The 70,928-nt window shown below is 39.6% G+C and overlaps 4 protein-coding genes and 1 long non-coding RNA gene across 12 annotated transcripts in view; 2 read left to right on the forward strand and 3 right to left on the reverse strand.

Annotated features, from left to right (window-relative positions):
- Positions 1-3,701: 3,701 nt before the first annotated feature.
- Positions 3,702-21,500, reverse strand: tent4a (terminal nucleotidyltransferase 4A). 2 transcript variants are annotated; one of them, XM_007563722.2, is made up of 13 exons: positions 18,641-21,500; positions 16,483-16,606; positions 13,641-13,687; positions 13,423-13,543; positions 11,646-11,753; positions 9,570-9,698; positions 8,835-9,048; positions 7,833-7,959; positions 7,647-7,750; positions 7,375-7,559; positions 6,054-6,212; positions 5,695-5,868; positions 3,702-3,982 (listed from the first exon to the last, which is right to left on the reverse strand). In XM_007563722.2, exons 1-13 carry the CDS (start codon positions 19,462-19,464, stop codon positions 3,827-3,829), a joined length of 2,472 nt encoding a protein of 823 aa, XP_007563784.1. In that variant the 5' UTR covers positions 19,465-21,500; the 3' UTR covers positions 3,702-3,826. The 2 variants fall into 2 exon arrangements, with proteins under 2 accessions (XP_007563784.1, XP_007563785.1); XM_007563723.2 differs by having other exon boundaries at positions 5,815-5,868; positions 18,641-21,499.
- A 2,481-nt stretch (positions 21,501-23,981) lies between these two features.
- Positions 23,982-30,171, reverse strand: srd5a1 (steroid-5-alpha-reductase, alpha polypeptide 1 (3-oxo-5 alpha-steroid delta 4-dehydrogenase alpha 1)). 6 transcript variants are annotated; one of them, XM_016677229.1, is made up of 6 exons: positions 29,723-30,171; positions 29,374-29,540; positions 28,182-28,283; positions 26,193-26,343; positions 26,010-26,101; positions 23,982-24,079 (listed from the first exon to the last, which is right to left on the reverse strand). In XM_016677229.1, exons 1-5 carry the CDS (start codon positions 30,031-30,033, stop codon positions 26,035-26,037), a joined length of 798 nt encoding a protein of 265 aa, XP_016532715.1. In that variant the 5' UTR covers positions 30,034-30,171; the 3' UTR covers positions 23,982-24,079; positions 26,010-26,034. The 6 variants fall into 6 exon arrangements, with proteins under 6 accessions (XP_016532715.1, XP_016532714.1, XP_007563789.1 ...); XM_016677228.1 differs by having other exon boundaries at positions 23,987-24,088; XM_007563727.2 differs by lacking the exon at positions 23,982-24,079 and adding an exon at positions 24,224-24,868.
- LOC107837553 (uncharacterized) lies at positions 24,627-25,876 on the forward strand. Its single transcript, XR_001663570.1, has 2 exons — positions 24,627-24,718; positions 25,568-25,876. It is a non-coding gene; the product is annotated as an uncharacterized LOC107837553 (long non-coding RNA).
- An 809-nt stretch (positions 30,172-30,980) lies between the features above and the next one.
- Positions 30,981-41,149, forward strand: nsun2 (NOP2/Sun RNA methyltransferase 2). The gene is made up of 19 exons (XM_007563729.2): positions 30,981-31,243; positions 31,742-31,899; positions 31,992-32,096; positions 32,625-32,730; positions 32,834-32,905; positions 33,016-33,100; positions 33,199-33,391; positions 34,671-34,745; positions 34,871-35,001; positions 35,101-35,174; positions 35,277-35,407; positions 36,307-36,403; positions 36,553-36,737; positions 37,584-37,676; positions 37,758-37,893; positions 38,878-38,958; positions 39,933-40,071; positions 40,316-40,355; positions 40,459-41,149. Exons 1-19 carry the CDS (start codon positions 31,178-31,180, stop codon positions 40,742-40,744), a joined length of 2,253 nt encoding a protein of 750 aa, XP_007563791.1. The 5' UTR covers positions 30,981-31,177; the 3' UTR covers positions 40,745-41,149.
- Positions 41,150-63,801: 22,652 nt separating this feature from the next.
- The window catches only part of ube2ql1 (ubiquitin conjugating enzyme E2 QL1), a 14,170-nt gene continuing 7,043 nt past the window's right edge, over positions 63,802-70,928 (reverse strand). For both annotated transcript variants that reach the window (XM_007563731.2, XM_007563730.2), the window contains exon 3: positions 63,802-66,373. In XM_007563731.2, the coding sequence (XP_007563793.1) occupies positions 66,242-66,373 (132 nt within the window). In that variant the 3' untranslated portion in view covers positions 63,802-66,241. The remainder of the gene's footprint in view (positions 66,374-70,928) is intronic.

A 70,928-nucleotide genomic window follows, 5' to 3' on the forward strand; every position in this document is an offset into this window, starting at 1 on the left:
ACAGACAGCTGACGTCCTGTGAAGAGCTCGGTGTGACTGAATGTGAAGCTCGTGGACAAAGTCTGGCACAGTGGGATTGACGCCTCTGTATTTGGTTTCTGGGTTTAAACCCTGCTGAAAGCAGCAGAGAGTGGAGCAGCCTCCATTTCCAAAGGTTCTCAGCAGTGCATGTACACCACCTAGTGGACGGTAGAAGAAACACAAGTTACCTGGTGGAGCCTTATCTTCATAGTCACAGTGATAACGAATAAAAACCACTGGACTTTTAGAAAGACTTAATTTCTGTAACATACTGCAATTAACAGGCTCTCTATCTTGATTTGTGGTATTATTGCTGTTTAATAACTTAATTTTCTTTTTTTTTATTAGGGCAGAGATATGTTGGACAGCTTTACATTTTCTTCGCCTGGTAAAAACCAGCCCTTGTTCTACGCTTAGCTTCTTACAGAGGTGCTGGACTCGACTGTTGTGTATTAAGTATTAAATTTCATCACTAACATTTTCGCATTACACGTCCCATTTGACGTGTAATGCGAAAATTCAACGCTATGAAGCTTACCGGAAACCGCCTGCGCTGTAACAACCATCCTCCATTACGAACAGAGAAGTACTGAGCCGATGAAACAGCGCAGAAAATCGACGTCATCATTTCACGACTTCTTCCGTTCTTTGATTTGCCTGGTTGAAATTCTACCGAAGACTTATAAAATAGCGCAAATTGAAGTTATGAAAAATAAACTCCCCGACTGTCCGAAGTAGGGCGGGCATTTGTCATTTATCGTGATAAGAAATTTAACACAACACGATTTTGATTTATCATTCACACACGTTAACATCTAGCCGATGATGCCTTCGCATATACTTCACCGCGCCCTTACGCTACTTCACCTCGCGCACATGTGAATGTAGCGAGTTTTACCTTTCACGTGTCTTCGTCTGGGGGGGAGGGGGGGGTAAACATATGGTCGCTCATATGGATAGAGCGACCTTGTTTTCTACGCTCCTTCACCCTTATGTACCTTCCTTTGGGGGGGTTGGGGGGGGGCGATTTATGTTTTCGCATCCACCTGAATAATATGTAGTTGCGCCCCTGATCCCAGGAAGTTGTTATGGTTACCCTAAACATTTGACCTAAGTACTGTGGTACAAAATAAAGAACAAAAAAAGTAGCTTCAGTAAACATAAATGACCTCAAACAGGAAAAAGTTTAGCTGGATCTAATGTCAAAACAGTAGAAAGGTTTTTAATAAAGTACTTACATCAAGACAGTAGTATTGTAAACCCTTTACATACAAAACACAAACAAGAAACTGGCAGTTTTAAAATGTTTATTTAAAAAATAAAATAGAAAAAAATATATTTACATAAAAATGTCAACAAAAAAAAAAGAGAAAAGCTTGGCAATGGTTCCCTCTGGTCACTGATAGACGAGTGTCCAATCGGAGGGTGACATGAACTGACAAGGCTAGTGATGGGCTGCAGGTCACCAGTTTAAAATCCCTCATTGTGTCACAATGGAGGGACGGGGAATATTACATTGCGTCAACACGTAAATCTCAGCGACCCAGGCGACGCTCTGTGCCTCTTCATTCCTGCTCGCCTTTTTCCTTAAAACTCCAATCTGAACAAGTGAGGACGATGAGGAAAAATCTGAATAAGACTCGTTAAACGTCCTACAGACCACCGGGGGCGTGAGGAGGAGGGAAGCGCAGAAGAGCAAGTCTCCTCGGACCGCTGAGATGCACAGAATCTGAATCCATACAGACTTCCAGAGATAACTCACAACTCTAACCCAGCGAAGGCGCCTTCCTTCACCGATTTCATTCCAGGTTCAGAGTGGACGACTAGTCAATCACATCCACTTCATCTCTACCTATTTTATCTGTAGCCAGAAACATCTGAACCACCTTCGATTTCCACCCTGAATGCATGACAAAAAAAACGCATTATTGTGATTTTTAATTTTTTTTTTTCCTTTAAACTTTTGGTTAAATGTAACAAAAACAGGACGCCAGATGCAGTTTTGACCGAAAGATTAGAGTTGCTGAGCTTTCTTTGAAACAAGAACATATAAATAAATAGTTTCAACAGTGCTGAAGGAAAAAAATCTCAGTAAAAACTCAAGATTGTTTTTCGGACCACTTTGGCGACCCCTTTTGTTGAAAGTGCCGCTGCCAGAGAGCAAGCCGCTCTCTGGGCGCACTACCGGAGGTTTTTTTTTTTTTTTTTTTTTTTTTTTTTTTTTTTTTTTTTCTGATTAAAAACCTGCATTGGCAAGTCAAAAATTCTCAATTTCTCACACACATTTTTTTTTTTTAACTACGTCACACACTACACCAACCCAAGACTTAGTCGCTGGCATAAACACCACTCTCCCCAGTCCGTATTTATGACATATGTAGAAAACTATAGACTTCAGAACACGTAAGGGCCTTCATTTAAAAAAAAAAAAAAAAAAAATAGGTGGGGGTGGGGCGGAGTTCACATGAGTTGGCTCGAGCCTGAGCGTCAGTCCAAAGCGGTGTAGTCATGGGAACGTACAACGGTTGACACGATAATCAAGAGGAATCCTTTTGCATAGTAATAACACCAGTTCTGCTCAGTCTTCCACAGACCTGTTTGAGCGTATGCATGTGTGTGTGTATGTGTGTGTGTGTGTTCGCAGAAAACGGACACACACTCCGAGTAAACACAAAGAAAGGCATTGCAAACAATTAGCGGAAGTACCTGGCAATTAAATATACACCAGATTCCTGAATGGAATCAAAATATAATTCCCTTTCTTAAGAGTTCTTGGTTCAGGAAGAACTAACTTCCATCAGGTCTCGCCTTCCCATCTCCTCTTTCTTTTTGTTTTCTCCCCCCATTTGTTCCAAAAAGGAGAAAACCTCATTGCTGAGCGTCTTAATATTGTCGGTCTGCACTGATTTATATCTATTACTGAGACTCTTGATCTTTAAATTCAAGTAAGCTGAGCTGAAGCATTTCCTAATCCCGCCTGCCCTCCCTCTTTCCCCGGTGTAAAAGATTTAGTGGAAGGAGGATATGCACAATCTTATCACATCGACAAAACTTTGAGGTTGAAACTCAATGGGAAGTAGGATGAAAAACGGCCAATATTGCAATCAAAGCTTTCTTTGACCTCCACATTGATGCCAAATAAAGATTAACACACTTGAAGAAAAAAGAAAAAGAAAAAGGAGGAGGGGTCGGGGTTTAAAGTTTAAAGTCAGGTCCATCCCAACTTTGTCACCTACAGAGATGCACGCTCTAAGCCTCCACAGATGTTGCCCGGGGAGACGCTTTGTAAACAAAATTTTACAACTACAAAAATAAAAATATAAAAATGCCTTTACATATACACACACACAATTAAATAACAGCTTTAATTTTGAAAAGAAAAAAACATTATTGCACCAAACAAACAAAAAAAAAAAAAAACGGCTTAAGTGTGCTGGAAAAAAACATAAGAAAAAAGAAAAAAGTGTAACACCAAACCACAAGCGGCTTTGCCGAAAGGGTTGGAGAGCGAGGTCAAGTGAAGCTGGTAGTGCCGTCACCGCCGGAAACGACAAAAAAAAATAAATAAAAAGTGACAACACTGACAGGAACATAATACTGAAACGAAAAAGAAGAGGAAGAGCGGAGGAGGATACGGATCTAAAGGGCTGCTGCTCCGCGGGAAAAAAAGGGAAAACAGCTGGTCTCTGATCCCTCTTTCTGTCCGTCCGTCCCGTTTAGGGGTGTCAAGTTGGGGAGACCAAAAAAGAAAAAAAGAAAAAAAAAAAAGAGGGAGAAAAGGTTAGAGGGGAAGAAGCAGTGGTTTCTATCTGCTGAGGCTGACGGGCAGGCTGTCCCTCTTCCTGCGCCGCGTCCATGAGTTGCGGTGGTACTGCGCATGTGTGTGTCCGCGGTTAGCCAGTGCGGCTCCGTTCACCGGCGGCGGGTTGTGGAAGCCCTTCACGTTGAACTTCGTTCCACTCTGGGGACGAATTAAAGGAAAAACACAGAGGGGGACACAAGGAGTTACCTTAAAATCACAAAGCTGATAATCAGATTCAGCTTGTGTTTGTATTCACAAACAAGGAATTTGTCTTTCTTATCAAGAGCATTGCATGTGCAGCTGTTTTTTAAATACATGAAGAAGAGACAAAAAAGGAAGAAAAAGAAAGGCAGGTTGTGCAAATACGATTATTTTGCTTAGGAGAGTAGCTGACTAAAACTGTACGACAAACAGCCATGTTTCTGTAGCAGGAGCCCAAGTTTGTGTCCAGCATGTGTGGGTTCTGCAGAGATGTAATCTTTTTTTGGATTTTGAATTTCATTAACTAAGGAAGCAATCATCAAAATGAACAAAAATAAACACTTTAAATACATTATTAGTTACGTTTACAATACAAATGTGCAAAAAAACTTTAGCAGTGTTCCGCAAAAGTAAAAAAAAAAATAAAATAAATAATGATGTTGCAGTTGCGGTGTTTTCCATTATAATGAGAGTTTTTTTTTCCCTAAAATTGGCATGTTTCTATTAAGCAAATTTATTTCTGTAATTCCAATTTCTACATTTAAATTAGAAACATAATACAATATATTTTTTTTAAGTTTTGGTAAGTTTTTTCCACCTGCTAGATTGAAATTGGTGCAGGGTTTTTTGCAAAACAGTAACAAACACTTTTTTTTTTGCCTCATATCAGTTTGTATGCAGCAAAATAAGAACATAGCTCAGGTTGTGTTTAGATTTGTCACCGCGAAGATTTTTAATAACTTATCCTGTGACTTTAATCTATTTTCTTATCCAATAGAAACACTGCAGATTGTTTTTCAAATTTAGCAGACTATTGATATAAATGTGCACATTTGTAATGGAAACGCAACTACCTATTACACAAGCAAACTCATGTTGCACAGAACATACTAAAAACATGTACAACCGAAAGAAATGTGAAACATCGCACCCAAAAGGTTATTAAAATATACACCTTTTCTTCAAATTAAGGCAAACTTGTCAAATCCTTTTTTACACTTATCATAATTAGTTATTTTCTCATTACTTGCTCAACAACAAATTAAACATGCAATATTTCAATGAAACAGAGAAAAATAAAATAAAATTTAGTGTTAAAAAGAAAAAAAGTTAACCTTATGATTTTGCCCTATGGTGCAAAACGTTTGGACACCGCTGGTGTCTAGAGCAAACAAGTAGCATCCAGAAAAAAAGAGAGAGCAAAACTTTAATTCTGGTCAGAATTGTGTGAGCAGGGCGTAGCAGGAATGTATCGGCTCATATTGACTCTGTGCTAACCTTGAACGCGACAGCCAATGGGGAAAATGTGCAAGCAGACCTGCCAAGTAAAGCTCAGCATCTGTTGCAAAGATGGGTGCATGAATTTGCAGAATTGCTCTGCGGTCTTCTTAAGAAGCACAAGTCTGGATATTTTATGGGGAAAATCATAAAGACTCAAACATCCAGTTTTACAGCTGAATATCTCACCTGCAGTGCCAGCGTTACTTGCTGCTGAAAAGAAACAGGTTTGTGTGAACCGAATGCGAGAAAAAGAAACGAAATAAAAAGCAAAAATGGCTGGAACTTGTAAAAGACGGACAAATAAAGGATGAGTAAAGCGTAAGGATGAGTGAGAGACAAGGTTTCCCTTGATGTGGTGCATGAGAGCGTTTGCAGCATCCGGCGCCTACCTTGTGTGTGTGGCTGGAGTGGGGGCTGAGCGGAGGCTGGGGGCTGGAGGGGGCGGGGGTATGAGCATGGACTGGGGGGGGCATGTGGTAGAAGGAGGGGAGCCCGGTGTCCATACACACCTGTCTGTCAGGCATGGAGTGCATTGCTAGACCGCTGGGCAGCGAGACGTGAGCCTGGAGAGCAAACAGGACGACACTGGGTTTTCTATAGAAAATATATTTAAATAAGCTATTTAAAAAATATATACGTTTATAATTTGAAAGATTTTTCGTCTTGATTTTTTCCAACCAGTAGTAATAGTGTTTTTGAGATTCAAGTGTGCCATATTTAGCTGAAGGAAAGAAGGCTTGCGGCCTACCTGTGAACCCGGAGGAAGCAGCAGATGGCGTCCTCCCATGCCGTGCTTTCCGGTGCCCAGGTGGATGCTTGGCTGCAGGGCGAGGCCAAGCGCCGGGAACGACGCGTACGCCGACAGGGTCGGAGGAGGGAGGGTGTATGGCAACGCTGAGTCAGAGTCCTGGCAAAAAAACAAACAAACAAACATTAAAAAAAAAAAGCTGTCAGGGAGAATAAATCTTTTTTGGAATGTAAATGTTCTATTGTCGAGTTTGTCTAAAGTTGATTGATTGTTATCAATTGAAAGATAAGAGGCCATTTTCCCAGAAACCTGAGTTTTCTCTCCTATCAAGACAACCAACCGTCTTTCCATAAAGGGCAAAATTTTTCATATTATGCTAAATTATTTTTTTAAATTAGAATTTTCTTACATCATTTTGTTTCTGTTGTATTAAATACCAACTGAATAAACAGAAAAATGTGGTTTTCTCACACTATTAAACTTAAACATATTTACAAAACATAAGAAAACAGGAACCTCTTAGGTTGCAGAATAGAAAAATAAAAGATGAAAAAAATAAAATGTTTGACCTACTTAATATCCATGAACAGAAAGAATTCACTCCACATTTAGAAACTGAAAACTGTATAAAAGTTGTACGCACACAGATTTGTTTTAAATTTTATTCTCCCATCTGTGCTGAAAAATATTTCTTGAATGTTTTTCTGGAAGGAGCTTGTTTGGTAATGAACCAGTTTACAGTCGTTGCTCTTGAAGGAACGGTAAAACTTCACTCCATGTAGAGCATTAACCAACGTCGGCCCTCAAAAATCAACCTTGCTTATTGGCTTCATGTTTATTTCATGAATCTTGTTACATTTTTTTCTCTGTTACGCTCTCTGCTTTTCTGACATCTTGTCCTCACCTTCAAAGCACAACATTAATTCCTAAATGAGAGGTCGGCGCTCGGCTGTATGAAGCACCATTAAGGTGAAACTTGAGGAACTTGTTCGAGTGTTTATATTTCCAAACAGAACCGCATAAAGTTCATTTTGCCTCCCACACCGAACTCTGTTCAGACAGTTTCTTTAATCCGGTCTTAATTCCTCTGCCATTTTGATTTCTGTTGCTTTATTTGCTTAAGGATGAACAGCGGTGCCCTCTTCTGGATGGAGGCCAAACAACAACACTGGCAGACGGTCTCAGAGGACGTTACAAGCTAATCGACTGGAACCAACTTTAATCAAATAATCCATTAATCAACACTGAACTGAATGAGGCTTTGCAGCATTCATTTAAAAAAAAAAAAAAAAAAAGCAGCATCATGAAAGGTGTGTCTTACGTTGTCGGAGCCAGACAGCGAGGAGACGGATGAGGCCGATGAGTGCTGCTTGGGGCTGGAGATGGACATGGGAGAGTCTGCGCTGTGAGGTGAAGCAGAGTCCCTCTGCTGATCCTCAGGACCTACAACACCACCACCCAGCACACAGGACTCCTGCTCCGAAACGGGCTCCTTGGGAGAAGACGCTACAAGAAAACATAAGCGATGATTCGCACAAACAGAAGAAGTCTGTGACATCATCTTCAAGATGCTCTCCGGAAGCCTGATGCTACCTCTGTTGTCTGTCTGTGGTGAGTCCTTGCCTCCCCACTTCTTAATAATCCACTCCCTGTATTCAATGACTTCTTGGGTTAATCTTATTATCCTCCCCAGTGTGCTGTGGAGTAAGACGGACAATTTGAAATGAGCGTCTCGCTCTGATCCGTGGAATAACAAACACTTCTCGGCTGAATCCTCACCTCTCGCAGTCTTTGTTGGGGTAGGACTTGGCGAGCGGCGTCACGGCGTGACTGAGGACCGTGTAGGCGTAGTCAAACACCTGCTTGAAGTGCATGGCGCCATAAGAACCCCTCCCCACGTCGTTACCTACGTGGGAAGAAAACAAAACTGAATGTTACATCGTTTCATAGTTTTGCTTGAGAGAAATTGGGATATTATTTATTGATGTGCCGTTAAAGTAAAGAAAACATTTGGGCAAGATACATTTTCCCCTCTGATTTTGTTATCCGAATTTTACTGTCCAAGGATTCAGTGTTACTATGAATTGGACCTCTCAAATAGGTTTGCAGTGCACAACATAATTATAAAATCAATCACAGCACTACGACTGATAAAACGCTCAGATTTTCTTCATTCTGATCTCATCCACTTCCGCAAAGGTCTGAAAATTAGCAGCTGAGAGACTGAGTTTCTGCAGGTTTCACCAACTCCAATTTAAGACTTTAACACCATTATGAATGGAATTTAAGACCTACACTGCAAAAGAAATGCACAAGCTTCGTCCAGCCAACTTGCGATAAATTTGCACTTACTGACAAAAAAAAAGCTGGCTAGCTAGCAAGGGTATGTTGGCAGAACGCAATTAGCCTGTCTGCATGTGACAAGCTTTAGTCTGACAGAAAAGTCCAACCAAGATAAAATTTAAGATCCGTGATTAAGAATTCGGCTCTGCAAACCTATGATTAGAGAAAGCAACACTTCAGACATTTCTTCAGCTTATTTGCTTTTGCAGTAAAAAGAAAATTTAAAACCAGAGCAATGAAAATAAAAAACAAAAAAAAAACAAAAAAAACAAAGCAGTTTGGCACGGTGACAACCCAGAACCCAGAAATATCAATAAATCATATGCGTTTCCATCAAAACCAGGCTACAGAAAGAATAAAACTCTTTTTTTTTTAAACTAAGTATCAGAAAACAGCAACGTGTGGCATAAAGAGTTTGAGTTGGATCGAGTTGCTCACCTGGAAGCAGTGGGTCCTCTATGCAGAGCATGGATGGGGTGTATCCGTTTGTCATGGTCTTCATCACTTCCTCTTTGGTAACGTACGCACCTCCGTTTGAGATGCGGATCCCTGTTTTCAAGTAGTTGAAATGGCGGCCGTACAACTCGAAGAACTCGATCAGCAACACGCCCAGGTTCTGGTTGGGGTCTCTGGCGTCGATGCGTGGATGGAGCTGAGGCAGAAAATATTTTTATACGTCACGTCTTAACATTTCTACATAACTTCTACTAATCATAGAGAGTAGAAACTCCAAAAGAAGAAGGGTAAAAAGCCTTTACATAACCATAAATTTAAGATTTGTTCAGAGGGAAAATAATTTTGAACTTCGGTTGTTAATATCAGTCCAGTTTTACATGTTGTACTGAAACTGACATGTTAAAAAAAACAAAACAAAAAAAAAAAAGACTCACTATGGTGATCTCAATATATCATGAGTGCCTAATTTCTAATAAGGTTTCCTTTGGAGAGGAGGAAGACACAGAGCAACACAGACTGACCACATGGACATAATGACAAACACTGGATTTCATAGACATTAAGGGTCTCTGAAATACTACACTATGATGGAAAGAAACTATTTTTCTCCCTACATTTTTCAACATATGACACTTTATAAAATAGGAATTTATTTAAAGGCTTTTAACATAGGGGTACCACTAACGGGGGCTGCCCTGAAAGCTTATACAACAGTACCTGTAGGAAACTGATGACCATAAGGATGAGGCTGTAAGAGCTAATGCCCCCAGTGAAGACTTCGTTCAGATCCCTCTGCAGCAGAAACTGCTTCAGCACAAAGATCAAGTAAGGCAGCACAGGATACTTCTGTAAGAGACGACAAAACACAAACAATGAGAAACCTGTCGGTTAACTGAGAGGAAGGAAGAACAAGTCGGGAATTAAAAGCACAGAGTCACACTCTGCTTGTACAGGCTAAAATCACATACTATTGGAACAGAAATAATTAAATTGTTATTTTATTACAGAAGTAGGAAATGTTGCCGTTGTGTTTTAAGTGAGAGGATAAAATATTATGCAGTTCATTTCTACCCGACAGATTCAAACTAGTAGTGCACTGATAAATTGGCCCCAATTTTTTTAATTTTGGAAGTTCTGCAATCAACTTTGTTGATATATGTAGCAGGTTTTGAGATAAAAGAAACAATCAGCATCGGTCAATATCAGAATCAGCAGGTCAGGCTTTTTAAAGATCGGTAATCAGCCAAAAAACTGCGATTGGTGCACCCTAATTTGAACCAAGAATTTAGGTTTAACCTATTTTAGCAGCATAAAATAAAGATATCGATGAAAGGTGAAATCTTCACATCTACTCCAGTTAGAAAAGCTTCACATAGCTAGAATAATTTGAAAATTAAATATATCTACAACTGCATCAATAGGACTTTTCAAGTCCCAACTTCTCAGGTTGTGCCTACAAATTTGAGATCCATTTTAAAATTCAACAAGCTAAAAGATCACACTTGATTTTTTCCCCTAAGATTAGGCACAGATAGCAATCTTTGCTACCGGTTTGCCATCTGTGCCTAATCTTAGGGGAAAAAATCAAGTGTGATCTTTTAGCTTGTTGAATTTTAAAATGGATCTCAAGTAGCAAAGGTTTTAAAAAGAAGTTTATGTCTTTTCAATACTTTTAACGAGACAAAAAGCTGGAGAGACCAGAGTTGATCCAAAAGTTACCTTTTTTTTGGCAAGAAATAACTTAATCTTACTTGGACTTATTTTAGGAAGGTGACAACAGTAAACATTGTTGACTAATAATATGCATAAATGTAGCCCAATGCAGACAGAGGATTTGTGTAGCATCAGTTTCATGTTAATCAGAAAAGCAACTTTTTCTATTTTCCTTTGGAAGCTAAACGACTCATATGAAAGATATAATTAAAGCTTTCTCTAAGGTACTGAAGCTAACAAGAACCCTTTGCTCCAGCTTCTATTACACTAATATTTGACGTTTAATAACGGTTATCCACAAAAAAAGAAAAAAAAAGAAAAATGATGCCTCTGAAACAGATGGGCTGAGGAAGGGGAATCACAAGTATGACCCCATGATGGGACAAGAGCTCGCTTTGCTTTGTTAGCATGCGGAGACACCTGGTGCTGCACCTCCTTCCCTGAACACCTCGCATGAGAAGATGAGCCATCATCGTCACTCGGCGCTCGCCGAGCTTGACGCTGAGTGATGCTGAAGGCCCAGGCCTCTCAGGCTGCGACACGCATTCCCGCACGACGAGAGAGTAAACAAGGTGCAAACCAGCGGCGGGCGAAAGAACGGATCCGACAGCTTGCTGGAACATAAGCTGCAGACATTCCTTTCCCCTCATTAGCCAATAGCCGTGACTGACACGGCTACAGATCCACCTTCAGCAGGAATTCCTTCAGAGCCAAGAGGTAAGAAAACTCCAGGCAGATGAAGAGATTTCGACAACACAATCCTAATTAGCGTTTTTTGTTGTTTTTTTTATCTTCTTGCGTTTAAACAGAGATGAGCCAGCTCGACTGGAGTGAACGACTCGGACTGCTCAGTGAGTCAAAGAAGGAATTTCCAAAGTTCTACTTAAACGCTGAAACAAGAACTATAATTATGTGACTCGAATGGCTTTTTGTGTCTATTTTAATACATCTACATGACCTTTTCCAGCTCTGTCCCTCCAGCTGTGTGTATTCTGGGTTGGCCATTGATCTGATTTAGCCGGAGACACTCGCAGTGAACTTGCGTCTCGCATTTATGTGCGAATCCGAGTCGTCGACAACCTTTAAGTAGTCTTTAATGAAGCTTGCCGCCTTCACCCCGCTTTTCATGTTAAAACTGATGTCCACCTTGACCTCGGTCTCTTGGTCAGTCAGCTTGATGATCGGCACCTGCAAGAGAGATTTAAGAAAAAAAACAGAAGGTGTTAAACGACATTTTGTGTCCCACACCGAGGCGCTTCAGAGCGGAGAAAAACTAAACCATGAACTGTTTTACTGTGGCAATTAAGAGGGAAATGCAGCATTCTGGCAGTTTGCCGGGGTTCTGTGCAAATACCACAGGATATTAATATGTGCCCGCTTGCAGAAATGCTGCTATATTGTTAGTGTGAGCCCTCCCACCCAAGCTGTTGAACAAATTACGATTAGCCGTGGAAAGATGGATCTGGCTTTAACACAATGGAGGGAAATAATGGCAGAGGGGAACAGTCTCTGACCTCAGGGTTCCTACATGTTGGCCGAGTCAAAACATTGTAACTGAAGACCGAAAGAGGTCAGTGCCTTATTCCTAAACTGTTCCGAGAGTTTCCTTAACTTGTTTAGCCAGAATAAGTAGCCGCAAGTAGAATTAGCATAAGACAAAGTTGTTTGTTATTATTTCAGTCAAGAATTGACAAAGCAGGATGTTACAGCTCACCTGCGCTAGTTTGCTAATGCGCTAATCGAGTTAATTTTTCATTTAGCGCGTTAGCTAGCTTTCAAAACGTTTCGCACACTTAGCTTCCCTTAAGTTACTTTTTATGGACAAATTTACTAAACTGTTACTGTTTAGTAAAAGTTAAATAAAGTTTTAGTTATCAGATTTTTGCTAATGCGCTAATTGAGTTAATTAATTATTCATGACTGAATATAAAAATCTAATCAGTCATTAGATTTTTATATTCATGGTCTTATTTTGAAGCAGGTGAAGAATGTTTATGTAGCAGTTCTGCTTCCCCTCCTTACGTTCTCTCCCCACTAATGACTTTATTTCAAACAAATAAAATATGAACAAAATATAAACATAAATACCATATCCAAGACCATTCTAGAATATGCAAATGATGTCAAAATTAAAATTGTGCCCAAGGGTTGCAGTCCTAAGCGCAGAAATAATTTGAATTTAAGTTAGCGCTTTAGCATAGCACTAAAATGTCAGCAGAGCGCTTTAGGGTTAGTCCAGCTAACTTTTTAGCTAGCAGAGCCCACCACTGGTTATTTATTCAATCAGGACAGCTTTCCGCCCCCCTCGCTCCCTCAAGAATAAATAGTTACCATAATTAAAATTGCTTTTTATTTTTATTCAGTCTTTGTCTGACATTATAACTTGCTCGTTGATTAGAAATATCGGGGTGACAGAAAAGTACCCCAGAACAAATCTGTGAGGGAGTGAATGGTAAAGTATGTGCAGTAATACAGATTTAACAGTCATTTAACATCCTGAGGCAGAAATCGTAGCCGTTAGAGAATATGTGAAAAGTCTTTGACAAGGTTCACAGGTTCTGACCCCTGGAAGTCCTGATCCCTATGAGCATTCCCTGGAAATGAGTCCAATTATTGCTCTATCATTATCAGAAACGTAGGAAAAAATAGGAACGAGTTCTTCTAAACTGAAAAAAAAATGGACAACCAATCACAGACGGGGAGAGTCTTTAGTCTCCAATAGTCATTTTTGTTCGTTTAACGACATACTTTATCGCTATAGCAGCAATTAGATGTTCATGAAGATCTTTAAAAGGAAATGTAATAATGTAAACGAGCTGGAGTAAAACTTAAAAGATCTAAGCCACACTTTACTTACTGTAGCCTTGTCCAGCACTTTAATGGAGAAAGGTTCGGCCACATTGTGTTTCCGTAGAGCTTGCTCTAGCTCTTGAAGCGGAGGGCGCTCCCACTTCCCCAACACCACCAGGTCAATGTCACTGTGGGTTAAAGGAGAAATAAATAAATAACGGCAAGCATTAAAAAAAAGCAATACAGCAGGATTTAAAGTGACAGTCTGTCTCTGCAGGACTTTACCTTGTTGGAAGGTAGAGCCCCGTGCTGAAGCTGCCAAATATTTGAACCTGGTGAAAATGATTCAAGAGACGTTACTGAAGTACTGCTGAAGATAACCACATCTTTTTAGGTGACATATTTTTAAGGCATGATGTCAGTTGAATGTCTGCAAAGTGCCATTGACAAAGGCATTTCTGGGTTCCACTCAGGAGACGTAAAGCCTTGCCAAGGTGAGTATACAGCAGCCAAATGAAGCACACGAAAGGTTTGGAAACAAAAGGCTGGGGCTTTATGGAGGGGAGTTGAAGTGAAAGCTCTTGAAAGGAAGCAGAATGAAGTTCTTTCCCTTTCCTTCTGTTAAACGCGACAAGGCAGCAGCACGGGGACGGGCCTGAAATAACAGGCTGGGATGTAAAAAAAAAGGGAAGCTGGAACAAATGCGGGGACTTGAGTCCATTTATCTAACAATGTGGTTCACAGTGGAAGTGGGAAAGGCTGGCAGCTAATGAATCACCGCCGCTCGTACTTTATGCCGTTAAGTAACAAGCGGGGAAATGACATCAGTCTTCCTGCACTGCGTGACCCCTCTGCTTCTACATATAAGTAATTAGCACTTTAAAGAGGAAATGTTATAAGGTTGTATTATAACAGTATAACAGGGTACCTGCAGGATTCAGCAAGTCAAATATACGACTTTTTAAGACGTTTTCAAACGCCATACTGAACAAAAATGAACATCAGAGATGGCTGATTCAATCCCTATGGACCGATGAGGAAATAGTTTGCCCTTCGCCAGAAAAGCGACCAATAATATTCAGGCATGTGAAATTTTTCCCTCTATGCATGTGAGCTTACGACGAGACAAAAAAATGTTAAATGTTGAAGACTTTTGCCGTTATCGCCTCCTGTGTGTTGGGTTTCACCACAAGTGGTGGTGACTTTTGTGCGTCGCTGTCATTCGTCGAGTCATTACCCATGATAGACGCAAAGAGCGAGCAAGTTGCTAGCTAGCTGCCGGTAACTAGCAGGCATATATTAGCTGCTTGTTACCGGAAGCCTCAAGACGCAATTAAGATGTCTGAGTAGTCTCAAACTTCTGCCTGACAGAAAAGTCCAACGAGAAACAAACAAAAAAAACTACATAAATGTAAATATGGGATTAAAAAAAGTCCTGTCAAAACAAAAGACCTGTGATTAACGATTTTAAGGCTGACGTGCATTATTTTAATGAATTTAAAACATTACTTTTTTAAGATAACTTTTTAAATGCATGAATTTAAGAGTTTTGTTAAGGATACGCAGACATTCTGAATAAAATGTTCAGATACATATGAACATATTCTGAAGAAGGTCATCAAAATGTAATGTGATTACACAATTATTTTACGAAATTAGGTTATTTCCTTAAACCATTTAAGAATTTATTTATTAATATAAACACTTAAATCTGAAGTAAAAGAACAGATTTTTGACAACTGGAGCAAAAACAAATTTGATTCCACACTGTTTAGTTGCATTTGAGGCAGATAAGACATGATTTGTTGTGTAATACCACCAGTCACCACTAGGGACTCTTGCATATTTAAATTAAGTACTGTTCTCAGAAAATGACTTTATGAACAGGAATTGTTGAGGCGTTTTTAGATGTATTGATTTCATATGACAATTCTGTGGTTATTGAGTTTTAGGTCTACTCAGCTCCAGATTCTTGTCCAGTTCTGGTCATTTGGGTTTAATAAAAACAGACAGAAAGGACTTTACATTCAAACCCTTTGTCGGTAAATTCAAAGCTGACAAAGTGGTTGTTTATTGACATATCGTCGATAATTTGATCTGATCGGTAGCATATGCTGCAGAGACGTACCGAGATCCTGTCTGGTTACCTGTCCAGGTCGTTGACTGGTTAGAAACTCAAATAAAATCAGATATTTTTCTGATCAGTGAAAGCAGCAAAGCTAAGCATCAACGGGTTCTCTTCAGTGGAAAAGATTTCAACTCAGTAAAAAGAGTCAAAGTCAGCGCAGATGGTGTGGATCATGCTAGTCAGAAGAATCACACAGATGTAAAAAGCTATTTCAAAGGAAACGGTATTATTTTTAGACATGTTGAGACGGGTCTGTGAGCGAGAAGGACTTTTAGCAGATACCAGGAAGACTGAGCAAACTTTCTCCGTTTGATCTTCCTGAGCTTCCAACCAGCTGGGGAACATGCTGGATAAGAAAATATTGGCAGCCTTCAGGACATTTCAGAGCTAAGGGTAAAGGTCAATGTTCCATAAGGATCACACATCATCATTCTAAGGTTAGTTGACGATTATTTCAATCGATTAATCAGGATTCATTTGATTAATTGTGCCAGTCCTGCATTCCTTACACAACTCAATTTAAATGCTTCTTTACACAATGTACAATTTCAAAACAATATTTTGTTTATATATTTAAAAAAAAAAAAAACAGAACAGAAAAATAGTTTAAAATTGAAAATCCATAATTATTTTTGAGTTTTTATTGATGTTTTAAAATTCAAATTAAATTTGAAACTTGAAAGTATTAATAAAATGTATACGTTATCACCCTATGAGTTTTATATATATATAAAAAAAACAATCCAAATAATGCAATCATTATAAAAAAAATTAATGGGCTACCCCCTAAACATTGCGGCCCTGGGCTACTGCCCTATAAGCCCATTTTAAACTCTGGTTCCTTTCCAAATCGCTGAAGGAAAATATAGAAACACCACCCTTACAATTCCATGTTGCAGAAAACAAAGAATTGAGAGAGTTAACGACACTTTTCAAAACGGACCCGACTCGGACAGATCCGAGCTTCAGAGGAGGCGCTGGTGAACTCATGGATCTTACATCCGCAGTAGGCCACAGCTCCTTGATGATCATCTCTATTCGCTTCACCACCTCCTTCCTCATAGCTGCCTCTTCAGGTCGCGGGGACATGAAGTTGTAAAAGTCCATCACCTCTTCGTGGAGTCTGAGGAAGAACAAAACCCAGGATCATCATTCGCCCAGAAATCGTAGAAACCATACGCTGCTGGAATTGTTTTCCCTCATACAATAATGTCACAGCGTCATAGCACTCAGTGTTAGATTATACCTATAACTAAAAGGGAGTACGTGAAACAGGTCTCTGCATATTTTAGGTCCAAATGTTGCTGCATTACTGTACGTCTCGCTCAAGCTGCTTACAGTTGGGAGCACCGCTCTCTTTAACGACATCCAGCTTTCTGCCGGGCGAGCGTGTCACAGCATACAGGATGAGACTGCAGAAAGGAGCAGCATTTGGTCACGCAGGTTTCTCACGCTGGTATGGCAGCAGGGACAGCAAAAAACTCGACAGCTTCCAGGGATAAAACCTCCGCCTTGTTTTCTGTCCTCGTACTACCAAACCCTTCTCAGAGCAGCTACTCATTAAAAAAGAAAAACAGAGATGCTCTATGTCGGAGGCTGTAATTAATTTCATCTGTAACAAAGACTTCAGTAGTTTTTGTTAATCCCAGCCCTACATAATGTGTTATTTGTAAAGCAATTTTTATTAGCAACTTTTAAACTTTTTAGGAAAATTCATGCGTCAAGATGTGGAGCACCTCAACTATCAAACCATACGTCTCCAAATCATAAATGTACATCAAACAGAAAGCCAATTTTTCCTCATTTAAATTATGTACATCTTTTCATTTTCACTTGAACGTCATAAAAATAATAAGCAGCAACAACACATTTCCACAACTGTGCTCAAAATAGACAGAATAAAGTTTCTATCAGTCTGTCTGTCTAAAATATAATATGCAGTCTGCTTTCATTTAGCCTCAGTAGAACAGGTTTAAATCTTTCTAAACAAGTTTTCTTCAACCCTACGAGGAAAAATAGTTATACATTATATATACAGTGTACTGCATAGCAAGTCAGCAAACAATTGGAACACTGCTTCTGCTTCCTTTTAGCGATATAACAGCAGAAATCAAGCTAATCAGTTGCAGTTTTTGACTGAAAGCCTTTTATATCAAAATATTACTATTACTTATAATTTGACTGCATCCTTTACTTGCTATACATTTTATTTGCTATACAACCCTAATAAAAGATATTCCTGCTTGCATGTATCAGTTAAAAATGTCTGGTTATATTTTGTAGTGAAAACTATAACCCACTGGGTAGGACACAGGAGAACAATTGTAGCTATACAACAGCAGAGCGCAAGCTAACTTGTCAATGGGAAGGAAAAAAATAATAATTAAAAAATACTCTACAGTGATGGTTATCTTGTCATTTATTTTTTGAATTCCTTAAAATAAAATTATAGTTATGCACAGACTTTAAAACTTATCACGAAACTTAAAAATCAACCAATATAAGTTATTACTTCTGGCATGTTTGAGAATTTTTTTCATGTCTTACTGAAGTATCCATAGAGAATCTAAAAATATATATTCATAATTGTACATTTAAATACAACACTTAATCCTTTCAAACATCCCAGTAAACAAATCAGGACACTTCCGGTTCCTGTCCATGGCTGCGTACCAATTGTTTCCTAGATCACTCACTCTATCGCGCCTTGCTCTGCATTTCGAAATTTGGGACACACTTAGGGCGGTATCTATGGTTTATATGCGACAACACAAGTCTTAAAAATGCTGTAATTGACATTTACTGATAATATCACAAACTTTCCTGCTCAACTTTAGCAGCAATAAATTCTTAAATAACAACAAAACTACAAAGTGAGCTACGTAGGACACTACGTAGGGACCAAGTGGACAATTCAACGGCAGTAGACTAGCCAGCCAGCCAACGGGAAGAAAGCATAAAAATAAATAAATAAATAAAAGAAAGAAAGGATTAAACGGACATCCCTAAAAGTACTCCACTGTTTTTTGAGCTTTCATATTTTGAATACAACTATTCACTAAAACCTAAGTTTAAAAAAAATCCTGAATGTCGGACACTTGAAAGCAACGACAGAAAGACAGACGTTACTCTATTTTGAATCCTTAAAGCAACTCACCCAAGCACTCCTGAGCTGTATTTCTTCTTTTTCCACGGCGTCCAATTGTTCACATGATTCCCATTAGTGCAGTTCGAAAGCAGGTAATTCATCCCATAGGTACTCGCCTTGTTGTCACTTTTCCTCCGTCCCGGGTGGAGATTGTGTGTGTGATTAACGGGCACGGCAGAGTGGTGGACCTGATGCTGCTTCGCGCAGATCTGCTGCAAATTAAAAGCCGGATGCTCCTCCGGGCTGCGCTGATGTTGCTGATGGTACAGGTTCGCGTTGTTTTCCGCGCCGTCGTTCAACCCGAGGAGCAGACCGGCGCCGCCGACGTTCTTGTTGAAGTCGCCCCCCACGTTTCCACCCAAAGTCCTCTCGGGAAACGAGCTGCTGGAAACGGGACTCTCTGTCCCCGACTCCTGCGAGGACAACGAGGAGACGGAGCCCGTCTTCGGGATCGGGATTTTGGCCCCGCTCGGCTCGTTCGCCATCGGGAGGGAGCTTTGTGCGGTCCCGTTGGTCGCCGGTGTCCCTTGTGCGGAGGTGGCCGCGCCGCCGCCGCTGCGTGCGGGGCAGTTCATGATGCTGTGATGGCTGCTGCCGTTACTCAGGCTGCCTGTAACGTTCCCGTTGCTCGGGCTGCAGGCGCTCTTGCACGATGCCGCCGCGGCCGCCACATTATTCAAAGCCATCAAAGCCGCATAACTCACACACCGGCTGTGGTTCCGAGTGTGAGCGGAGAGCGTCCGTACTCCCTGAGAGGTCTCCCAGATTTGCATCCATAAGGCGTTCGCAGGTCCTTTCTGCTCCGGCTGAATCCAAGCTACCCTCGGATCCATTCAACTCCTCTGCCTGGTAAACCCCCCACCCCCCACTCCCCCGACAAGTAACCTGTCGTTAGCGAGCCCGTTTTGAATCTGTGCCGCTGTACCGGTTCCGACGAGACTCGCTGATCTATTCGGTGTCACAGAACAAGGCGGAATAAAAACATGAAATCAATTTCGGACCATTAATAAACTGGCCCTCGTAGCTGCAAGAATGCCGTGATTCCTACGGGAATTCAATATGGCGTATTCTCTTCAAATCAGGCGCATGCGCTCTGCTCAGTTTTTTTCCCTTTTTTAAATGACTGTGCCCCCATCCACCCACTCTTCCTCTTTTTTTTTTTTTTTAAACTCCTCACAGTCGAACGAATGAAGAATATGACAACAGAAACATACGACATTTTATTTGATAAATGTAGGGTTTACAGCGAGCGAGCAGTTGATTTTTTTTAGCAGTTTTCTGGAAGTTCAACGAGTTCGATGAAACCGGGATTTAAATTTTCCGGCTATCACCAGTAGGGGGCGCATGGAAGGGAAGCTACAGGGATCCCCCTCTGTATGCCATAACAGGGTTTAAATCTTTCATCAGGACTGACAAATATTGGCACCCTAACCACAAATTGCTGTCCTAGAACATGTAATCACACGTTTAAGTTGTAGAGACGGAATTCTGATCATACAAATTGCTATTTAGCAGCTGCTAAATTGATATGTGGGATAAAAAAGCCTCCAGGCTGCTGCAGGAAAACAGAAGAAAATCTCCCCAGAACGTACCTTCCAAAAGTATTCAGACCTCTTTAAAATATTCAGACTTCCAACCTTTATGTATCTCCTTCTTATTTTATTTAACAAGGAAATTACATATACATTTAAAAATCTGTATAAATACAAATTTGCATTTTGCTCCTTCCATGTTCATCAACTTTGACCTTCTTTATGGTTCCCACTGAAAAACAACAGCATAATGCCACCATTACCATGTTTTATTGTGGAGTAAAACATGGTAATGGTGTGTTAAATCAAGGCATGAGAAGTGTGACGCTGGTTCCATTTATCTCGGAAGTTGTAGCTGGGAATGACGTCACACCCGAGTTAACCATCATTCCAGCTAGCATACAGGGAGAAGTCGGGATTCCAATATGGCGACGCCCAGGTAGTCACTGTTTGTACCATCTCTTACAAAGATTGCTTTAAGCTGTATTTTCCATTAGCAAACACTTTTAATTTGTTTAGCTTATTGTTGCTGGAGCTACAGGTAACATTCATTCTAAATATGCTTGTAGTCTTGTAAAATAAACATGTTTCCAGCACAGCTTACTACTGCTGAACCTGGAAGCGGCCATATTTGATCTCAAAATTGTCGATTGAGATTTCTTTGACTTTTTGAGTGGGAATTCCGATTTCGGGAGCATTCCAGCTGATTTCCAAGTCCTCACTACAAACAGAACGCACTGTTAGCATACTGGGAGGAGTGAGAGTAGTTGATATTCCAATATGGCGACACCCAAGTCACCATTGTTTGTAGAACATCTTAGAAACTTCATCTTAAGACATACTTCCTCATGCAAACACCAGTTTTAATTGGTTCTTTTACAGTTGCCGGAGCTACAGGTAACATTGATTATAGACGCAGTACAAGTGTGTGTTATAAAATAAATATGTTTCCACCACAGCTTGCTATTGTTGATGCTAGGAGCGGCCATGTTGGATCTCAAAATTGACTCTCTGGCCAAGTGGGAAGTCCGACTTTGAGGAGCATTCTGAATGATTTCTTTCCAACTGGAGAGCTGGGATTTGTTGCCTTTGACTACAAATGGAACACCCCATTAACATTCTTTGAGTTGTTGGGATTCCAATATGGCGACGCCCAAGCAGCCATTGTTTGAGGCTACAAATTCTTACGATTTGTACCCACAATTTTTGAGTTTCAACTACATTTCGAACTTACCAGGAAGTAGTGTGTCACACTTATTAGTATTTGCATGTAAGTCAAGTGGTTCAATTTCTAAATGCTTCTTCTTCAAAAAAAAAAGTCTAAGCACTTTAAATGTCTTGGCAGGTTTGCTGTTGTTTCATAATCTTTCATTCTAATGAGAGTAAATTGCTTCACCATGAATTCTTTTGTGAGGCACTGTGTGTTTTTGCTGTGTTAGTGTAACAGGAATTTCTCCCTCTATGTTTATTGTTACATCCATTTTTTTTTAAAGATGGTGTGGATCATTCTAGGTGCTGCTCTCTCCAAACCTTTAAAGCTCTAAAGTGCCACAGAGTTGCTGGGTAAGGCGAAGCAAAAACATTGTGTACGCGTGCAAAAAAGGAGTGAGAGAGAGGAGAGGGTCCATTCGCATAATTTCCAGCCTCAGTCTGTGTTACTCATGTGCGGCATGTGACCCCGTCAAGGAAACCCCCCTAAGGGAAGCCATGTGTCAGCTAAGATATAATGTAGCTGTAGCATACTCAGTGATGTACACAGCTCCTCACTCACACTGTAAGCCAGCGGAAATCAAGTCAAAACACAAGCTTCAAAGTGACAGAGTAGCCTGAGAAGGTTATTGCTTTCAAATGGCTGCTCTATCTTACACTCATCTTTTATAGAAGGGAGCATAGTAAGAGATCCTTTACAAACACAAAGAGAAGAAATTTTCCAGATGTTTATACATGTAATTTTTTTAAATTCTAGACTGCTTTTTATCCATCATAAAATGGATAGATTGAAGATAAAAACAAAACAAGACAAATAAGCTGAGAAATTCAAGTCTGCTCAATAGTGCCCTCTACAGGCACGAATAATTGCTCACGTATTGGTAGAAGAACATTTTGTTCCCTTTTTTTTTTACATATGCAAATGCTTACTTCAACCTAGACAGGAAGCATATTTTACACCAATGTTAATATTAACAGGTATCTGTAGACATAATGAAGACTTTTCATCTAAAGAGCTTTATTTTTGTCATAAAAAGAAAGGATTTTGTTATTGACATTAACATTGAGAATGTCAATTTTTATCTTTTAAATGCAGGTTTCAAATCAAACTAGATTATTGATTAGTATTTTAATGAAATGCTGCACTGAAAGCTTTATGAAAGTTAAAATCTGCCCCGACTGGACAATTTAATGTCACAAAGTGGAATATAAGACTATCAATTGTAGATCGCTATTATGTAAAAATGAAAAGTCATGACTCAAACAATTAGTCATAAAAATTAAAAAATATATCAGACATTAGGTACTTTTTTTTTAACTTTTAGTAATAGGTACTGATGACAGAACCACAGGATTTATTTCAATGATTAAGAAATACATTTATAAAATTATCAAAGGATTTTTATTTATTCTATGTAATCATCTGTGCAAATTTAATTAAATTTACTGTAAATTTGTGGGACGTTTGAATCCCAGATGTTCCAGATGTAAAAAATAACGTAGTACTTTGCAGCTAACTTAGTTGTTTGTGGTAAGTTATTAAAAATAAGTTGTAGGAAGTAGCTGTGTTTGTGGTAAATAAATCTAATTCCAGCCTTTCAGGAAAATATCGCTTAGTGAACATAAAGATTCATCATAAAAAAAAAAATTAAAAAAAAATTTCTTAACTTAAATAACCAACGTCACATTACGTCAGTGCAATTTAAGTATTATCCATTTACTGTATCTGTTTCTTTCCATCATTTTGATGCTTTTTTGTAGCCTTATAATTTGCTCCGAGTGAATAATGGTTGAAAAGACGGAGTCTGATTTCTGAACTTAACTGGCCATAAAAGAAAACTATTTTAGTATGACTAAACAACATAAATCACAGACAGAAGCGGCTTAATCACTATTTGATTGATTAATTAGATAGACATCATTTCACTCTAAAATATTTCTGTATACGTTTGGCATTAACGTTTTATTTTAGGTCTTGTACAAGCATTTGGTGAAAATTATACAGCCTGAACCTACCACACCGCTTGAGAAGGCCGAGGAAATCTTCCTCTTCTAAAGTATTTACAGCCCAGACTGAAACCTTTCATCAAGACACAAAAGAAGAACGAGGAGATCCCACTTCCATCTGCCCCCAAAATGAATGATGCTAAAATTAAGAGGAAGTCTCATTTAAAACTGTCGAGTGTAATATAGTGATGCAATTACAAGGAGCCTGGCTAAAGAGGATGCATGGAGGAAACGGCCCGGAGAAGAAGCAGAAGGAGCGAGACGCCAACAGGGATTTGGAAAATGAAAGACGTCAATCTGTGACAGAGCCGCCACAATTCATCACGCTTAAATACAGTACTTAAGTTTTTATTGATGACTGGTGGAAAAATTACAGCAAAACACGTAGGTCTGTAAAAAATGTTGACGGTAACATCTCGGTGTAGCACTAAGCTGAACTGCAAAGCCTTAAAGGGGCAGTGTTATGTAAAATAGACTTTGTAACATTATAATGGTAAATCTAAAACATACTTGGAGTGTTGCCTTGATTCTTTCATGAATGTTTGAGGAATCTTTTAATCTCCTGTGGCAACCATTTATTCAACTGTGAAAATGCTCGGGTGTACCTAGCTCCGCCTTCAAGGATGAAGCTCCTCCTCCTCCTGTGGTTTCCAAGCTTCTGAGCTTCTGCCTCACAGAGCAGACTGGGTCCGGTTTTCCACTGTATTGTCCGGAGGTGAAGGTTAAGTCATATTTGATATACATACAGCATTTTTATAACTACTGAAGTTAACATAATTACTTGATTGTGCTATAAAATGGCACTATGTGCTTGGAAAAGATATCAAAACTTTCACACGATCATTAAAAAAAATCAATTTATTGGGATTTTATGTGACAGAACAGCACTAAGTTGTGTACAATTGTAAAAAGTGAAAGGAAAATGCTTCTTGAACATGTTTGTTTTCATAAAAAAAAGAGGAGAATTAATGGCACTTGAATAACATTTCATCCCATTATGAATCTATTACAGTTCTCACTCAGAAAAAAAAAACTTTACTCATAGTAACAGTCACCACAAAACAACACCTGAAGCTACACAACATTCAAATCAATACTAACTTTTCCACTTGTATATTTTCTTAGAGTTTTTGTCTTTTTAAGCTCTGTGCGTTCCCCATGTGGCGTTGACTTGCCATCCACGTTTATCAGTGAGTTCCTCTTCTTCATTGATTGGTGGAGAATCCCCACGGCGGTGCTCAGGCAGGACTCTCATCTCCTCGTTTCAGGCTTGGGTGAGTTATTGAGAGGAGGCGCGTGATTTCCAAATTGAAGCCGGATAAAAGTGTCAGGCTTTGCTGTTACCGCAAAGACTCCTCTGTCTGGTTTTTAGATTTCTTTAATGATAAACAGACCAAAATGAAGCAGGAAGACCAGATTTGAAATTTCTCCATCAGAGGCATGCACAGATCAGACACTAGGAGGTGCTGGAGCACCTGCTGTTTTGTTCCTATGGACAAAAAAAGTGCCCTTCTTAAATCTTTGACAATATCACAGTATTTTCTTGCAGTATTGTGACTGTACTACAATTAGAAAAGTAACAATTAGAACCATTTACTACTTCTTTTTTATACAACTATATGACTGTGAGTGTGTGCCGCAGCAATTATAGCCCCACAAACACAAATGCTGCTTTTGAGAAACATTCCCGTTTGTAAGACGCTTCTTCAGGACACCGCTCACATAAAGAAGTGTACTTTCAATCAAGTTTATTTGCATAGCACATTTCAGCAACAAGGCAGTCCAAAGCGCTTTCCATCATGAAAACACAAATCCATAAAAACATCATACAGACATCAATTGAGAAACTGGTAACAAACATTAAGTTTTGTCGAGTGCCATCGTCAAAATCATCAATACGCATCGTGTGTGTTGGTCAACATCCCAGTGATTATGGGTGGAAAGCCACTCTGAACAGGTGGGTTTTTTTTTTTAGAAATGATTTAGAAGAGCTCAGTGTTTCAGTTGTTTTGCAGTTTTCTGGAAGTTTGTTCCGTTTTTGTTCCGTAACGTATCTGCACACAGTAAGTGGGTTTAATCAGATTTTCACATTTATTGATACTCTCATTGAAGAAAGTGGGGTGAAACATTTACAACTAGTTATCTTGATGTCACGGACAGTTTTTTTTTTTAAACATCATTAACTGAGAATTCTTAGCAAGAAAGTTATGTATCACAACAAATGATACGATAAATGCTCTCTGGCTGCCTCTCTACTAAGGCAGCTGGAGGTTCAAGGTGCCCCATTTCCCCATTTGAGCATCTGACCACTAAAACATCTGTGCACGCCACTGGTCTTTATTCAACATCAGCTTCAGATTTCCAGTTTCTGCTCTGTTTTTTGTCGGTATGTTTGGATGGAAGGAGGATCCATGTATCTCCCTGTCCAGTCCACGGACAGGAGTCGCATAAGGTCTTTTGTGTTGCGAGCGTAACTTGAGTGGCATTTCAGCTGAAGTCGTAGGGGTTTCCTGCTGATTTATGAACGAATTAGTGATGTCCGTCCACGCTATTATTTAACTGAACAATAACAGACGTCATTTCCAAGCGAAAGAAAGTAAGGAAACAAACAAAGTTTATGACAGAAGTACCTTTCTGGGGCGGCTCTGCAGCTTTCTAGAACACAAAGGGAATCAGTGCCTTCCTGCTTTTGGGATAGTCTTCAAACTTAGCGAGGTACCATCTGCGAGGCGAGACAAGAAAAGATCCTTTCAGGGTGAACGTATGCACGCCCCGCGAGAGCGAGCTCAACTCGGCGTGCGTGTTATTCTTACTTGTGGTGGGCCACAGCCCTGTTGGCGAGGACCGCTGTGGTGAAGACGGAGAAGGCTGCACTGTGAGCCGAGCGGCCCGCCAGAGCGAAGCCGGCCCACTCGGTTATCTCTCCCAAGAAGTTGGCTCCGGACACGAACTCAAACATTCCGCCTGATGAAGCAGGAGAGGAGAGAAGGGAACCGTTTATGTGTTTGACGAAACAAAAAACAACCGCCTTGGAATAAAAAAAAAGACAATATACAACTTTAACCAGGTCGCTGCTCTGGAAGACGGAGCCGGGCTGTTTGCACATTTACAGCGGCTCTCTCGTGATGTAAGGAGGCCGTGAAATATGTTTAGTTATGTAGATCAGTTGGACACCACATTTATTTGAGGATATTTGGAAGTTTTAGTTACTTCCAAATAATTAGTTAATTTAACACTTTTTAAGTCATTTTAATGTTTCTATTTTAGATACATGGATTTAAGACTTTTTAAGGACACCCTGATTAAGCCGCACAGACCAACTGAGCGCGAGCTACAAGGCTACAAGGCTTTATACAAGGCCGCAATGATCAGACACGATGTAGTTATATACAGTCCCATTTAAAATGATTCAAACTTCTGGATTCTTCAGTGCGTTTTCGTAGCCACAAACTTCAGGGATTCTGTTTAGGATTTCACGTGAGCAACGCAAAGAAGTGAGGAAAATGATTCAAGGTTTTCCCCAAATACTCACACTTTTCAGATTCTCCTTCCACTTCACAATTATGCACTACTTCGTAATGGTGTGTTGCATAAAATTACAAATAAACCGGATTAAAGTTTATGGTTTTAATGTGACGAAAAGGAAAACAATTAAAGCAAATAGACTCTCCAGGTGCTGTAGGTACCTCCTCTTGCCTTGATAGCTAAACGTAGCTTTGAGGAAAGTGCGACTCTAATCAGTCAGCAGTCTCCCCATGTTTTACATGTTGAATGTTGTTAAACAACTTTTGCATATGAAAATGCACAATTCTAGATAATATTGATTTTGTTAATCTGCTATGTTTGTAATCTGCAAATAAAACTGAGCTCACTCAAGAGAACAAAGTAATAAAGACATGATTTGCTGATCAGCTTTAACACGTCTGGGAGATTTTCACGGCCGATTTCACAAATAACACAATGTACCAGCAGTCCTCGTTTCTTAGCAAAATTTTGAATATCTGGGAAAAAAAACATGTAATGAGATATTATTCTGTTTTGATTAGATGTAAACAGCATTACAGGACAGAAAATAAAATACACACACACACTTACACAAAACATTTTCCATATAAAGAAATCTTGTTTGGAGCCACAAATCTTACACGAGCTTTTGAAAAACAAGAAAACTATCATTTCTGAGAAATATCCACCATCGGTCCGCAATTTAACATCAGTTTTCAGGTTTTAAAGTGGAGAAAATCAATACACTTTATTCCACAGGTTATTTATGTTTGCAGAAAATGATAAGAAAAAACAGTTTTCAACATAACAAGGAATATCTACAAAATAATGTGAGGCATTTAGAGGCACAAAACAGCTAGAACCTGCATTTCTTATATATAATAGACACATGCATTTATTGTTTTTCTTAAAATAATTTTTGATTTATCACAGCAACTACAAATTCCTATTAATGTCTGAAAACCCTAAAACTGTCCGAGTATTTATTTATACTATTTTCTCTACTGTCTGGCTCTTTACAGCATTAGTAAATTATGACAACTAAATTTGTGTGCAGTGACATGCCTAAATAATTTTCCAAAAGAAGTTGCTAATACTTCATTGTCACTTCTATTGGTGTTACTATAAATACTACAAAATGTTGTGAAGATATTTTAACATCAGGTTTGGTGATTCTTTACCGTTTTATCCAAAGGCATTAAGAGCAAACGGTAGAAGGTCTTTAGAGCCGCGGTTTCTAGTCAGTGTGACGGTAGGAAAACACTTCTGCGTGGATCTGCCGAGAGAAAACACTTTACCTCGCGGGATCTTGTAACCCGTCTCGCCGGGTTTCCTCAGGCTCCTCAGGATGTGGTCAGAGTGGATGTTCATCAGCCAGCCAATCAGCCAAAGAGCAGAACCTGGAGACGAACCCAAAGCTCTGTCAGCAGATATTATCAATCGATGATCAACAGTAGGGTCGTACGGTTTCCTTCATTGCTTTTCTCGTGTTATCCTTGACTAAATTTTCCACCGCTTAGGGTTGCCAGGTTGGGCAGAGAACATCCTCGATCTTCAGAGGTCACTGTGACCAGTTTTGTTGATGATACAAATGTTTTCTAGCCTCCCTTATCCGACCGCTCCCTGAGGGGGATCCATCTGTGTTTAGATAGTGCAGAAGATTCAGCCTTGCAGAATGTAAATAGTACAGATAGGGAGAATGAGTTAATGATGATGGGATTGCAGGGCACATTTTTACAGTCTTAATTTTAAAAACCCATTTACCTTCCACCTGGATAACGCACACTACTTTGTGTCGGTCTATCTATCACATAAAACATATTCAAGTTGTAAGGTGACAAAATGTGAAGACATTTGCAAGCCACTAGCTGCGTTTGCATTACAAATGTGCGCAAATCTTTGTCTGTATTCTTGCTAATGTCGGAAAAAACACAACTTCACAATTGCGGTGTTTCCATTAAATTAAATTAAAATTAAGTGTGAATAAGCTTTTTTTTTAATGCTTGGTGCTAGCCCTCACCATTTGTCAGCCACCAGAGGAGAAGTCAGCCTCAGCTACACAGGCAGCCATTTGGGGAAATTGTCATTTTACGGAAGAGCAGTGGGTTCAACATGTTCGAATAACACTCAACGTTTTATGAACTTTGGAAAAATGTGAGAGCTTTGGTGGCACAAGCTGAACATTGTCCAAAAAAAAAAAAAAAAAGACAAAAAAATACTTCCTGTCGTCCAATTCGTGGTTTTCACCAGAAGTAACATCCGGTTGTTGATCACGTGACTCAAAAAAAAGTGTTTCCATTACAGTTCTACAACATGCATCTATTTCAATAGGACTGAAAAACCACCTTGTACCAGCGCAACAACTTTTTTTTATCAAGTTTGTTCGAAATTGGCCTATTTTTATTCATTTATTTTCGTAATCTCAACTCGTGCAATTCTATTGTTAATGGCTCCTATGAAAGATCCGCTGATCAGATGGAAAACCCTCACCTGTGATGAAGCGTGGATGTGTAACCCAGTCTGCAGGGTACTCTGCATAGTGAGTCAGGTATCGAACCTGCATGTAACCATTGTAAACGCAGAAGGCAAAGGCCAGGGCGAATGAGGCGAACGGTGTTGCTTTACCCCCTCGAATTAAAAATGGATAAATAAGGGTTCTGCAAAAAAAAAAAACACACACACACAAAAAACAAATAATAATAATAAAAACGTGTTAGATATTTTACAGACTTGCACATTTATATAACACACAAAGTTCCATACATGTAGGTAATAATATAAGTACAAGGACACAACTAACGTAAAGATTAAGTTTATGTAAAAGTTGTTGGTTACTTACCTTTGAACGTAGTGACAGAGGAACATACCAATGAGGAGCTGATTGGGTAATAGAGACGTTTTAGAGGAAGATGTCCAAAACACCAAACACAGAGGCAACAATAAGGAGGGCAGCTCCTGAATGAACCAGGCAAACTTCACATCAACAGGAAACCCATATTTGCTCGAAGCATACCTTCCGTATGGGACGTTTTGGAAAAGTAAACTAACGAATGTGAAGGCTGCCATGAAATACATGAAGTAAGCCATGCAGTCTAAAATATACAGCTCCTGCACCTCCGAGGAGAACAGCCAGGACAGGAAGACGTCCATAGCAACGGAAAGCTGAACGATACCGGGTTAAAATTTTATGATACTGCTCCTGTTTCACAGGAACTGGTTTACTTGCTGTCACGCAGAAAACGCAATGCCGACTGAGCGTACGAGAGGACCGCCTCGAACCAATCACTTTTCGAACCACATGCTGTCAGATGCTGTTGACCAATCACAAAACTCAGTTTTGCAACGACGTTACTCAACTAGAAAATATGGCCCATATCATGCCATGAATATTCAATCATTATTTGTTTAAATGATGTCAAAGCCTACCAACTATTTATGTTTTCATTATGAAATTAGCTTAACGTGATTTTACTGTTGCTGTGCACTTTTATAGCACTTTTAATACGAAAACTCCAGGTTATCCGTTGTGGATAAGCATGGATAATTAGCCAATCACACAAAAGTGTTTCTTAAAAGTCCACCTATCAGAGCCACCTACGAGCCAGGAGCTTAGTTTCACAGGAGAAGCAGTACGTCAACGCGGTCACCATATTGTGAGGGGCAAGTTCTCCTCCAACAATCACAAAATGTGTAATACTACTAGACGTGATCACAAATTTTTTTTTAAATATTATTTAGATTTTTATTTTTTGGTGGGAAGAAAGGCACAAAAATGGAAAATGGAATCTGACCAAAGCTATTATTTACCCCTGACAAAAACCCTCCCGACCCCACTAGGGACAAGGGTGTAAGAAAATGGATGGATGGATAATTATAATGCATTTAATTTATTTAGTTGTAGGTATTATTATTATTATTATTATTATTATTATTATTATTATTATTATTATTTTTATTATTATTTCATTATTATTAAGCTTCACCTAAAACTCGGGACACACCGGCTTACTTATAAATATAAACAAATTTTTTTTTAGGCATATAAACGGCCCCAGTGCCCTGGAGAGGTATCCTATTACTTCTGGCAAATATTATGGCTACCTCGAATGGGTCCTGATTCACGTGCGTCACACAGGCAACACGTTCCGGTGGTGATACCCAGCAGAGCAACACATCTCTTTCCAAAGGCTGCTGGTTGAAGATTTGTTTTGCCGAGTTTCAAGTCTCCTTTCCGTGCGCCCTGACTTCCACGTCGTTGCGTAGACTTTTCTCCAGAGTTCACTGCTGGTCCAGCATGGGGAAAAGAAGCCGACAGAGGCAGAAAAACCAGAATGCTAGCAGAGACGACAGAGACAACGCTGTAAGAGAGTCGCACTTCTGCTGTAGCAAATCCCGCTAATGTGTTTGGCTCAATCAGGAACGATTTAACGGCGTTTAAAGTAAAACTACGCCGCTTCTATGAACAGTAGAGATGTTTGTGGGGTGGAGGGTTAGCTAAACTTGCTGCAAGCACTGAGCAGCAAAAGTGGAAAGTTTGCTTTATAGCTGCCATGTGTGTGGACAGTTTGTCACTCTGTAAACGTGGTTTCCTTCTTTAATTTAAGGCCTACAGTTAAAACTTCTTCTTTTTAATATCTACACGAGACATTGTAGACAATAATTTAGTCTTTAAAGACTTGCCAATCAGTTTAAAGGTTTAAAGTAGGCTTGAAAGACAAATCTGACACGTCAAACTTCATACATGTCATTAAGTTTAATGCACATTTTTTTAAGCAGTTGCATTTAAAAACCCTGCAGGATTTCATGCACTATTCAGAGGTTTCCGCCCAGCTCCTAAACAGGCGTCCGTGTTTTCCAGGGCTGGGGAGCAGGCTATGCGGACATCATCAAGGAGAACAAGCTGTTTGAGGACTACTACAAGGAACAAGGCCTGATCCCAGAGGGAGAGTTTGACCAGTTCATGGAGGCCATGAGGGAGCCGCTGCCCGCAACCATCCGCATCACTGGATACAAGAGGTGAGCAGCATGGAGCTGAGGTCAACTTAAGGTCAACCTGCTGCAAAAGTAACAAAAATTATTTTCTTTTTCTTTATCCTACCATGTTGCAGTCATGCTAAGGAGATCCTCCACTGTCTGAAGGAAAAGTACTTCAAAGATATTCAGGAGCTGGAAATCGACAGCCAGAAGATTGAAGCCCCACAGCCTCTCAGCTGGTAAGTCTTTAAAAGGAAAAAAACCTGTAAAAGCTGTGAATTAGATTTTACAGATTAAATTTGTATTTATTACAGATTTATTAAGTCTGTAAATCAGATTTTACACATTTAGCCTGTAAAATTTTTAATTAGCCTGTGTTTAAATACAGGTTGGACCTGTATTTATTGCAGATTTAACCTGTAACACATACAGGGAAAATCTGTAAAATCTGCATGTTTTTACAGATTTGTTAAATCTGTACATCAGATTTTTGCATATTTAACTTGTAAAATCTGTAATTAACAGATTTTACAAGTTAAATCTGTATTAATTAATTAATTGATTGATTACAGGTAAAATTTGTATTTACCTGTGAAATCTATATTTATTATTTTTATCACCTGTATAGTCTGTTTTTATTACAGATTTTACAGATTTAACCTATAAAATCTGCAGTAAATAAAGATTTTACAGATTAAACCTGTTTTTTTTTTTGTTTCTTTGTTTTACAGATTTAACCTGTGATAAACCTAAGCTCTTCTCTCCAGGTATCCCGATGAGCAGGCCTGGCACACCAACATGAGCAGGAAGCTCATTAGGAAGTCTCCCCTGCTGGAGAAGTTTCATCAGTTCCTGGTCAGCGAGACTGAATCTGTATGTTTTATTTTTTTTCCTTCCCCCTGTTAATTAAAAACATTTCATTAAAGTCTGCATCACTTGAACACCCCTCAGAACTTTGCTTAATGTTTCTTTGCAGGGTAACATCAGCAGACAGGAAGCTGTCAGCATGATCCCTCCTCTGCTCCTGAAAATCGAGTCCCACCACAAGGTAAACAAATATTCATTTCTAATATTGAATAGAGAGAAAAAGTTGTTTTCCTCCTGTTTTCATCCACGTTGAAGTTATTCAGCTGTATTTCTAAACGCTTCCCTGTGCAGATCCTGGACATGTGCGCCGCTCCCGGTTCAAAGACGGCTCAGCTGATTGAGATGCTTCACTCCGATATGGACGTGCCGTTTCCAGGTGAACGCAGTTGTTAAAAAAAATAAATAAAAAATTTGAAAAATCTGTTCCCACTACATGTCCTAACTAGCGTTTAAACCTCCGTCTCGGCCGCTCAGAGGGCTTTGTGATTGCCAACGACGTGGACAACAAGCGCTGCTACCTGCTGGTGCATCAGGCCAAGCGCCTCAACAGTCCGTGCATCATGGTGGTGAACCACGACGCCTCCTGCATCCCCATGCTGCAGATCGACTCCGACGGCGGAAAGGACATCCTGTTCTACGATCGAGTCCTGTGCGACGTTCCCTGCAGGTCAGAGGACGCACCGGGCTGGAGTTTTAGGTGTTTTACGATAAGCTGTAAACTGTGGACAAGAGAGGGGGTTTTTGTACAAACACGGGAGACACAACAAGATAAGAAAATAAGAGAAAAAAAAAGGTTTGCTCACATTCATCACCCACGTTTGCATCAGTGCTTTGTATCCTGACTTTACTTGAGCGATCTGCCGTAGCGTTGTGTTCAGCTTTGGGTTATTTGTTCTCTTAAAGCCAAGATTCCAAATGTGTTAAATCCAAAAAGTCACCATCTTGGAGAATAATTTGGTCATTCAATAACAACCTACTTATCCCTTTTCCTTCTAGCTAAAACAGGAAAAGGAACCCGTTTTCCTTTTCCTGGAAAACTTAATTCTCCCTCAGAGGATCTTTTGAGTTAAAGTAAGAGTGCTCACTCTTTTTCTTTTTTTTGCATGTGTGTGTTGCCAATGAACAGCCGCGCACATCCATTCCTCTTAATCCCACAAGAATGGTCCGTCATTTGGTAAAGAATTAAAAAAAAAAAAAATCATGAATTGAGCTTCAGTTAACCATATAATTGCGCAAATTGGAATTACGGAAATAAATTTGCTAATTTTGAAAAATCTCATATTCACTAAAAGGTTGTCTTTGATTTATTTTTTTTTTTTGGCTGTATTGCGATGGAAACGCCATTTACGCATCATGTGAGTCACACGGTCAGAAGCCAGATGTTGCTAGAAGAAGATGTTTTTTAATGACTTCTTGCTCGAAAAAACGTATTCACGTGTGATTTTTAATCGTGATGAAACGGCACCATCGTGAAATCATATTTTTTTATTTCGGCGGAATACCGACGCCGTTCTGCGCACGTTTGTAATGCAAGTGTTTTTCGCTAGGTGTTGAGCTCAGAAAAGTGATTAAAAATGACTCATCTGTTCCAGAAAACAAAAGAAAGGCAGCGTCACAATGAAGTTTACTCTTCAGGAAAAATAAATGGATAATATTTGTGTTAATGGAGACGAGGCTCGTTCTCCATTCAGGTATTTCCAAAGTGATTTTTCTTTTTTTTTTTTTAAAGATATGTCAGATCCTTTAGCCAAAACCAAACTGCAGTAGTTTGCAGAGCTGTCTGAGTTTGGTCGGCTCCAGAGCGGAGCCAAGAGGGACGCTGCCAAACTCAACAGGGGCAGGAACGAAACCAGACACAAACTCATCAGTCTGCCGAAACCCGAACTGTCTGGAGGTTTTGGTTCTACAGGTCGATGTGTTGACGGGTTCTGCCCTGTGTTCCGCAGCGGAGACGGAACCATGAGGAAGAACATAGACGTGTGGAAGAAATGGACGACCAGCAACAGCCTGCACCTCCACGGGTGAGTCGGACGTTTCCTCAAGGAAGACGAAGCTGAAGTAGAAGAGGAAAGACCCGTTGGTGTGGCACTGATTTATAAAGTTGGCACCAGTGCGTTACCTGTGTGTGTGTGTGTGTGTGTTGTAGGCTGCAGCTGCGCATTGCGGTGCGTGGCGTTGAGCAGCTGGCTGTAGGGGGGAGGATGGTGTACTCCACCTGTTCGCTCAACCCCATAGAGGACGAAGCCATCATAGCGGCACTGCTGGAGAAGAGTGAAGGTAACAGACACTTTTCACATGTTTAGAGAAGGTTTTGTAATTTTTACATCCCTAAAAAAACCAAAAGACAATCAAACCTGAAACTTCTCGTCACGGCAGGAGCGCTGGAGCTGGCGGACGCATCCGCCGACCTGCCAGGACTCAAGTGGATGCCCGGGGTTACTTCCTGGAAGGTACTGCGAAGTGTATCTGAATTATTATTATTATTTTTTTATTTATTTAAGACTTCAGCATTCAAAGTTAAGAATGAATTCTATCTTGTTTTTGTTCTGTAGCTGATGACCAAGGAGGGCCAGTGGTTCTCGGATTGGTCCGAGGTTCCGAGCAGCCGCCACACTCAGATCCGTCCCACCATGTTCCCACCCAAAGACCCGGAGAAGCTGGCCGGGTTGCACCTGGAGCGATGGTACCAGTTCACACGCTTACGTACGGTTCACTGGAACAAAACCAGAAGGAGTCTGCTCCGTGTTTTTGCAGCAGCCTGTTGCAAAGCGTTAGCCTTCTGCTACATGGTGCCGAACACTTTAAAATGCAATTTTATTTTAAAAAAACCGCTAAAACTTAAGATTCTTTAATTAGATGCCAAGTTTTCTCTGGCTGTAATTGAGCAAAGTTATTCCCCCCAATTGGTGCGTTGCCATGTTGAACATGAGGCTTACAAAAGGTGCAAAAAGATTGATTCAGCTCTCTATAATAGTGATGGTTTCATAAAAACATGGACAATCATGGTGTGGTAATAAAATAGAGGTGGGCAATATGGAGTTAGTTACATTGTAACGACAATAAACATAAGAACTATTTATTACTGCCTTTTTGGGTAACGGCACACAGGAACTGCTTTTAGTGTTATTTTCAAATTTATTGACGTTCTCACTGAACAAACAGTGGATAAAATTACAAAAACAAGGTCAGGCTGTCTGAGCAAAAAAAAACAAAAAAAAAACCCTCCAAAGTGGTGTGAACATGTTTTATTCTCAAATATGGAGACAGCCTTATTCTAACAGTGTAACCTCTTGTTTCAGAATATCATGAAATCAATTTAATTTCAGGTTGGAAAACTTACCTAACTTGCTTGTTTTGTGTGTTTTTTTGTTGTTTTTTTTATACGACTTTAATCCCTTTTAGCAAATGAAAGTAATTGTGTTGCTTGAAGACTTATCAGATTTAGACCATTAGAAGGAGCTGTTGCCTCACAATTTCAAAGCTTCTTTTGTCTGACCAGTTTAACGACGTCGTGGCTTTCTAACAGCAGGTGGCGCTCTAACAGTCACAGCTGAAATTGATGTTTCTGTGTTTTACTGTCAGCATGAGGATTCTGCCTCATCACCAGAACACCGGAGGCTTCTTTGTGGCCGTGCTGGTGAAGAAAGCCCCCATGCCGTGGAACAAAAGACACCCCAAGGTGCTTCAGACAAACATCCGTTGATCCTAAACAAAACCCCACAAATACACACACACATACACACACACACGACAACTACATAACGCGCCCGCTAACCTCAGCCAGGTTTCCTTTCTGTTCATTTTTATTTTTTCTTGCCTCGCCTGCAGCTGAGGAAGAGCGCTCCGACCCAAACCGGAGGCTCGCTGGCAGCAGACGTCCCCCGTCTTCTCCCCGAAGGCTCGGCGGAGGAGACAGAGGACGGCGGCCCAGGAGGGAGAGGAGACGGGGAGACAGAAAACGCAGGAACTCCTCTGGCTCAGGAGGCTGCTGGTAAACAAGATGCTGTGTGTGGGTGAGTCCCGTTTAGCCAATAACCAAGAGAGAGGTGTCCACTCAAAAAATGACAAACCCAAATCTAATTGAGATTTTTTTTATTTTTTTTTTTATGAGCAATTACAAACTCTGTATGTATAATCTTGGTGTCAAAATAAAGCTAAAACCCGGGAGGATATGTCAGAAGTGTAAGCATCACAGCAGCTGCTTTAGTTTTAGAGAAAATGGATGGAATGTAAAATTACTTCTTTTTTTTTTTGCCTTTTTGTCATTATACAGTATATAAATCTTTTAGAACTATTCTAAATATGGCTACACACTTTTTGGAAACCATAGATCCACACCATCTCCGCAAAGATTGATACAGCTAATGTAAAATGAATGTAAAAAAACAACAACAAAAAAACCTTGGCATTTTGCCCTCGGCACAGATTCGCAACATCTACAAAACTGGGGATTTTCTTTTGTTTTTACTTACTAAACTAAAATTGCCTGCTTTTGATTTTTTTTCATTGCCCACATTTATGTTCATCCAGTTTTAAGACAACAATAAAAAATTGTTAAATTGAAGTGTATTGTTTGGAAATCCAGTATAAAAAGAACAATTGCAAGAAACTTGGGCACGGTTTTCTAAGAAATAAAACTAAAACCACCAAAATATATACATTTTTTGGCTCTACCAGAGCTCCCTACAATGTTTTTGATACTTTTTTGGTACTACCAGAGCTCCCTACAATGTCTTTTTGATTCTGGTCACTGATGTCTGTCCCGCAGCTTCTCCAGCTGTTGGTTGTAGATTGATTAACAAGCTTTATTAATTTTATATCTGAGGAACTATTAGAACGATCGCCTTTGTGTCTCTCAGACCTCCACCATCTAAAAAGCAGAAGCTGTTTGGTTATAAAGAAGACCCGTTTGTGTTCCTGACTGAAGACGACCCAGTCTTCACCTCCATACAGTGAGCGACTCTTTGGATTCTGGGTAGAAATGGTGTTAGCATGTCGGTAAAACATGCTAACCCCCCTTTCGTCTTCCTCAGATCGTTCTACGATCTGTCTCCTGACTTTCCCAAGCGCAACGTTCTCACCAGGACCCACGAGGGCAAGAAGAGACACCTGTACATGGTGTCCAAAGAGCTGCGCAACGTTCTGCTCAACAACAGTGAGCGCATGAAGGTTTGTGTTTTCTCTTTCTCTCTCTCTGCTCCCTCTTCCAGCCATCTGTGTCTTTAGCTTTTTTTTTTTTTGTCTGTATAAGTTGAGTTATATTATGATGAGGGAGACATTAAAAGCCTGATGCATAAGCAGCTCATTCTGGGAGAAAAAATATATCTGGTATTGATCCGCTCTGTTGTGCATTAAGCTGTTTTATCGCAGCGATGCGTCACTTTGGCCTTTTGCTCAGTGCGTGCATGCGTGCGCGTGCGCGTGTGTGTGTCGTTGTGACTAAAGCAGCGCAAACAGATGGGGCCCTCTTCTGTCCCAAATCCCTCTGGTTCTCTACCCTGTAACACCTGCTCAGGTTGGTGTGTGTGTTTTGCAGATGAATACAGATTCAGAGAGAGAGAACTCCTCACTATTCATATCATGACGTGACTTTTTTCCCCTGGACATCCTAAATACTTGTTAGAGCTCTGAGGTTGGTTTGTATGTAGCAGAAAAAAGGTTTTTTTTTCAATTAATCTGTGTCTTTGTCTTTCTGCTCATCTTTCATTTTCTCTTTCTTTTTGTTCATTTTTCCGATCCGTTCTTGTCTGTCTTCCTGTCTTCTTGATCCATTGAAATTGACATCTGCATAAATCCTGCTGTTAGTTTGCACGATCAGAGTATGTCCACCTTTATCAATGCTCTCATCGCTGCCACAACAACACACACCCATCTACTTGTGGTTCTGATCTCTTGTAGAACCCAACGTGACCAGTGAAGAGTTGTCCCACCTATCTGCCCTCTGTTAAAATCGGGTGGTGGAGGATTTTTGAGATGTATCATTTAAGATTGGAGTTCATTACAAAATAAAGATTTTTTTTTTCTGGACTTTTCCCATAGTAGCTTAATGCAATGTAATGAAATAACTTGTCTTATTATGTAATCCTTGTGTGCAACATGTCTGTGGTGGTTTCGTGTCGGCCTCACTTGGCTCCGTTTTGCTTTTCTTCTCAGGTCATTAACACCGGGGTGAAGGTGTGGTCTCGCAACAGCGATGGAGAGGAGTTTGGCTGTGCCTTCAGGCTGGCTCAGGAGGTAAACACACACACACACACACACACACAAACACACGGAGTGCTTTTTATAGAGGCCAGTCGTTTGCAAGTTACAATTACCCTTGTCAGATTTCCACAGTGACCCACCAGTGTTTTCACGGAACTTTCAACTTTTTCCGGAGTGAAAATGATGCATTGATCTGGAAATAACAAGCTTTCCAGAAAACTGAACCCACATTCATTTATGTTTTGTCGAAACACAGTTTACAAGGCTTGTAAGGGTGCTTGAAATGTTGAAAAAGCTTCAACTTCACTGAGGTCTTTTTAAGGTTTGGAAAGTGCTTGATTTCTTTATCAAGTCCTGGAAACTGTACAGTTTTGCAATAAAGTACAACATATGCTTTGCACTGTGCTTCCCTACCAAGATGGCGCTATGTAAACTATGGATAACGGTAATAACTGATGTCATATAGTAGTGAACTGAAACACGCAATGTCTTAATGAAAAGTTAGAACTGCAGTTCTGGTTGTTTCAAAGAATTAACTTCCAATTTTTCCACATTTGAAGCATAAAAACCTATCATAGTAGTGTTTTCTATTGATCTCTTACTCTGAATATTGAGCTAAATTCTCAGACTTCTCTTTTGATTTAGTGTTAAATACCGATTAGGTCATATATTGAGATATTTTAGCATTCATTTAGATTTGGAACTTGACCTTGAATGCCGTCTTGGAACCAAACGACTTTACCAAAATGTTCAAACCGTCTCATTCTTGTCGTTCGTCTTTAGATCCTGTGCTAAAATTTGAACAGTTGAATAAATTTCTTCACAGCCTCTGCTTGTGAGACTGTTTTTTTTTTTTCAGTTTAAATGTGTGTGAGACTTTTCAAAACATGACATTTAGTTCCAAGTTTGAAAATGTACCTCAAAAAGTGCTTGAATTTTACTTTGGTGAAAAGTGTCCGAACTCTGACTGACTTCACTATCCACCGTCTCATCTTTGACCTTCTCAGGGCATCTACACCCTTCAGCCTTACATTCGCTCCAGGATAATCAGAGTGAGCGTGGAGGACATCAAAGTGCTGCTGACGCAGGAGAACCCCTTCCTCAGCAAGCTGGAGGACGACGCGCACGCTCAGGCCAAGCAAATGGGTACGCCCTGCCAAGTTCACGCTGTACCTACTAGCTGCTCTTAAAGTACAACGTGTTCATCTTCCGTCCTCACAAAAAAAAAAAACGCTGACGCGGCATAAGTTATTCATCTGCTCCTCGGGTTCTAATTAAAAGTAGCGAGCCTGGTTAGAACTCCTCATGCAGGTATAGAAATAGACTCTGAAATGATCCTCTATCGCTTTGTAGTCATTAATCATCGTTACGTAACCGTCTTTCTCCGCAGGAATGGGCAGCATAGTGTTGAAGTACATCCCAAACCCCAAGTAAGCCGCCTAAATCTTCGTCTTTACAAAACGTATTTTCAAAGTGAAGTCGCGGTTTGTGGCGCTCATACCCCCTCCGACCCTGTCCTTTTCTGTTCGACAGCAACCCCTCTGAGCCTCAGTGTCCCATCCAGCTGTGCGGCTGGAGGGGAAAGACGTCCATCCGAGCCTTCGTCCCCCGCAACGAGCGCTTCCACTACCTGCGACTGCTGGGCGTGGAGGTGTTCAGAGACAAGCAGGGCCTGGGGCAGAAGAGCAGGGACGGAGCCAAGGAGGAGGCGGCGGCAGCGACGAAGGCGGAACAAGAGGGAGAGTTGGAGAACGGTGATGAAAACGGATCACTGGAACCAAAGATCGAGGGTGGGAACAAGGAGAGCAGCATCAGCTGAAAGACACGAAGGCCGCCGTGACAGACTGATGACTGATTGGAGCTCTACGTGTCCAAAAGAGCATAATGTGCCTCTGGTCAACCACAAGACCAGCTTCATCTCAGTTATGAACTCCTCCTTTGGGAGGTTTCATTTCAGCTCCCCTTCAGGAGTTATATTTTTAGTTCAATGATTTGTATTATTATTATTTTCTGTTCTTTTACCAAACATAATTCGCTGATAAAGTGGCTGTTTTTTTTTTCCTTCGTTCTGTTTTAGATACCCACAAACTAATGTAATCATAAGTTCAAAGTTGATTAAAAATGTTGATATGGTTATATTTATTTATTTTTCATTTGCACATTGAAAACTGGCATTTGCACAATCTCTAATCCTACCAGCCTAATAAAGGTGAATTTCCAGCTGTAGGCCATATGTTTAGTCTCTGGAAGAAACCGATCTAGTAACGTTGCCATTGTCCAAACAACTGAACGCCATGGCTTTCAACCAGAAAAAGATTTAGGCCAAGACTGACCCTCAACGCAGAGGCATTGATGCATCATGACGTCTGCTCCAGTCTGTTGTGGTAAAGAAAGTCCCAAGCTCTAAATCTATGTTCTGACCCTCATGTGGTTAATGGAAACGCAGCAGGTGTCGCCTGTATCTGTCGTTCCAGTGGCCCCAGTGGGTTGAGCCCATCATTCCAGGGTCTTCCCAGACTAGATAGGCTTCCAGTCTTTCCACAGAGTGGGACGTCCATGTAAAACCTCCAAAGGGAGAGGCCCAGGAGGAGTCCTGATCAGATTTGTGACCTAACTTAACTGAATTGATTCGATGCAGAGAAACACCAACTCTTATTTAACCTTCCTCTAAAGAACGACAGTCCTCACCACATCTCTAAGGCTGAATCCAGCCACCCTCACTTCAGCAACTTGTGTCTGGGGTCTCATTCTTCTAGGTACGATACATAGGTCATAACCACAGAAATGTGCAAATTGAAATTATGAAAATAAATTTGCTTAATGGAAGCAAGAAAATTTACGAAAAACTATTTTTTTCCCCAAATAAACAATGTATTTTATTGAAAAACCATTTCCAGCCATATCAAAACACTTTTGTTCCACATCACACAAATTACATGATCAACAGTCGGATGTTACTGCTGGCGAAGAGGATGACCGGAAGTAGTTGGAGGATAATTGGGTTTTATTTTTTAATTTTTTGGAGGTGGGGGGACAACGAGGAACTTGCCTCAGTACGGAGCCCTCTAGGGGACATGGGGAATTTTTTTTTCTTTTTGCGTTCCCTCGCAAAACTTACATCAAAAAGGTTGGTGACCCTTGTTATAGGACTTGGCAAGGGGACACTTGAGTTTAAATGTCTACTCAATACTACTACAGTGGTGTTGCGATGTATCTGATAAGTCAGATCAGATACAATGTGCAGTTAGAAATCCAACAAGGATGTTGTTTAAAACTAAAGTTTCATTTTTATTGCGGTTTGACTGCTGTATTTTTAATCCTACTGAACACAAAATCAATGTCATTCAGCTGTGGGGATGGAGAGAAAGAAGAGAAGATGACAGAGGAAGAATGAGGACAGACAGGGGAAGGCAACAGGTTGGTTTGATATTGGGTGGAAATGAGGGAACAGCTACTTCATCCCAAGCAATAATTTTTAAACTGTATTTTTAAAAATTGTATTAAGAGCTATAATTTTTTTACAACTAATATATAATGCTTTTCTTTTACTGTATGACTTAGTGGAAAACTCCACAGACAAGGGCTGAAGGAGGCAGACATGAGGTCAGTGACGGCATCAGTTAAACCTATACACCAGGATCAATGTAATTATTTTATAAGTGCATGAATAAGGGAGAACAGAATGGAAATTCCACTCAGTTATTTTATTGCTAACTGAGCCTTTTTTTCTTTTTTCTTTTTTTAAGTTTAAAGTGTAATATCAGTGTGAGCAATGAACATTATATTTAATATTACATGTATTCTCTCTTCAGGAGAATGGCAGTGCTAGAATAGTGATGCTGTTGAAGAGAGGCGAAGAGACTGAGGAAGCTCAGGTGAGGACTTCAGTTTGTTTATTTAAATGTGTATTAACCTGTTAGGAAGTTTTAAATCAACTCAATTTTATTAAGAAAAGAGAAGGTCAGGGAGTAGATAGGAGAGCCAGATGGGTTAGGTGGTGACCCGCTATTCACTAGCTAACATTCTGGCAGCGTATTATAACTGTTTATCACAGTTTATAAACTGTAATAAAATACGTTATGCTACATCAGTGAATGGGATACGTCTTTATGACCCATATGTGTTACATGCAAGTGATAATGACCAAAAAAACACGAACATTACTTGGAATGTTAAAGCAATTTTGAGAAATTTTTTTTTATTTTTATTTATTTTGTATGCATGTATGTTTATATACAAGATTGAATTTCACCCATAATAATAATAAAATGTATTTATAGTTAGATTTTTAATTGATACAAATGTTCAGAGCCACCTAGTGGTATGATGACATAATGCATGCAACCGATCCTCCAGGCGCTCTCTCGGCTTCCCCCACCAGAATTCTGATGGACGCTGGTGGAGGTAGGTGGAAGTGAAGCAGCTTTACACTACGTTTTTTTTTTTATGTCATATTTTTCTACTTCAACACATCCATGAAATATTGTCAGAGCATATACCATCAGCTGATATAATTTGTAGTTTTCCCGTGGTTGGGCTGGAAAAATATGACTTGAGCTGCACCAGTTGGTGTTCATGGCTGACCACTAAATCATGATGCTAACTGTGTTTACTTTTGTTTTTCTGCCTTGAACAGGCCACGCTGGATGGATGGATGGATGGATGGATGGATGGATGGATGGCAGCGTCTTGCTCTTGTTTATTAGCTCGTCCTACAGCCATGACAACAGCTGTCATGACAACCGGCCCCCTCAACCTCTGCGGCGATGGGAGAGAACACGGGAGGACAGAAAGACCACAGAGAGCATCCTGTACTCTTTCATGCTCTCTTTCTTTCTGCATTTATCTGCTTTTTGTGTGGTCGGTCTGGTGTTTGTTTTGTTGGTTGAATGTGTGAAAGTGTGGCTCTGGTGATTCAGGAGAGCAGCTGTCATGTCGAGTACCTTTGGCTTCGACAGATCTGTCTTGAGAAGCAGAGTTCTGAGAACAGAAGAGTCTTTACCCAGTGATAAACGTCAGAATTGAGCAGCAAGGTAACTGTGACCTTATGACTAATTCTTACAAAGAAATGCAAAATAAACTGCATATTTTGTCACACTACATCTACTTTACTGTTTTGCATGATTTACCTTAAACGATACCCAACTGTCTGAGTACTCCCAGGATACTGAACTTGACTTCATAACTTGGGATTGTTCTTGCTTGACAGTTTGAACAGCAGCATGTGAAAAGTTACAATTTTGGAACATTGTTATATAACCCAAGTCTTATATCTCCACAACTTTATTCCTGACCTGTTTGTTGTTTAAATTTGGAAGATGTGAGTGAATACTTTGAGGAACCTTACTGCAGTCAAGGTTCGTCATGACTGCAGTAAGTCATGAGGAACCTTGACTTACTACCCCAAAAGACATACGTCTTTTGGGGTATGTCTGAACGAGTTTTTGCAAAACAGCCTAAGCTCATTTAGATTAGTTTTCAAATCTTACCACAGATTCTCAATTGGACATAGGTCTTTACTTTGACTGGGCCATCCTAACACTCAAATATGCCGTCATCAGAACCGGGAGCTTTTAAAATGTGGCAGAGCTAAAACTGCATATGATGCCCCAACACCACGAGTTGTTCAAAAGGCTCAGCTCGTTATGCTAACACAGAAAGGCTAAAAAAAATAATAAAAAATTACAAAACAGGACCTAGTGGTAAAATGAACAACCTGAATGTCAAGCATCTCGCCGCTTTCATTGAGGTTTGGGATATAAAACACAAAACGCTCCTCTCCGTTATTCAGCGCCAGCACCTTTATAACAGCGCCCCCGGTGGCTGGTTGAATCAACTTTATTGGCATGATGAAGTTGGCTAAATGCTGCAGTTTTATTTTATTTTATTTTTTCTTTGTGTCGTGTGGAAAGGCCCTGATCTAAACAGTTTTACTGCAGCGTTCCGTTGGGGGTATGTTTTAGGATCTTTCTCCTGCCGGAAGATGAAACTCCAACTCATGTCTTTTGTGGCCTCTAACATGCTTTCTTCAAGAATTACCCTGTACTTAGCTTTGTTCTTTCCAAAGAAAAAAAACCCCCAAAAACAATCCATCTTGCCACCGATACCATGTTCCAATGTGTTAAGGCTGATGTGCAGTGTTTGGTTTCCTGCCGCACTTTTGCATGTTGGCCAAAAGGTTTAATTTTGATCTCATCTGACAGGCCAGATGTTGAAAGGTAAAACATCTGCCACAGTCTCAGGTCTTCAGGGATCTTCCCATCAACCTTTACTAGCCTCTCTGTTCCTGCTGCAGCAAAGCGTCCCCCACAGCGTCATGCCTTTTAGGGTGATGAACGCTGATGGTTTCCCACCACACACAGCGTTTTGCATGCAAGCCAGGTCCTGTTTCACTCTTTATCACACACCGATGTTTGTGGTTGCAACACACACGACAGCTGTGTTTCCATTGGCCGTATAATTCTGCAATTTGACATTTCTGGAATTAACTCGCTTAACGGGAACGTGCCAATTTCGAAAAACTCATTTTTTGGTAAAAAGTTTTGAATGAGGTGGGAGGGTTTTTTTTTTTTTTTTGGCCGTATCAAAATTGGTTTATTTAGCAAAACTGCAACAGAAACACTTATCCCTCTTCACACGAGTCACATGATCAACAATGGGATGTTGTCACTGGCGCAAATCATGAAGAAGACGACAGGAAGTAGTTGGAGAATCACAGGGCAGCTTTTTTTTCTTCTTTCTTTTAGAACTTATTGCTTAGACAAACTTATACCTGTTTGATTTCAAACTGTGTTTCTTATTTAAGAGAAATGCTGCAGTTGCGAAATTTAGGTTTTTCAGCAATGCATAAAATGTAGTTGATTAAAATGAAAGGAAGTCAAAGTCCTCAGTTGGACAGGACAAGTATTTGTGTGTGTATATCTGAGTTATTACAGCTCGGCCAATCTTTGTGTGGTCCTAGTGTGTGTGTGTGTGTGTGTGTGTGTGTGTGTGTGTGTGAGTAATGACCTCTGCCTTTTCACCTCAGCCTTAAAAGGCATTAAACATTATCAACGGCTTCATCTAGCCAGGACTTTCTTTTTTTCCTCTTTGCCGTCGACTGAACCTCTCCACTTTCTCTACCGTTTTATCCTTTATTTTACCCTTTGAAGTTCCTCTCCTCCTTTCCTGTTTTTAATCTCTGTTCAGATAAATCAGTCTGCTCTGCTGTCTAATTATTTTTCTCCAGGAAAAGCTTTTTGAGAGCACTCCAGTACTGAAAAAAAAAAATGTTTTTTTCCCCCTCCCCAGCTTTTAATCTCAATTTAAGATGCAGCTTTTTTATTTTCCCCTCAATAGACTCGTTCTCATCGAAAAGATGTTGTCCTTCTCCTCTCCGCCTCTGTGGAGGATGTTGAGATGATGCAGGCAGACGTACATTTCTTTTAATTGAAACAGCGGCTTCCTCGGAAAAACATTTGGTTTTCTTAGAATTGGAAAATAAAAAGGTCATTGTGATCTACTAGCTTTCTGCTTAAATGAGTGAACCTGCACCATTTCTTTTAAATATTTTTATATAAATTTGTGGTTGCGATGCAGTTTGGACCTTTTCCATGAGTAGAAGATTCCTAAATCTGAGTTAGTCGTCGGTCATTAGAAGGTGCGCTGGTACTTTCTCTCAATCTCTAAGGAAGATTTGCAGTGTTACTTTTCTTAATTGTAATCTGTTTTAGTCAGATATTGTGTGATAAATGGATAGCTTGGAATGATAAAAATATGTGTGTGTGATTGGATTGAAATGTATTATTGCGATAAGCGATAATGTTTTGAGACCATTTCTTGTAATATAACGATAATGGCTTAATAAATCAAGAACATACTCTGAGATCAATTAAATTCTAATGAACATTTAACACTGGAACTGGACGACATTTTAAATATCCAAAACAAAAAAAGACAAAATGACAGAAGCAACAAATAAAATCAATTATGAAGTCTTTGTAAACAAAATTATATTTTTAAAAAAGAGTCAGCTGAGACCAAAGCACCAGACCGAAAACTTTTATCATCCAGTTTTTAGTAGAAAGAGAGAAAAGAGAATAACGATAAATCATGTGAATTAAAATTATTGAGCTCGTTTGAATTTATGATGCTATTAATTGATTTATTGCGACAGGCCTTTGGACGCCTTAATGACAAAGTAAGAACTCCAATTTGTCAAGAGCACCACTCAACACCTTTCATTGCTTTTTACTCTCAGGTCAATTAGCTACGGTTCCTTCACATGATTAACTTGACGTATTTCACATGTTTTCATGTCATTTCCAGTAGTGTTTTCTATCGACCACCAGGTTTCTTATTCTGAATCTTTAGCTAAATTGTCAGACTTCTCTTCTGATTTATTGTTAAATAGTGATTAGGTCACATAGTGAGACGCGTTGGCATTCATTTCAGTATGGAAATGGACCTGGAAAGCTATTTGAAAATCTAATAACTTGACCCAAATGTTCACAGAGCTACTCATTGTTGTCTTCGTACGCCAGATCTTGTGCAAAAGAGTTTGGAAAAACAGATGCATTTCTTCACAGCCCTGTCTTGTCAGATCTTTTTAAATCCATTTTTAACATCTTTTTAAATGTGAAAACTGATTTCAGTACAGTAAATATTAATCAGATAATGCTGGAAAAGTTTTTAGATGAATGAAAGAAATCTTGATTTCAAATATATAAGTGTTAGACATGAAATGGCAAACAAACATAATATAAAAACCATCCTATTAACCTGATGGAAGGAGCCAAATATTAAATCTCCATTATTCAGATCAAATATATATGTAAAGTGTGAATATATAAGATCTAATTGTCGAGGTGTCAATTAACTTGCGTCTAATTACCGGAGGGAAAACCTTCTGGCAGGATTCGTCCTCAGTCGTTATTTATTTATGAGGCAGTCGATCTAATTCCTGTCAGAAGCAGATCAAAGTAGTTTTTGAGATAAGTGCACATCAAAAAAAAAAAAAAAGGGGTTTCAAGGCATCTGACAGCCATCCACTTCAAGGACCGGTTTCCACGGCTACGTCGAAGCTTCACATGTACAGACGGAGGCGTGCCACGCGTTTACCTTCTAAAGACAACATCGGCGCTCCGTGAAGATGATGTGGCTTGTTGACGTTTTCACAGAGTTTTACTTGAAGGACAACAACATGGACAGCAGGACGTTCAGATTGAGTAGATTTTGTCCACACAACCCGTGGAAGATGACCGACACCATCGTCTTCTTCAAACAGTGTAACATCAAAATGTAGAAGGAAATATGGGATTTTACTCCACGTCTCCATGGCGATGGCACTTAAAGTACCACATTGTAGCTCTTTTATCTTTGTTTTTCTTTACCTTCCTCTTTCTCCTCCCATCTTCATCATCATCACCCCCCCTCCACTCTGGTTTGATGCTCTTGCATAGTTTATCCCCTGTAGCACTCGGCCTTGTGGAGACGCATATATATCTGGGATTATATAATCAGGCGCTTACGCAACGCTAAAAGAGACTGCAGGAGGCAAATTGACATACACACACTTAGAGGGATACAGAGTGCGGTGGCGGCGGTGTTGTGTGTATGTTGGGAGAGAGAGAGTGTGTGTGTTTATCTGGTGTTTCATGTTTGGATTAAACCAAATCCCACTCCGTTCTCTCTACACACAACTGTTGGCCCTTTTAAAATCCTCTGGTAAATCTCTGGTTATGGGCTTTGCCTCTGTTGTGCGAAGCCAGAGTGTGTGTGTGTGTGTGTGTGTGTGTGTATCCGTGTGTGTGTGTGCACGTGTCCAGTTTTTACATGTCAGACTTTTAGCTTATTTTCTACGACGCAACTCGTTTGGGTTGAGGTTGTTTGGTGTAGAACAACCTGTGTGTCCTCATTGTCTGTCAGTCGTTTTTGTTTGTTTTGTTTTGTCCAGACACACTTCTAATGTGAGAATATTATACATTTAATGTGCATTTTCTTAACCAGGTACCAGAAGTTTCTACCACCTAACATATAGTGTATCAATCATTTACTTTAATTTAGTACATAAACTTTAATGGGGCCAAAATCTTTCACTTGCAAGTTCTCATTGGTCACAAAACTAAGATTTGTTTAATTTTTTTTATATAAAATGTAACATTACATTTTATGGGTATTTTTTATTTGTAGTTACGATTTAACAATATATTGTATTTAATGATACGATATATTTCAAAATAATGCATAAAGTTGTCTGATCATTGGTGAAAATCAATCTATGAATTTTTGCAGATCTGATTTAAAAAAGTAATAGTTTTGTATGTTTGTTTTATTAAGAGGAAGGCAAACTGTTTTTCCTCACCCTAAATTTTCCAGATTGATTTTCTATTTTGTTAGGTTGTAAAACATTTTCAGACTTTTCTCAACAATAACAATGAGATACGGCTTTGATAATTTGGCCAAATTGAACTAGAGGCCTGCTTTGGGGCATAAAGACCCAGGACGTTTGTTTTGTGTTTTACCGTGAAATTAAACTAAAACAAAGAAATCATCATTGACTGTTTCAGTGGAAAACTTCACCAAAGATTTCTAAAATTAAAATTAGAAAAAAGTCTCCAATGGCATCAGTCGTCCGTGCTGGGAAAAACAAACAAACAAACAAACAAAAAAAAACATGCAATTTTGAATTTGAATTTTTAGTGTGGATATATTTATATGTGTATTTGGCCAACTAAACTGAGTAAAATTAGATACAGTGTGAAGATCACACTTAGTCACAACAGGGTTTTTGCTTCTTCCACCAACTCAAAATTAAGACTTTTTAAGACCTCTATGGATATAATTTAAGACCTGATTCATGACAGAAATATTTTTTTAAAAATTGCATATTTTGTACAGTAGCCCAAAGTATTTTTTGCACAGAATGCAGGTAACATCGTCTGGGTTGGCAACAGAAATGAGCCAGTGGCAAAATTGAACGTCATCCAGTCAACTGGCGATAATTCACTCTTACCAATGATGTATGCAAAAAGCTAGCTAGCAGTTGCCTCAACTTCTTCTTGTTACAGAATGTTAAGATGTCTGAGTGCGACTCAAACTTTTACCTGACAGAAAAGTCCCAGGAAAGAAACGAGCTACACTATACGAGACCAAACAGTCCTGCTACAACAAAATTTAAGACCTGCGACTAACTTATTTAAGACCAACTTACATCTTTTCCAATGAATTTAAGGCAATCTAAGGTCTTAATTTTGCATACATGAATTTCAGACTTTTTTAAGGATGCATAGACACCGCCCACAAGCATAACCACCTCTGGTTGAAAAGCATTAAGTTGTGTAAAAGCATGGAAGCTTCATTAATCAATCAAACTTCCAAATAGCACAAGGCCACTACACAGCTGTACTCTGCTGCTCCTTGTCAGGTTGACTGATTTTCTGTAAGAGTTGAAGGTAATCCTTTTTAGCAGCAGAGACAGAAAAAAGGTGGGATAGTGTGTCAGAGTGACATTTTGGGATTAGTTTTTCCTGCCAGTGCTTCAGACTGTGGTGTCTTTATCTCCTTCCCATCGCTGTATATTTGTCTCCGTCTCCTGGAGCCATCCCCATCTCTGCAGACAAACCCCACCAAAGTGAAGTAATATCCTGTAAAATTCAGCCTGGCTCAGGCTATCCTCGTGACCTGTGTGTTAATGTGGCGCACTCATGGGATTTGGTATATTCACCTTGGCAACAGCATCTGTATCCAAAATGAACTTGCTCGGTAGATGTAAAAGCCCGAGGAGCGACTTCAGGAAAGAACAGAGTAACCTTCATTTGTCCACCAACGGGGAATTAGCTTAGATACCCAGTTAATACCGACCCAGTCAGTAAATGTGCCAACAAGGGTAATGACAGCGATTAGCACAGCTTTTATAAGACTGCGTGAAAAATACTGAAGGGTGCTGCTGTTGTACTGGTGGTGCTTTATTGGTCATCAGCAGAATCCTCCCTGCACAAATTAAAATGTATTTTCTTTATTACAACGAGAATTCATTTATCAAGAAAACAAATAGTTTGAACCAAACTGACCTTGTTGCCATCAATGACAAATTATGTTGTCGTGAAAACTTTTTGCTATTCACGCCGCTTGAAATGTTCAAAATTTTATCCCTTTAAAATTTTGAAATGCAGACTTTACTGTATTTCAATGGGGTTTTATATGACATAAGTACAGAAATATACAAAGTACTGCATAATTGTAAAGTGGAAAAATAAGGGTACAGTTGGCCGGCATATATCCATGGTTTAGTATTTACAAATTTGCTTATTTGTAGATTTTTTTTTTTTTTTAAGGAAAATAACTAAAAAATTTTTGTGGGAAACCTGCAAAAAAAATTTTTTATAGAGATTATTTAAAATATTTGAAAAAAATTTGGTTTGGAAAGTTGAAATACCTATCTGCAATGCTACTTACCATGCTGTAGCCAAGCCATGTTTATAAAACAGAAATTGCAATGTGGTAATTTAAGTAATTACATAAAATCAGTTCTGTCATTGTCCAAACGGCTCATGATCAACAATTTTGTTTGGAGACGAAGTTTTGTCGCGTCATGGCCCAATGTTAATGGTTTGCTAAAGCAGCAAACAGGTGATTATAATGTGTTTTTTCTATTATTTGACCCATTTAGTCATTTCACACACCCTAAATGGGGTTCTGTTTATAGTTTAAACAAGACTACTCCATGGTGGCCCCGACTTTGTCCCACATCCACTCAGTAAACAAATATTCTCATAAAAACCACAAGGCCAGTAGAGAAGCTCTGGAAAATCAAATTTGTCTAATTTACTTACAGCCCACAAAGGCCATATGGCAACTTGGGTTTGGTTGTAAATCTGATTCTATCCTCTGCCCTCCATAAACTGTACCTTCATTTTCTGACTTGCAGGAGAGAGTGTTAGCCGTAGAGAACAAAAACTTCAAATTTAAATTTAAATCTGGTCCTTTAAGAAGACCTTCTCGTACAGCGAGAAAATGATGAACCAGGAAGAGGACAGGAAAAAAGGCCTGTGATCGGGATGCAATCAGTGATGAAATGAGGCGGCGAAGGGGTGGCCGAGTGTGAAGGGATGAAGGAGAGATGGATGACGTGATGAGTAGGGGAGATGGAGACAGAGGCTGAGCTGGTTGGGGCGGGGGGAAGTACGAGGGGTTGGGTGAATAGAGGGTACAAGGCTTTATTTAGTGCATGCCTGCAGGTGTTGCCTAGTAACAGAAAGGAAACAGATCGAGGGTAGAAAGCTGGAGAGCACATCCTCCTTTATCTTTTCGCTCGCTCTCTTTCTGTTCTTGGCCTTAACCCTCAGCCAGAATCCCAGTACAGGCAGTACACACACAAACACACCCCGTTTCTCTGTTTCCACCCACCACCACCACCGGCTTACGCTCAGCAAAGGCCCCGTCCCTCATTAGCAGTCAGGTTGGCTGCTGTCCTCCTGTCAGAAAGACGCCGAGAAAAGGAGGGCAAGGGGAAGGAAGCGACAGATTAGGCAGGAAAAGTCGACAGAGGGGAGAAAATGAAACGCAAAAAAAAATAAAAATCACAGCCATCAAGGTTGTTTTTATAGCATTCGTTGCCTCGTTATGTGTTATCTTTAAGCACACATCCATCACAACGCATCCAACCTTCTCTTAATGGAACTGATTCGTCTTCCGTGTCTTGCTGGAGAGCAGAGAAAATGAGAAATGAGGTACGCCTCCTGATTCGTCAATCCGGATGAGAGACTCTGGAACAGAGGAACAAGTTAGCTGTAGGCGTGTTGCAGAATAGTGTTTTCTGGATGATGGAGGGAGATATGTGGTTACACTATGTTCTTCCAGCCCAGATGTTATAGGGTCAGAAGGTTCTAGAACAGTAAGAACAAGACTAAAGTGCACTTTTATCATCTTAGAGCAGCTCCTTTCTCAAAATGTCAGCGGGTTATCTAAAAGCTGTGAAGCACTGATTGGTCTTTAGCCTTCGAATACTTCAGAGTTGCTTCTCACATATGAACCACCTATGGGTGGGTTATATGGACTTAAAAATTTTATCACGATATTTTTGTGGTACTATTGTGATATGCATACAAGCGACGATGAGAACTGTTCATTATTTTTTAGGTAACTGTGTGGCTGTGACTGTCTGACATACCAATCCCCACAAACGCAAATGCTGCTTTTGAAGGACGTCCCTATTTATAATGCACGTCTTTGGGACACCGGTCACATAAATGTGTATCGTTAAACTGCACTCAGTAACTGCATTTAATCATACTTTTAAATTTATTGATACTCTCATTGAACAAACTGGGGAAGAAAAAACTGTAAAACTGATAATCCTGACAATACGGACAGTTTTGAGGCACTTAAATATCATCAATTGGGATTTATTGTGACGATTCATCGAAACTTTTCTCATAAGAAATTTACCGCGATAAATGATAAACGATACGATAAATACCCACCCGTAGAATCATCTATATCCCTAAAAACGAGGGGAGTCTTTGTATCAATACCATCTCAATAAATGAAGGGCTAGTACCGTCAATACCGATACTTGTACTTTAAAAAGAAAAATCATTATTATTCAATTATTTGGTGAAAACCTTTAGCAGAAATCCACTTCAGTGATCCTGACCTGTCTATTCAGACTTGAACCAGGTCTAGAGATGCCACTGCTGATTTTATTTTCTACTCCATTTTACATTCATGAACTCATAATATCCATCTCTGATTGTCTGTCTGCTGTCCTGTTGCTTTTGCTCATCAGAGCATGTCTATGGGGCCGAGAGAAGGTCGTGTTTTGCATCTTAACACCCCCTACCAGATTGGAAAAAAGAAAAAAACAAACTCCTGGTTCTCCTTCACAGCCCCTGTCTTATTCTGTTAGCGTCTCCATCTATCTAGCTCTCCTCTGGGACAGAGAGATCACCTTTTGTTACGTCCCAAACCGTTCAGGAGCAGGGCCTGACTCTCAAACTTTATCGACTTAAGAACTCACCCGCACCCTAAAGGAAATGATTGGGAATCAATGCTGTAGCTGTTGCCAGTGGGACGTAGTCAGATCTGATCCAAATGATCAACCTTGATCCCAGTGCGTTCATTAGGACAGTCAAATTAAGCCACACACACACAAAAAGAAACTGAATTCACACGAATCTGCTTTCTTCTGAATGCTGCTTGTGAAAGAGTCTAAAAATATATATTTTTCCCAACTGCACTGTGCTATATGAAATATTTATAGCCAGCTCCGAATGGTCTGCTAAGAATGATAAAGATGCTACAGCGTGTGAGAGACGGAGAGGCTGGACGTGGCTGCCAAAGCTCACTGTACTTCCTATCCCAGCCAGAGCTTGCATAAGAAGAGCCAGTTGTGGTTTGATAGGGACAAGTAGAAGGTTTACTCTATCTGGGTTTAACACATACGTGAGAGAAATACAAAGAAAAGCACTTTTTTCTACAGGATCCTATATTTATCAGCCTCATTCTTCGGTGCCCTACAACTTGCTATGATGTGATTTTCCAAAGCTTGGAGAAGCACCAAAAATAAGGAAAATTAGACATTTTAAAGACAAATTGACTTCTAGTAAAGGAAATATTAATTGCCCACTTATAGATTTCAAACTTTAACATTAGATATTAGAGGTATTCATCTGGCCTCTGCCTCTCTAAGTTAATCTTCAAACTCAAAGAAGATCGGAGGCAACAGTTTGCTGCTGGGATCTGGTTTCAACACATGCTTTTCAAAACTGTCGCTAATGTTGAAAAAAACATAATTTCACAATTGTGGTGTTTCTGTTATGAAACACGATTAAAATCACATGTGAATAAGTTTGTTTGCTCAATAAATCATTAAAAACATGATCCTCCTACCACTTCCTGTTGTCTTCTTTGTCGTTTTCGCCAGCAGTAACATCTGGTTGTTGATCACATAACTTGCGTGATATGGAAAAAAAGAAAATGCTTCCACTGCAGTTTTGCAAAATCCACCCAATTTTGAGACAGCTGAAAACCCAACTCATCCTAGTGCAAAAAAGTTATCAAAAAACATGATTTTTTTTTTTATTTTGTCATTGAGCAACTTTATTTTCGTAATTCCAATTTGTGCAATTATATGGTCAATGGAAACATGATACTGATGTTTAAGCTAATTATTATCTAATAGTGGTAATTAGGGACAAGTCTTTATTTGAAATGACATTGGACATGGTGAACTAGTCACAGTTCAGTTGCTTTTGTTACACAGACACGCATTCATCAAATAATGGTTTTTCATTCAACATGTATCTTTCTAAAGATGGTTTCTCTGTTTTATGCCACAATGTGTACGTCTGAACCGTAAATGAAAGTCAACACATACCAAGTTAGTTTCATTTAGCAAATTCTGTCATATTTAAAATGCTGGGATTTAAGCAGTTAAAATGGAAATACGTTGAAATTCTTAAAAAGTAGCCTTCCATCAATTTAGATATGCCAAGAAGAATATTATTAAAAATCAAGCAAATAGTTCAGAGTTTACAAATAGTTGTGACACCGCTTTCATTTTTCAACATGTTTCTCGTGTTTTTCTTTCAATTTATTTGCTAGAGTTTTTTTTTTTTTCGTCTATTGCTTGTTTAACACACACAAACCCGATGCAGCTTCTTGCTGCGTGTGTGACACCGAAAACAAATTTCAGATTGAGCACCACATTTCCCTGGGAGATGCTTCTGAATCGGTCACGGAAGAATAATTCATATTCTGCTGCATGGAAGAAAATTGCATCTCTGCACAGGGAAGCTTTAACTCATCCTGCACCGGAGATGCAGCATCGCTTAGCTTACGCACACAGTTTTTGCTACCATTTCTCAGTCTCTTCCAGCTGGCGAGAAAAATTATTATTAAATTATGAGAAAATGACTTTTTTTCCCTTCACTACATCACTATTTATCATCGTCATGGAAGGGAGCAATCTTACTAGATTAAGTATAATTTCTGACCCATGTGTGATTGTAAAGGCAGTAAAAGTAGATTACATTATCACTTTTTGGGGTTTTTTTCTGGCCCTTTCCAAACCTTTCCTCTCGACTCTGTGGCCGCTGGGAAAACATTGATGCATGATGTTTGTAAGTTTAATGAAGTGTGTGGGGAGCAGAGGAAATGGAAAAGTTCCAAATAAATTTTTTTCTAACCAAGTGTAAATGATTCAGATAGAGCTGAAACTGTCTCACTACTTAAAAACGGACTTTCACTCTGTCCATCTTATTCCTGATGGTGTTGCGGTAGAAATGGTTACGTGTGCAACTTGAAGTTGCAGGAAAGTTAGCTGTTTTTTTTTTTTTTGGAAGCTTGTAGCAAGCTGTATTTTGAAGCAACTGTTTGTTGTTAAGCTAATCTTCGTGTGTTTTAATAATCACACAGTCAGGGACGAGTCTCGGTTAAAGTTCGGACATGTCAGAACACGAGAATCTGTTTCACACCATTCACCGGTGCACCTATACATACCGTAGTTCCCCACCAGTCTGAACCAGACGTGATCCGCGCCATCTTGGTAGGCAAGCGCAGCGCAAGGCACAGATGTCTGTGGCTTCCAGACTGACAAGAAAGAACATTAATATTTTTGATCAACGTGCAAGAGAAATAGGAATCAACAAAATCGCTGTTGACCTGTTTAAGACAGAAAATGGAAACATGTCAGAAGATGTGGACAAGCTGCCTCCAAACCTGTGATATAGTTTACTGTGGAGATGAAGAGGAGCTTCACGGCCTGAAATCCAATGCAATTGTTTAAATGGATTTGTAAAGGATGTTCAAACTCTTTGCATGATTAACAAGGTTCTGGTGTCTGGCAGAGTAAATATAGTAACAGACAAGAAGGCTACACGTTCACCCTAGCTAGCAGATAAAAGCTATGCTAGCTAAGCTAATTTAGCTAGTTCAGTAGTTAGTACTACTGTAAATATCACTGATATTTATCTTAGTATTACATAGAAGTGGGTAGAAGACTCAAAAAATACAACTGATTAATAGTTGTAATGTACTTACTGTTTATAAGTTAGCTAGGAACAAGACGAGAGCTAATTTTGACTTGTTTATTGTTGTCATAGCAACTCATGACAGTTATTTACAGTGCCTACCAAGATGGCTGTCAGCTGTTTAGTTCCCAGAAGGGTGACATCACCCAAGAACTACTTATAATTAAATAAAGCCTAGTGCATGTTTTCAACAGGCGTTAGTTGAACATGGACCCAAAGTGAGATATTTACTGTCAGTCACCAACTGGCAAGGAATCAAGATGGCCAAACCTTGTACATGTTCATTTTATAAGCATTAACCACCAGAGATGTCTTGTGGTTTCATCTTCTGAAACACGTTGACAGCCCTACTAAAGACCAAATCATGAAAAACCTAGAATGTAGTGGCTTCATTCTAGGGTCGCTACTATTTATTTTTTGCATGAAAACTCGGTATTTACAGCTTCATCACTTTGTCTTGCGATCCCCCAGAATGATGATGAAGAGTTTAGCTGGAGAGAAGTCACATCCCGTACACCCCGCTTCTACATTCATAATCCTGCATAAAATACATGCAACAAAATCTCATATCCTGGAAAATCTCAGAGTGTTTTCCAGGAGCCATACGCATGCAGCCCATTCATTGTCGTGTTGTTCGTCATGCTGCATGATTCTTTTACTAATCACAGTTTTCTTCACCACGGTTTTGGGAGAGGGAGGTGTGTGTGTGTGTGTGTGTGTGTGTGTGTGTGTGTGTGTGTCTGGGGAAGGTTTGTGATTCTTTAAATATAAAAGCAATAACCTGACTACACAAGAACAGTCACGGTCACCTTCTTTCAGCTCCATTTTGTGTCTCCGAGCCTGGCTGAGACTGTTTCTTCGGAGAATTTCCGTGTCAAAGTAACCTTGAGGGGATTAGGTATTATCTCACGTCTGAATAATATTAACCCCCCCCCGCTCTGCCCGCTGTGACGCACACACAAACACACAGAGTTAGCTTTTCTGTATGCTCGCGGTGTTAACTAATCAGAAAATTAAGCTCATTTGCTTGCATCGGCGTCCTCGGAGCACTCGGCATAAGCTCGGTGTCATCACATCTCGCTGGCTCGCTGTGATCCACTGTTCGGTCTCTCTCTCTCCCCCCTAATGAGGAGTGGGTAAATATCAACTAGACAAAACCAAAAGTGCTCTGGGATCAATTAACAGAGACGTGCCCGCAATGATAACAGCAGAGAGCCGGCATTAAGTACCTTCTTAAAAAAAAAAGTACACAAACCATTTCACGAGTTTCTGCTAATACCTGGCAAATTAACGTGAAAACCTGTTAACATAATGAGTTTATGCATAGGCTCTTCTCACATTATCTCTCATAAAATCATGATTACTAACACTTCTTTCTCTTTTTTTTTATCTTGCATGATTCCAACAAAAAAGCAATGGGATTGGTTTCCCAGACATGGATTAAGATTAGAGTAAGCTTTTATTTTACTTGGGCTGTTTAATTAAAATTAGCTTTTATCCCAAGACGAGGGTTAATCCACGTCGAGCGATTCTGTTCGATAAAGCGTAAGTTAATGGGATTTAGTGGTGCAAGTAGACAGACAGAGATATCTTTAGACAAAGACATGGGAGCTTCTTTCAGATTGCCTTGTGTAAACTAAGCTAAGCTATGCTAAGCTAAGCTAGCTGCTAAACAATTTACCAGGAGCAGTAAGTGACATTAACATGGCTTTCATATGATCCTTACAGATGAAAAAATAGCATAAAAAGCCAAATAAACAGACTGTTAAAAACTTGGGAATACACTACCTTAACGTTATGAATGCTAAGCTAATGCACGAAGATGCTAATTCTACATCAGGTCCATGTTTAGCCAATAAATAAAGATACAAACGTATTTGTGTTTTCAACTTTGACATGTTGCAACTACAAACTTCAATGTCTCAAATTGGGGTTTTGATGTGCTAGACCAACACAAAGTAGTGTATGATTGTGTAAACTGTAAGAAAACTGTGAAATCTTTACAAAGAAAAAAACCTCAAAAGTGTGAAGTATATTGTTCAGCCAGTTTTACGTTGACGTTCTTAAAATCCAAAGCAACCAAATGATTTAAAACGAGGAAAAGGGTTAATATTGTCTTCATATAACATGGTCATTTTCCATATTTTCTATTTCAGATAAGTTGAAATGTATTTCAGATTTTAAAAAATTGAAAATGATTTATTATATTTGATCAGATTAGAAATAAATGTGTACTTTTGCCATTTTCTTCTTCACCAAGTTTGTATCTGCAGGTGCAAAATGATTCAATTCACAAATTTAGTTTTATTTAAAATGTGTCTGTTAAAATGAATCAATGACTCTAGTAACCACAATTACTCTCTGAAATTCTGCTCAGGTAAATGAATAAAATACATTTTGTACATTTGTTTCCATTTATTTCTTTAACTCTGCTGAGTGCGGGATCTTTTCCCGGCAGAGTTGTTAGTCTGACTCGGGTCAGGACACTTTGCTCCAGAAAACCTCGACAATCATCACCTTTCATTTCCCCCCCACCCCGCAACACGTTTTCAGAACACGTTGTTCCAGGCACAGCAAGACAGCGTCTTTTCAAAGCCTCCGTACGAAACAATCTAACACAAAAGCCGGCACGCCCACAGAAAACAAGATTACACTAATTTTTGCTGTTTTCAGGCTCACTGACATGAAAGAAAAATCTATAAATTGAATATGACGATGCAGTTTCATGACGAAGGACTGCTGCGTGACATTAAACAGGAGGCTACGTTCGCAGTAGAGCTTCACAGGTGGTCAGTATAAGGTTTTGAACCTGAAGGTAATGTTTTTTTTTTTTTTGGTTTCCACTCCTTTCTTTCTTACAGAAGTTGTCATTTTACCCATTACAAAACCATTTGGCTGACATTATTTTACAACAGAAACACAGTGCTTACAGTTGAAATAGCTGGATTGAGAAGTAGTTGAAGAAAGAGCATGGTGAAGTTTCTGCTTTGTGCCTTTTTAAGCATAATACATTAATTTTAGTAAGTTTAAAAAAAGTAAATAAAAATAAATAAAAATAGCAGCAGGGTATTATTTGCATTAGTGGACTAACACTAATAGGAATCTATGAAACACTAACAGTTTCATAGATTCCTATTACAGTAATAGGTAGTTGGCCCTTCTCACTGGTGGCATTTTATGCTGTAATTGCTGGAAAAGCAACAGAGCTGCTAGCAGTCTCAGTTAGACTCCTTCAGTTAATGCAAAACAACAAAAAAATGTTATATGTATTGGATAGCAACTAATGGCAGAGAGACGACCGAAGGGCACATTAACCAGCAGCAGTGAAATAAGCTGAGTAATGATTCTTGTTCACTCTAATAAACACAAATTTTATTCATAACTTTTTCTTTTTTTTTTTACACCTCTGTAAGTCATTCTTTGTCAGACGTTTATTTAAAAAAGTGAAAAGAGTGTCTCCTGAACAAAAAGCTCCTAGTCAAAAACATCGATCCTTAGATTCTCACTTATCGCAATAAGAAAATATCGCAATATTTTCATGTGGGACTGGAGACCCAAATTTCATGGATGATTTTTATCATTTGTCCCCCTGAAAAGGTGGCAGGAAGCTGGTTGATAGTCGCCTTTTGATTCGTTGTGTTGGAGTGAAGAGCTCACTGAGCGACTCCACGTTTTAATTGCTCTCCTGGTGCAAATGTGCGAAAGACCTGAAAAATAAATTAATCTTTCATTGCATAACATCACACCAAAAAACTGTGGGGAAATTTTAACCACAACAAAATAATTCCGTGTTGAGAAATAAATGTTTTATTTTACTCAGTATTAGGCGGCAAACTTTCTGACACACCTAATTGGATGATTCGGGTCTCTTTCTCTCAAAATGTTTGCTATAGTTAGCCGTTTAATAAATTAAATAAAAGCTGATTTGGTTGCAACAAAGTTGTCTTTTCAGTATATACATAAAAATAAAAATAAAAAATGCCTTGTTTGACCAATACCAGTAACTCAGTAGATATAAAAAGCCTTTTTTCCTGACTGGCCCCTAAGCAACTGGTGGGAATGTAGATGGTGTTTAATGACTGTCATGGATGCTTGATGGCCCAAACATGCCACTCTTTGCTTCACCTCTAGAAATCTGAACTCTGTCGATATCTACATCCCTTAATACCATTCAGCTCACATGAAGGCAAGATAAATTTGGGTTTTCATCCAGCCTCGTTCCAGATGTTTTTTTGTTTGTTTTGAACTATGGCACTGACTGCAGATATTTAGATGTTCATGCAAGTAGCCGCTTTTTGTAGACGGCCCCTAAATCTACAAAATTTCATTAACCCTCATGGTTAAGGAAGGTCAACACATATGCCATCATTAACATGGAATTGCACAAATTGAAATTCCAAAAATATATTTGATTAACAAAGATGCGCCATTTTAAAAAAACTCATGGTTTTTGATAAAAAAGTTTTTCTGTGCTGGGATGAGGTGGTTTTTTGGCTGTGTGGAGGAAGATGTAGTTTGCAATGGGAGCACTTTTTTTCACACCACACGAGTGATCAACAGCTGGCTGTTACTACTGCCAAAAACAACAAAGTCAGCAGGAAGTAGCAGGATGATGATGGTTTGGTGTTTTTTTTTTGTTTGTTTGTTTTTTCAGACAATGTTCAGTTGGCTCCACCAGAGCTCTCGCAGCATGGCACAGTTCATACAAATTTTCATCATTCAAACCTGTTGAAGCCATAGCTCTTATATAAAATCACCGACTAGAATTTGCCCAAAATGTAGCCGGTCCCAAGTATAAAGGGTTTGTTGCTAAAACCCTGTATTTTATGTTCACCTATTAACCCTATTCTCTGTTAACCCTATTCCTCTGATGACTGATAGATGATGAGTGCCATGACTGAATTAGGAATATAATCTCATGTAACTGTGTACATGCATCACTGCCATGATTTTTCATGGCTTACTGCATGAACAAAGTTATTCACCTGTGATTTAATTTCATTTCCTATTCAATGGAAACGCCCCAATTGGGAAATTGTGTTTTTTCCAACATTGGCAGAATACATACAAAGATTTACACACATTTGTACTAGAAATGCACCTTAATTTCTGAAGAGTGGCTAGGAGAAAATAGCCTTTGTTTTATGTCACAAGTAGACCTTATGGAAACAGGAAGTTGTGGATTACTGATTACCAGACAATCTGATCAACTTAAAAAATGAAGCAGAAATTCAGGGTTTGAATTCAGAGATTAACTTTATGTATTTTGGAGAATTATTTGGGGTTATTTATTTGCAAGATGAATAAATACACTAGAGTTAAAAGTTAGATTATAAAAATTTCTCAATGATAGATTCATGCAGTTTCAATATCAACACCCAATTATCCTTGTAGGGTCATGAAAGGCAAGTGTCTATTTCCAGCATTTATTAGTCAATCCTAGGGTACACTTTATAGAGATCGACTAACCTAACCGGTTTATTTTACTGGAGAGCCACGGGGTGAACATCAAAACCCTATACAGGCAGACTCCAGGGTTGGTTTGACCCCAATGACCTCCTTCCTGCAACCTAAGAATGGTTCCAACTGCATTACTTTTTAACCCTCCCACAGTTTTAGCGCGACACTTGGGAAGAAGCATGGCAAATGTCACGATTGGACAGCGGTTAAGCTAAGGGGCAGTTTGTCCTGTCAGACTGTCAGTTCCCGAAACCACAACACACACACACAAAAAACCTCATAAAAGCATTTTGATCTCCCTGGTCTGAGCACAGAGTAAAAAACAAACAAATGTCCTCAACTCTTAAGACCGCAGGAGGGTTAAAGATGAATTAAGGATTCCAGTATTTTACAAATACTTGATTATCATACTCAAAAATGAAAAACACAAAACTGCCATTTTTATTGTTATTTTTTTTTTAACAACAATCAACTGTCAACAAGACAGACACTTTGATACTTTGTTGTTCTTTTAGCACACACCATTCATCATTTTCTTTGGTGTTCCAATCCAGTGTAGTTTCGAATACGATCGTTGCAATTCACATAATTCACACTGTTCCTGAATTATACATTCAGTCCAAAAAACGTCTCCCCATCACTTGTGCAAACAAGACTTTTTGCCCCCCCGCCCCCCAACCACGAAAATGGACTGGTATGGTGCTCTGTTCGCACAGAAGGAACAGCAAATCTTCTCCATCAGGCTGGACAAAGCGGCTCATAAAAGCACAGAGGGCTGGTACTTCCAGCCCTTTTCTAGACCGACGGGGGTTTTTAAGCTTTGCCCCCACCCACCACAAAAGTGGGACAATGCAGGGGAGGCCGGGCAGAGGACACAGCAACCTGAAGTGGGTCATTAAAATGCATGAAAGTGTAGCTCGGGACTCCAAATAAGAAACAAAACCACCAGATCAGTCGGGTTTCAGTAAGATGTCATTTTTATTGCACATTCCTGTTTGGTCTTGCAACGACCTTTCACCTTTTGAACTTTTTAAGACCTCGGTCTCTGACCAAACGCTTTCAAGGTAGGAGTGGGACACAAAAAAAAAAAAGAAAAAAAAAGTTGCTCGCAAGTAAGCGGATCACGGGTCAGATTCTCTGGAGAAGTTACTGATCCTAGATCTGTTGCTAAGGGTCGCCCGCGTCCAGGCTGTGTTGACTGCATCACACTCGAGCCAAATCAGTGTGTCGATTAGGACCAATGGGGAAGGGACAGTGGTGACGTTACAGAGGGGAACAGGAAGGAGCGAGTGAATGTGTTGCACTCCCATAATCTTTTTTTCACGCCCCTGACGAAAACACACCTTCCCCCTATCGCACAAATACATAAGCTATCTTTTTTTTTTTCTTTTTTTACTTTTTTTTGTTTGTTTCTTCTCATTTTCCGGTGACAATTCCTGCAACATGCTTCAAATCATCATTTTGGCAAACCACAAATAAATTAAAACACAAACATTCATGTAACACAATGTGACTTTTTTTTCAGGACATTTAGAAAGAAATAGAAAGTCCGTACAGTACAGGACTCAAAAAAAGAACAAAAAAAATATTAATATAAATAAAAAAAGAAAAGAGAAGCATTTGCATTTTTGTTTTCTCTGTTTTTCTTGCTTTTTCTTGAAAAACGATATACAGTAGCTAGCTACCAATCACGTAACACATGCAGATATATTACAAATAGTCAGTTCACCCAGTTAGTTTCTGCAAACTACCAGTCTAAACTATGTCACAAAAAAGGTTTCTCTTGGAACCAGCAAACACTCAGCTTTTGAGATATTTTGTTGTAACAATTATTCAGATTACAGTTTTGTCTGAAATGACAAGCCGAACTCGTAAAAAAACAAACAAAACAAAACACTAGCACGCTTTCGAACATGATCACATACCAGATGGTGTATCGCTGTTTCTGTCTCCGTTGACGTTTTTTTTTTTTTTTTTGCTCACGGATGTTTGCTATCGCCGCGAACCACGATTCGGCCCGTCCGAACTTATCATTTTAGCTCTGACCACGAACTAGCCGCTCCCTCGCTTCGAAAGCGAAATGAGAGAAAAGCGACGATATGTCAGTGCCAACCGCGAAGCTTGACGTCCTCCGTCCTCCTGCTGCTCTTTTCTAATGACGGTCTGCGGAAATGTCAGACCAATTAGCGGCCTTTCCTCTGACATTTACCTGGAACGTAGCAAAACAAACCGGACCGTACGGAGGGACGGACGCTCTGCCCAGAAGGCCCATGACTGATACTGTGGCTGTACGCTTGATTTCCGACGCCTAGAAACTCCTTTCAAAAGGAGGAGAACTTAACAGGTAGAGCAAATAATACCCGTCGCTCAGCCGCTTTGCAAAGCCACCTGACATTTTCCTAAGAGCAGCCGGCAGTGATCAAAGAACGCTCAGTTCCCCTTCGCTCCCTCCGTTCTTCTTCTTCTTCTTCTTCTTCTTCTTCTTCTTCTTCTTTCCTTCCCCGTCCTCCTTTTCTCCCCGCCGCATCAATCAGGAGTTCTCTGATGCATCGGTTCACTTAAAGCGCCGCTCCACTCCCGGCAGCTTCCGCTTCGGCGTCGGCGCCGCCGTCAACGTTGCGGTGAGGTCAAACGCCTGTGTGGAGCTAAAAGGTTTTTCCTTTCTTTTGTTTTCTGCTAACATTTTCTTCTTTACATGAAGGGTCGACAGAGCTCGTCTACGGTTAAAACTCCACTCATGTTTAACGTAATGACATAGTGGGACAAGACGGCTAGTGGTTTAGCTAAAGAAATTAGCTCCCTTCAAGTCGTAGCCACGTGTTTCACCGTTTAAAGGGTTGTCTCTTCGTAAACACACACACACTGAGGCCCGGCCTTCAGCTGTTCCATCTGGTATCTAAATCATGGGAATTATATCCTCCTTCCACTCCTAAAGACAAGCTAACATGAACGCAGAAAGAGAAAGAAAGAAGGTGACTGACTGTCATTCTGTTTATCATACAAGGTCTCTGCATAAAGCAACGTGTGACTTTTTTAATATCCATCTATGCAACACAGCTCTAAGTTTAGCCACAAGAGAAGGAAAGAGAAAGAGAAACAAAGCAAGTTAAAGAAGAAAGAGTAAGAGCACAGCTCCATGTAAATTACAATCGTTATGTTGCATTGAACCGTGAGCAACCGCACAGTCGAAAGCAAGAGGGGGGGAAAAACGAATGAGGGAACAAGTGGGTATAAATGCCAGTGCACTGCCCGTCTATTAAACATTAACAGCTTAATTTGTATGTAAATGACCCGAGAGCTACACGAATGGTTGGTTGTAGCCAGTTCAGTGCTAAAGAGACGACTGGTGAGAAAGATGAGTCTCCTTTATTCAGTAGTCTTTCACATGGGTGGAACAAAAAGTTCGCATATCCGATTTGTCCGGCTGCACGTACATAAGTGTGTGCTGTGGGAGGAGGGGGGGGAGAAAAGAACAAGTAAAAAAAACAACAAAACAAATAAATAAATCCGATGGAAGTGACGCACATTCCCAGCTGATTTCTTTTAAAGTGAAACATTCATATCACGCTCCTTGCTCTTCAGCCTCTTTCTGAGCTAGCAGAAAGATTCCCTGGACAAGACGGTGAAGAACAAAACAAAACGCTTCTGTAGTAGAGTGCGGTGACAATAATAATGAAAAAAATATAAAAAAAAAAAAAAAACGTTGAGTGAAACAGCCAAAAGTGAAGATGAGTCATTTTTGAGTTAGCATGGTGTGTTGTTTTGCGTGTCGAGGCTAGCTTGTTTTTTTTTCTTCTTCTTCTCTCCGGCTAGCACGGGCGGGTGGAGGAACGGCGGCCGGACACTCAGCCGTCGGAAATGGGCGGGGACACCCAGCCGTACTTCTCGTGGGTCTTCACCAGGGACTTGAATGTGGCCTCAGCCTCTTTACGACTAAAAGCTTTCTTGGACTTTCCTGATTTCCTGCAAATACGGCCCTGCAAGACACAGAAAGAGGGGAAGAGGTAGTTAGTAAAGTGCAGTGCAGGATATTAGTATCACAGTCTAGACACACACACTTTATATTTCCTGAACTTGAGCTTCCTTTAGTTGTATTCAGTGGTAAGGATGAATAAAATGGCTACTGATGTCAAAAAATACCTTTGAGAATCAAATTCAAGGATGTTCCACCTACGAGTTCAGAAACTGAAAGCATTTTCTAACTCTTCAGGTAAGTGACCTGTCTTTTTTTTCTACAGTCTGTGTTTTTCAGAGACAGTACTATGCATTCACTCATGTAGTAGTGCATGTATGCCAGTCAGCCATCTTGGATTATGAGATCAGAGTTGGTGTGCAACTATTGACTTACTGGCATTAAAATGACAACTTCTGGCGACTTTTCTGTGAAATTTTAACAAATGTATTTTTGGAAGTTTCAGCTTTGGACTAAAAAGGACATTTTTAGTCAATCAAACAGCATCAATGGAGGTTAATTAATATTTTTGGTTTGTTTAGCTTTTTTTTATTCAAGAAACCAAAATTTATCAGTTTTAAAATGTCAGAATGGGTCGTTGATACTGTGGTGGCACTTGAAGATAAAAACTGTTCTAATTTAATCACATTTGGCAACATGTTCCTTAACTTCTGGTTAAAAGCTAAAAATAATTATAGCGTAGCTTATAAGATACAAGAAGCCTTCATTTTAATTACAGATGATTAGCTGCTGTTGAGATCACATAAAAAAGTAAAATACCTCTTTCTTCAACATAATTGTAGTTTTATTTTCGAAAAGGTTATACTCCCCGCTGTCTGGAAATGCAATAGCAAACCCATTAAGGTGCTTGTGTTGCCCCCTGATGGCCTGACACCCTGATGGGAGAGCCAAAAATTAAATTAGACCCTCCAATACTGCTAATCAATAAGAAATTCTCAATTAATAAAAAAAAGCAGACCTAGACTAGGATTTTGCCTGATTTAAAGAAAAGACTTGCCCACGTGTGATTTACGTTTTACTCCGTTTCGTTCATTTAAAAAAAATGAACCAGGACAGGTTTTCTCCTGAGACCTGCTGCTGCTCCAAGGCCGCAGAATCAGTGCCGTTTTAGATCTAAAGCTGCTGCCGGGAGATCTTAACGCCATGCTTAATAATTATTGTCATTATTGATTACCAGGCCAAACATTTTAATTTAAAATAGAATAGCTGTTTACCTTAGCATGTCGGAAACCGTCAAAATAATCATGATCTATCAGGGAGGTTTTCATTCATTCTGCAGTGGTTCAAAGAGCAAAAGTATGCTGGCTATATTTACACAAAAACGAGGCAACGAGTTAATTGCACACAGAAAACTCGATCACTCAAGTTTTAAAGAAAAAAAGTGAATTTCATCAGAATTTGCTCCCAAGTGAACTTTCTATAAAATCTATTGTTTCATCCTTGAAATAATTATAAAGAGGCGAATTTTACACCAATATCAAACCAGTTCATAAACATTGATTAAACTGGTATCACTTATTTTCATCAATGATGGAGAAATTGGTCAAATTTCACACTTTAACTCTACTCTAAAGAAATGATATTGATACAAATTGATCGATACAAAACATCCCATAACAGACGTTCAGCTACGAAAAGATCAAAATGGCTAAACTACAAAAATGGCGACATGAAGAAATGACCCGTGTCCTTCTCATTCCATCTAAAAATAGATTTCAGATATCAGTGCCTCTTTCCAATTACTGCTAATTAACACCACTTTACAGAAACAGACAATTTAATGGGAAGCAGAAACTCAGCTTTAAACAGATAAAAAGAAATGATTTGTTCAAACTTCAAAGAGCAGCTCATGTCAAAACATTAGCATTTGATATCTTGTACGCCGTCAGTCGAAAAGAAATATGGCTCCTTTATTTAGCAGTGTTGTCATGCTCCCTCCTGCTGGCAACACAGGCCAGATCCACAAAGCTAAAAAAGAAAAAAAAAAACAGCCCACACAACGCACATTGATGAAGTTAATGGCGAATACGCTGCCGCAGGGGGAGAGATGTTGACAGAACGAGCAGCCTGAACACGGGGCTGACCGGCGCCGGATCAATGTTTAAAAGGCAGGGAACGAGCTTTTAAGACGTCAGCTTCAATCAGAAGCCAAAACCAGAAGCGGCAGCTGCAATAAATGATGGAAAAGCTGTACACGTGTGCACAAAGTAAGTCTTCCCCCCTCAGTGCAAAAAGCATTGCAGCGTCTGACTGATGCATTTTCACCTACCGAACTGTAAACCCGGGACTAAGAGTATACGTGGGGGAAACATAAATTCAGCAGAATGATGAGAGCTGCTTCTTCTGCTGTTATCGGCGGCGTTAAAGTCTTCCCTGAAGAAGCCTGCGTAGGCGGGCCAACAGAAAAGGAGACAACTTGTTTCCGTGCTGCTAGGAGACATCTATGGCCATGACAACAACGCTCTGATTCATACCAGCAGCCAAAGTTTTGCATGTATTAAAAATCACCTCTGTGCTTTCGAGTTTCTTTAAGCTCAACAGCATTTATATGATTAAAAAAATACAAATAATACTGCGTTACAGTAAGTCTTTGTTCTATTGGATTTGTTTGTAGGAGTACAGGAACGCTGCATCATTTCTTCTCGCCAGGCATGTTTTTTCTTCTTGGCAGAGGAAAGTGGCATCGAGTCTTTGCGCCGAAACCGATACTAATGAAATTTCCTCAGAGGTTAGGTCCTCTGCATGCTGCAGTGCGGTGCGGCGCAGAGCAGCAGCAACCCCGTATCATCACACATCACCGCGCACTCCTGCGCTGCCACGCTCAGGAGCCAGGGAAGGAGGCGTCACTCTAAAGCCGCACAGAAAGGTCATAAACTACTAATGAAGCGTTTCATTTTTCTGTTAGTTGTTAAAGAAACGCGTCTCTTGTGCTCAATTATATAAAAATACAGATTTGGTTTGAATATTTGTCTTTAAAGTGTATAAATCTGAACATCTATGAAGCAGAGCTAAAACTGCCAACAGATAGAGAAAGCATGTGCAGATCCTTTGTGCAGGATTCTGATGACCCATTTTTTTATTTGCAGTAGGGACAACAGTTCAAATGACATATTCTGCTTTTGTAGTGATTTTGTGTTTGAATTTAAGCTGTGATTCTACAATAAATAAAAAAAAGTATGCCAGGTGTCAAAGATCACCTGAGGATGTGTTTAGGTCAAATCAAAACTGGTAACTTTGCCACACAATCTGAAGCCTGAACCCTAAACCATGACGCTTACTCTTGACCTTCAAAATAAACTACATTCATGAGTTTCTAAAGTGCATTTTTATGTTCTTTTAAATGGTAGAAAAACATTGGATGAGGTGAAACTGTTAATTGGCTCTCTAAATACCTTCCAAGTGTTTAAAGTATTAAAAAAATGAAGAAAAGCTATCCTTCTAGAAAAAACAGAATAGTAAGCAGGTCAGTAAGTAAGGGCAGTAGTAGCACCTTTTATTTTGAAATATGAGCCGTATTTATGCATAAACTTTTTATTTCACACCTTTTATGAAACATTGTTTAAAGTGAACTTTAAATTATGTTAGTTGCTGTTGTGAACTCGAAGGATCTCATTTGGAAAGGTTTTCCTTCACACACAATTCATGCATTCCTGAACTAAGTTGGGCCCATTTACACTGGGGTTGGGTATTAGATCTGGTGAAACTTATTTGAGCAAAATTGAGCTAAATCTGACAATTGTAATTTGCCTGAAAAATCCAATATTTACTCCACATGCTCTGGGCTAGGTGGTGTTTTAGTAGAAAACAATGCACCACCCACTGAACATTTAGGAGCATATTGTTTCATGCAGATGTTCATAAAACTGACTATTATTTTGAAGAGGTTCTACACTAATACCCTAAAAACAGTCATAGACATTGTATTTAGCATCTTCCCTAAATGCCACAAAATGAACGTTAAAGTAGTACATTCTATGCCCTTAAAAGTTTACACATTTAAAATTTTAAACACACCGTTTCTCTCCCTGCTGCAACTGTTCACATTTTCAGGCCAATTTCCAAAACATAAATTTGTGTCAAATTACCTCATAAGCAGTAGTCCTGGAAATCTGACGCATAGTTTGTGGATGCGTGGAAATTAAGTAAACGAAGATCCGGTAAAGCGAGAATGATGAGATTGTGGAGAGAACGTACCTAATATCCATGTTCCCTATGCTTCCTATGACCTTGTATATTCCTATGGCCTTGTGTATTCAACAAAGCAGTTGAATAAAGTTGGAGATAATTTTAAAAATTAAATATGTTTTCAATGCTTTCTTTCAAAGAACTGCCATTCTTTTGGCAGTCTTGTATGTTCTTTTGGTGTCTTTGTTTTACTAACAGGCGTTATGGTGTAATTTACAGTCTAGCTAGCTAACCCAACAGTTCTTAGATATCTATCTATCTATGTAGATAGATAGATAGATAGATAGATAGATAGATAGATAGATAGATAGATAGATAGAGTTATCTATCTATCTATCTAACTGGAGAGTGAAAATCTGTTAATTAAAATTTGA

The sequence above is a fragment of the Poecilia formosa genome, unplaced genomic scaffold (assembly GCF_000485575.1).
Source record: "Poecilia formosa unplaced genomic scaffold, Poecilia_formosa-5.1.2 Scaffold150, whole genome shotgun sequence".
Lineage (NCBI taxonomy): Eukaryota > Metazoa > Chordata > Actinopteri > Cyprinodontiformes > Poeciliidae > Poecilia > Poecilia formosa.

Excerpts from the sequence above, each read along its gene's own strand:
- tent4a (XM_007563722.2), bottom strand. The coding sequence starts at position 19,464 with ATGGATCCGAGGGTAGCTTGGATTCAGCCGGAGCAGAAAGGACCTGCG. Across the intron at positions 16,607-18,640 it reads TACAGCTCAGGAGTGCTTGG|ACTCCACGAAGAGGTGATGG; the intron begins GTGAGTTGCTTT and ends GTTCTTCCTCAG. Across the intron at positions 6,213-7,374 it reads CGCTGTCTGGCTCCGACAAC|GACTCTGACTCAGCGTTGCC; the intron begins GTAAGACACACC and ends TTTTTTTGCCAG.
- nsun2 (XM_007563729.2), top strand. The coding sequence starts at position 31,178 with ATGGGGAAAAGAAGCCGACAGAGGCAGAAAAACCAGAATGCTAGCAGA. Across the intron at positions 35,175-35,276 it reads CCGGGGTTACTTCCTGGAAG|CTGATGACCAAGGAGGGCCA; the intron begins GTACTGCGAAGT and ends TTTGTTCTGTAG. Across the intron at positions 35,408-36,306 it reads GGGTTGCACCTGGAGCGATG|CATGAGGATTCTGCCTCATC; the intron begins GTACCAGTTCAC and ends TTTTACTGTCAG.
- srd5a1 (XM_016677229.1), bottom strand. The coding sequence starts at position 30,033 with ATGGACGTCTTCCTGTCCTGGCTGTTCTCCTCGGAGGTGCAGGAGCTG. Across the intron at positions 29,541-29,722 it reads CTCTGTCACTACGTTCAAAG|AACCCTTATTTATCCATTTT; the intron begins GTAAGTAACCAA and ends TTTTTTTTGCAG. Across the intron at positions 26,102-26,192 it reads AGGGCTGTGGCCCACCACAA|ATGGTACCTCGCTAAGTTTG; the intron begins GTAAGAATAACA and ends CTCGCCTCGCAG.